At 43.5% G+C, this 70,558-nt stretch overlaps 6 protein-coding genes and 1 non-coding gene across 9 annotated transcripts; 5 read left to right on the forward strand and 2 right to left on the reverse strand.

Annotated features, from left to right (window-relative positions):
- Nucleotides 1-2,338: 2,338 nt before the first annotated feature.
- On the forward strand, nt 2,339-2,411 carry TRNAA-CGC. The gene has a single exon. It is a non-coding gene; the product is annotated as a tRNA-Ala (tRNA).
- Nucleotides 2,412-16,274: 13,863 nt separating this feature from the next.
- LOC123405933 (MOB kinase activator-like 1A) lies at nt 16,275-19,200 on the forward strand. Of its 2 annotated transcripts, none has more exons than XM_045099444.1 (7): nt 16,275-16,361; nt 16,519-16,567; nt 17,050-17,158; nt 17,364-17,457; nt 17,673-17,806; nt 17,911-18,074; nt 18,849-19,200. In XM_045099444.1, the coding sequence occupies exons 1-7, from the start codon at nt 16,333-16,335 to the stop codon at nt 18,921-18,923; spliced, it is 654 nt and encodes a 217-aa protein (XP_044955379.1). In that variant the 5' UTR covers nt 16,275-16,332; the 3' UTR covers nt 18,924-19,200. The 2 variants fall into 2 exon arrangements, with proteins under 2 accessions (XP_044955379.1, XP_044955380.1); XM_045099445.1 differs by having other exon boundaries at nt 16,327-16,361; nt 16,992-17,158.
- On the forward strand, nt 16,283-40,669 carry LOC123405932 (MOB kinase activator-like 1A). 2 transcript variants are annotated; one of them, XM_045099443.1, is made up of 7 exons: nt 16,283-16,361; nt 38,614-38,662; nt 39,076-39,184; nt 39,289-39,382; nt 39,470-39,603; nt 39,743-39,906; nt 40,352-40,669. In XM_045099443.1, exons 1-7 carry the CDS (start codon nt 16,333-16,335, stop codon nt 40,424-40,426), a joined length of 654 nt encoding a protein of 217 aa, XP_044955378.1. In that variant the 5' UTR covers nt 16,283-16,332; the 3' UTR covers nt 40,427-40,669. The 2 variants fall into 2 exon arrangements, with proteins under 2 accessions (XP_044955378.1, XP_044955376.1); XM_045099441.1 differs by lacking the exon at nt 16,283-16,361 and adding an exon at nt 38,196-38,426.
- Nucleotides 40,670-43,799: 3,130 nt separating this feature from the next.
- Nucleotides 43,800-48,134, forward strand: LOC123402823 (protein LPA3). The gene is made up of 12 exons (XM_045096781.1): nt 43,800-44,225; nt 44,362-44,392; nt 44,934-45,026; nt 45,119-45,181; nt 45,270-45,381; nt 45,897-45,982; nt 46,660-46,718; nt 46,805-46,907; nt 46,989-47,049; nt 47,244-47,326; nt 47,413-47,493; nt 47,781-48,134. The coding sequence occupies exons 1-12, from the start codon at nt 43,936-43,938 to the stop codon at nt 47,838-47,840; spliced, it is 1,122 nt and encodes a 373-aa protein (XP_044952716.1). The 5' UTR covers nt 43,800-43,935; the 3' UTR covers nt 47,841-48,134.
- A 2,848-nt stretch (nt 48,135-50,982) lies between these two features.
- Nucleotides 50,983-52,107, reverse strand: LOC123404922. The gene has a single exon (XM_045098832.1). It carries the CDS (start codon nt 52,057-52,059, stop codon nt 50,983-50,985), a length of 1,077 nt encoding a protein of 358 aa, XP_044954767.1. The 5' UTR covers nt 52,060-52,107.
- Nucleotides 52,108-59,553: 7,446 nt separating this feature from the next.
- LOC123401149 (GMP synthase [glutamine-hydrolyzing]) lies at nt 59,554-62,523 on the forward strand. The gene is made up of 6 exons (XM_045094881.1): nt 59,554-60,211; nt 60,429-60,679; nt 60,752-61,127; nt 61,285-61,416; nt 61,500-61,675; nt 62,146-62,523. The coding sequence occupies exons 1-6, from the start codon at nt 59,642-59,644 to the stop codon at nt 62,267-62,269; spliced, it is 1,629 nt and encodes a 542-aa protein (XP_044950816.1). The 5' UTR covers nt 59,554-59,641; the 3' UTR covers nt 62,270-62,523.
- Nucleotides 62,524-68,805: 6,282 nt separating this feature from the next.
- LOC123404763 (peroxidase 70-like) lies at nt 68,806-70,473 on the reverse strand. Its single transcript, XM_045098705.1, has 3 exons — nt 70,174-70,473; nt 69,749-69,940; nt 68,806-69,653 (listed from the first exon to the last, which is right to left on the reverse strand). The coding sequence occupies exons 1-3, from the start codon at nt 70,387-70,389 to the stop codon at nt 69,093-69,095; spliced, it is 969 nt and encodes a 322-aa protein (XP_044954640.1). The 5' UTR covers nt 70,390-70,473; the 3' UTR covers nt 68,806-69,092.
- Between the last annotated feature and the right edge of the window lie 85 nt (nt 70,474-70,558).

The raw sequence follows: 70,558 nt of genomic DNA on the forward strand, positions 1-70,558 counted from the left end.
TACCACATCACCTTGGCAGGAACCATCTTCCTGGTGCGCTGGCCCCCAACATCACCAGGGTCATCTCTTCTGATCTTATAATACAATGGGCCGCATACCGGGCATGCGTTCAAATCCTCATACGTACGTACCGTCGGGAAATTCATTATCCTTTGAAAGCTTCTTCTTCATTATTTTCAGTAGCGAACTAAATCCCTTGTCAGATACACCATTATCTGCCTTCCATTGCAGCAATTCTAGTGTGGTACCGAGCTTTGTGTTGTCATCTTCGCAATTTGGGTACAACCCTTTTTTGTGATCCTCTAACATGCGATCGAACTTCAACTTCTCCCTTTCACTTTTGCATTCTCTATGTGCATCAACAATGACCCAACAAATATCATCATCGGGCACATTGTATGGTTCCTCTTGATCTTCAGCTTCCCCCATTGCAGCTTCACCGTATTCAGGGGGGCGGGTAGTTGTCATCATCCTCTTCTTCTATGTTGTCTTCCATCATAACTCCTCTTTCTCCGTGCTTGGTCCAAACATTATAGTGTGGCATAAAACCCTTCTGAAGCAGGTGGAAGTGAAGGGTTTTATAGTCGGATAAAGCCTTCGTATTCCCACAGACAGTACATGGACAATGCATAAAACCATTTTGCTTGTTTGCCTCAGCCGCTTCGAGAAAATTATGCAGACCCTTAATATACTCGGAGGTGCGTCGGTCACCGTACATCCATTGTCTGTTCATCTGCGTGCATTATATAATAATGTGTATTAAAAACCATTACAACATATGACGAATAGAGAAGTGACCAAATTAATATAAATTCATCATCACATTAAAGCCAAAATACAGTAGTGACCAAAATAAATATATAATGTTCATACATTCTCATTATTGAACAACATATAGCTCTCTAGAGCATCTAATTAGAACATACATTGAAACTATAAAATTTAAATGCAACAAAAAATGCGATCATAACCGCAATTAAGGTACCAATTGATCCAACGGCATAATGATACCAAGCCTCAATATGAATGACATTTTTTCTAATCTTTTTAATCTTCAAGCGCAATGCATCCATCTTGATCTTGTGATCGTCTACGACATCGGCAACATCCAAGTCCTATATCATCTTCTCCTCTTCAACTCTTTGTAAAAAAAATTCAAGTAATTGTTTTCTTTTTCAACCAAATTTAACTTCTCGGCAAAATATTCTATGTCCGTTGGAATTTCCGGTTCACATATCTTCTAGATTAAAAAAATCTATGTCACGTTGGTCGGCATAATTATCATAAACACTAAATAAAACAAATAGTTATAAAAGATAATATATACCACATCTGAATCATAGACAGGACGAGAACCGACGGAGGCGGATACCAAAACCATCGCACTATATAATAACAAACAATAATAAAAGTAAGAAAATTCCATAAGTATCTATCTAAATCATACAAGTAAGAACTTTTTTCTTTTAGAAAGAAGATAAGAAGAAGGGACTAACCACGGTGGTGCCGGCGCCGAGATGGACGCGGGCGTTCGATGACGGTGAGGACGGGGATGGGACAGGACAGACCGCCAAAGCTACACAAAACTTGAGTAAAATGGAGCTTGGATAAGGAGATTCGAAAGAAGAAAGCTTAAGTATGGGTCGGGCATTTCATCGAACACCTCATGTGCATAGGAGGTGAGCTAGAGAACCACAAAGCTCTTCCACGACCTGTCCAAAAAAACAGAGCAGTGCACTGTTCTGCTCGCGAGCATGGGGTATATATAGGTCAATCATTGGTCCCGGTTTGTGGCTGGAACCGAGACTGAAGTTTAACATTTGATCCTGGTTTCAGCCACAAATCGAGACTAATAGTTGTGGACCAAGAGCGAGGCACATTGGTCCCGGTTCATGTTTGGAACCGGGACCAAAGGGATCATACGAACCAAAAATCCTTTTTTCTACTGGTGCATAGCAGCCAAGCTTGCAGGGACCTTATGAACCTTCCTTCTCATCTCGCTGGATTCCTCTCCAAATTCTTCTACAAGTTTGCATGTCGCATTAGGCATCCCTGCATCTTCTCTAAACTCCACGACCTCCATCTCTATCCAGCCTGCCCGTGGCTAGAATTATGAGACAAATCTGCCATATCTGCTTCTCTTCTTTCTTAGTACCACAATACTATACTCTGTCATCTCACATATATATAGTCGGGTTGCTCTTGCCATATGGTCCGCACGGAGGCCTTTGAACTCTGAACTTCTGATGAAGACTGAGACGACGCAGTCCAAGAAAAACAGGGCCAACGTTGCCGTTACGGATTATCAGGGCTCGCTTCCCTATGCAGACATTGATCTGGGGGTGTAGCTCATATGGTAGAGCGCTCGCTTCGCATGCGAGAGGCACGGGGTTCGATTCCCCGCACCTCCATACTTTTTGCTTCATTTTGCGTTGGCCTGATGAACAATGTTTCTTCCATTTTCATTCAGTCGCGCGGCGGCTCGCTGTTTTGCTCCTCATTTCCTACAGCGTCGGCTGCTCTCTTCTTCGCTTTCGAGCAGCACCGTGTGTGGATCTCAAACCCCCTGGAGCGGCAGAGCGTACTCTCCTTCCTCGGTGCTTTTGCTCGAGTTGTTTTTGCTCGAGTTGTTTGATCTCAAACCTAACGAGTCGGTCCGGCCCAACTTGTTCGCCCATCTCTCTCTCTCTCTCTCTCTCTCTCTCTCTCTCTCTCTCTCTCTCTCTCTCTCTCTCTCTCTCTCTCTCTCTCTCTCTCTCTCTCTCTCTCTCTCTCTCTCTCTCTCTCTCTCTCTCTCTCTCTCTCTCTCTCTCTCTCTCTCTCTCTCTCTCTCGCCTAGGTCTCTGCCTCCGACGCGTGCGCCAACGCATCCGCCACCCATTTCTCACCGCTGGCCACGGCAACCATTGTCTCCTGGAAGGACGACAAAACTATCGGTGGCGACTCTGTGTCCCCCCTCTTCAACTCGCATGCGGAGGAAACCTACGTCAGTATCATTTCATCATGACAGAGGGTTAGGGTTAAAGTTCTCTTCGGTTTGAGCTTTGTTTTCATCCATTTGATTTGGGATCTGAGCACTCTGTCTGGTATATTGCACTATCGTAGACCCCACAGACAATTGTTGACCCAGAGTGGTGTGGCACTTTTGCCGGAGGACCGTTGTGCTATCACAACACTCATGTGCAGAGGGCTGTTGTATTCCAAGGAATCAACACTAACAATAGGTTTTAAGGATGTGCTAATCAGGTTAAACTGTTTGGCATGCGTGAGTGAAAAACTAACCGTTTGGGCCCGTCATCAGGCGCCACGTGGACAGGGGTAGACGGCATCTGTGACGCGCCATTAGACGGTGTCACATAAAACCTAACGAGTCGGTCCGGCCCAACTTGTTCGCCCATTCCTCTCCCTCTCTCTCGCCTAGGTCTCTGCCTCCGACGCGTGCGCCAACACATCCGCCGCCCATTTCTCACCGCCGTCCGTCGCAACCATTGTCTCCAGGAAGGACGACAAAACTATCAGTGGCGACTCTGTGTCCCCCCTCTTCAACTCGCACACGGAGGAAACCTACGTGAGTATCGTTTCTCCAAGACAGAGGGTTAGGGTTGAAGTTCTCTTCGGTTTGAGCTTTGTTTTCACCGATTTGATTTGGGATTTGAGCATTGTATCTGGTATATTGCACTATTGTAGACCCCACATACCATTGTTGACCCAGAGTGGTGTGGCACTTTTGCCAGAGGACCGTTGTGCTATCACAACACTCATGTGCAGAGGGATGTTGTATTCCAAGGAATCAACACTCACAGTAGGTTTTAAGGATGTGCTAATCAGGTTAGTGTGATCGTCCTTTTCATCTTCAAGCGTGTACAAGATATTGCAGATCCTCTGTTTAGTTATTACTAGTTCAGGTTAAGGTTGATACGAGATTGATGTTTGTTCGCAAGCTTTGGGATATGTATAAGCCGAGTGGTAAAGAGACTGAAATATGTATGAAACAAGAAATTATTTTGCAACAATTCACAAGAATGTAATGAGGGTGAATTATTAGAAGATTATGCAGGATGGTGATGTAGAGAATGTTGTAGTTCAAGCCCAGGAAGAGAAGGCTCGGCTAGAGAAAGAGAATATGGAACTTAGGACAACATTGGAAGTGATTAAGCAGAGCAATGATGAAATTGTTAGCAATTGGAAGAAGGCTATACAAGATCATGGGCTTGAACAGATGGAGCAGATGAAGCAACAAAAGAAGAAGCTAGTGTATGGCATCGCTGATTGGCTTAAGGATGGGGAGGCCAACAAGTTTAAGATCAGGAAAATCAACATTAAAAGAGCATCGACATCAACAACAAGTTATCATAATTTGACAGAACGATAACATAGCTATTTCACAATAGCAAGTTCCCCATAGCTTGCCAACGCCGCATCAAGTTATCATAGTTTGGAAACACCACAACAAAGTTTTTCCCCAAAATACAGAACATGGCATGATTAACTTGCTACCACAACAAGTAGAACTACCTGGCTAATTGCACTAGTAGAGAATCATGCAACAGTCCGGTTCGTAAGACTGCAACCGGCACTAAAGGTGGGGACTAAAGCCCCCCCCCCCCCTTTAGTGTCGGTTCGTCACGAACCGGGATCGAATGCCCACCACGTGGCACGAGCCCGCGCCGGGGGGCTGGGTGCAACAACCGGGACTAAAAAGGTTTAGGGTTTTGGGTTTTTGGTTTATTTTTCCTTTTAATTTTGTGTTCTCTATTTAATTCTTTTTCATTTCAAACATATTTTACGCTACTACATATTGTACACGCTATGCATATATAAAAATAGAATTTTTCTTAGAACCGATCATATATATATCATCGAATTTCTCGCATGATTATTCACACATACACATGTATATATGCAATTTCTCCTACAATTTGTAGATCATTACATGGAGGCATTACATCTTGTAATGGTATTCTCCTTTAGGATATATGACCTTGTTGATCAAATATCCCGCTATTTCCTCTTGAATTGCTCGTACACGATCCGTTGGTAGAAGCCGAACCCGTATATCATTCATCTTTATTAAGAACGTGAACAATTTTGAATACAGCAACATTTATTAAATTTTGAACAATTTGTTACAAACATGACCAAGCTTTTAAAAGATGTGAACATTTCTTGAATGTGCGACCAAATTTTAAAACGGAAGCTTTTTTAATTAGTGAACATTTTTTGAAAAAACGGAATTTTGCCTCTGTGTACAAATTCTGAAACTCTGAAAATTATTAGGAAAGTGCGAACATTTTCTTCATTTGTGAAAAATAAATAAAACACGAACGTTTCTTGAACTAAATGTACATATTTTGAAAAGGAGAACATTTTTTAGAAAATGAAGAATATTTTTTGAAACTGCAGAAGATAATTATAAAACAAGAATATTTTTTGCAATTAGCGGACATTTTTTGAAACACCTAAAAAATCCAAACATGGACATTTAACAATTTTGAAAACGGAGCATTTGTTTTAGTTCCAAATAATTTTTAAATAACCTTCCAAACAATTTTTCAAAAATACAATCAATATTTCAAAACATGAACATTCTTTTCTTGTGCAAAAAGGGAAACAAAAAATAATAATTGTGAACTAGTTTTTAAAGAAAGAACATTTTTTTGAAATTTCTAAAAATTTACGAAAAATTTGTGAACATTTTAAAGAAAAACATACCGAATAAAGAAAAACAATCATTTTTGAGAATTGCAAAAAAAACATGATTTTTGTGAACTAATGAAAAGTGGATATTTTGCAAAAAATTCAAGAAAGATGAACTATTTTTAAAATTTGTGAACAATTGTTTATAATGGGAACATTTTTTTCAATTCTGAACATCTTTTAGAAAGTGCAAACATTTGTCAAAAATCCTGGACAAAAAAAAACAATAAAACACAAAGATTATAAAAATATTGAAAAGAAAGGGAAGAAAATTTAAATTTAAATGAAAGAAAAGAAAAGTAAAGTAAAAAAATAAATAGAAATGAAAATAATAAGAAAGAGGGAAAAAGGAATAGAAAAAAAAACAAAGAAAGAACCCGGTGCAGGAACTTTATAGAAGTTTCCCAAATTCAGTAAAAACTAGCTAAAAACCTCTAGAAGGTTCTGTAAACCGAGGACATTGAAATTCTTGAACAGGCCGGTCCATCGCGACACTGCTCGGTGGATCGCCTATGCAAAGCGCCGGCAGTTTGACGCAAGGAGCGACAAGTAGGAAATTCCTGATAGGCCATCATGCGATTGAGCCGTGATCCTCCAACTCAATACGTCAATATCTACTTCATGCGAGGCTACGTGCTACTAGACCAACTTGACACGCCAATATCTATTTCATCACATTTGAAATTAGCAAATATTTTAACAGTATGTTTTATGGGATTAAAAAGTGTTATCAAATGCAAAAAATCATTTGTTAGTGTAATTTAAAAAAATGCTCGTAATGTACTTCGTATCATGAAATTTGATAGAAAAAATATTTTCACACTTACCACAATGTCGGCACCCTTTAAAGAGACAGTTCAACTTGCATCTAATTGTATTTACTATGTATTTAAAAAATGTTAAATGTGCATCTTACAAACCTTCAAAACCTATCCCATTAAGTGCTCAACATGTGTCTAACAATGTTTTATTTCTATGTAGAAATTGTTCGATGTGTATTCAAAAAGTCAGCTTGTATTTTGAAAAAATTAAAATAAAATTAACATAAGAAAATCGATAGAAGATACACACAAAAAACAAAAATGCTAGACCTACGGATTTTTTTATAGGAGGTTACGGACTGATACGTTTTCTCTCTCACTAATCTCCTCCTGATTCTCAGGGTGGGGCTGGCCTCATCTAAGGATCAATCAAAACAATCCACCTCAGTTTTGCGTGTAAGAATCCTGTAAACGTCCGTACTTGTAGCAAAGCTACAAAAAAAATACAACCTTTCCAAAACGGCCAAACCTGAGCGGAAGATTCGGCCCTCAGAAGCTTCCTTAAACGTCTTATTGGGCCAGCCCAATTAAGCGCTCCCTCCAGGCGCCTACTGTACTATGACTGTAAATGATATATAACTTTTATCTATCACTTTCCATTGTGTGCACAAAGAGGTTATCTCCTCATATTTTACATGTGGCATATAAAGATATCTTTCATTTCATATCCGTTAAAATAATTTGTCGTATTTCTGTACAGGAGAATTATATGGTTGTCAACACAAATTACTTGGCATATATGTATGCGCGTATTACTTTTCGCTGCATCTGAGACTACCGTCCAAGTTGCTGCCAGCCTCTGATCCTATTGTGTTCTAGATCGTCACTCGGACGTTGGCGTCATGACCATGAGGAACAGTATGAACGACCGGAATAGCCCCTCTCCAAAATAAGTTCATGAATACAAAACACGAAGTTGTTCATAAATACAAAATACAGAATCCATGAATACAAAATAAGTTCACTAATCAAAAATACGAAAATTCTGAAAGTTCTAGAATTCAAATAAGAAAATTTTATAACAATTGCAAACAATGTTTTGTAATGGCATATATTTTTAAAAACACAAGAAAATTGAATTTATTAACAAAATTCGAAAAGTGTTTTTCTTAGAAAACGCAAACATTTTCTGAAAATGTCACCATTTTCTACATTTTTAACAAAATATTTGCAGAACGAAATTGTTTTTAGAATACAAGAATAATAACCATGAAGATTTGGTACAAGAAAATTTTAAATTGCAAATATTTCTTGAAAACAAGAATAATTTATTGCAGCTTGAACATATTAGAAGTTTTTCTTGAAAATTGATCATTTAAGAAAGCAAACATTTTTTAAACTATGAACAACATAAGGGAAAGGCTAACATTTTTTCGAAATCACGATTTGTTTTCTATTTGAAATTGTTTTTTGAAAAATCATTTGAACTTCTGAATTTTTGAAAAACATGATCATTTTTTAAATTCCCAAGCATTTTTAAAAAGTGCAAACATTCTTTTAATATGTGAACACAATTTTAAAATGATACGTTATTTCGATTTTGTGAATAATTGATGCAAACTACAGATATAGTTATAATGGACGAACAATTTCAAAAAGATCGATTTTTTTAAATTATGAAATAATCATTTCAGAAAAGAAAAAGAAAAGGAAAGAAACAAAAAAAAATGAGAGAGTGAAAAAACAGAAAAAGAGAAAACAAAATATATACTCCTTTTGTACCGATATATTTGTAGTTGTAGTAGGCTAACAAATATTTCAATACAAAGAGAGTATAAGGCAAAAAAATGAAAATAAAAAAAACAAGGAAAACAGGGTCTATTGCTTGCACGTGTCTGGCTCAACGCTAGCCGCATAGGTCATACTGGTGGACAAACTCTACTAGTGTCCACCTAGAAAATCTTACATGTGCCAAACCCTAATACATATCCTATGTACTCCCTATTTATTTGTCGTTGGGGTTTCCAATATAAAATTCGCATCGAAGGATTATTTTAGTTGTTTCCTAAACTACCCTCCCACCTCTCGTTCACTCACTCGTGCATGCTCAGTTGCACAGCCGCCCTCGTCGCTGGCGCCTCTCCCTCGCCCTCGTCGCCTCCTTCCTGTCACCCCCATCGTCGTCGCCCGCATGGACACCTCTCCGTCAGCCCCCGTCGCCGTCGCACCTGTCAAGACTGCATTTTTACTTCCCGGAGGTGGATCCGAAGCGCGGCGGCTCGATCTGCAACGCCAGCAGGTGTGGTACGCCGCTCCCCCTGCTCGATCTTGGGCCGGCGAAGAGGGGTCGGGGCCTTGGCCACGCGGTGAGTGCTCCCGCTCTGCGCTGGCTGGATCTGAAGCACGACGGCTCTATCTGCTTGGCCGCGCCGAGGAGCAGCTGCTGCACCTGGTCCAGCGCGTCGTCCCGCTCCTTGGCCACCTGGCGCACGAGGTCGGCGAGCCTCGCGAGGTCACCGAGGACACACAGAGGCGCGAGAAGGAGCCTGGCGGAGGTTGCTGCTGATGGATGACAGGGGCCTGCTGCTAGCGACATGGGCCTGACGAGCAGCTAAAGGAGGTGGGGGCGGAGGGAGGAGCCTGGCAAGCGCTGGCGGAGGTGGGGGCAGAGGAAGTGGAGGCGAGGGTTGGCGGAGGTGGGGGCGGAGGAAGAGGACGCGAGCGCTGGCGGAGGTGGGGGCGGAGGAAGAGGACGCGAGTGCTGGCGGAGGAGGATCCTTCTAGCGACGACAATTTGTTTTCTAATTAGGGGTAGTTTTGTACTTTTGCTCGTTTTTACATGGTCGGAGGCAATGTTCCAATGACAAATAATACGGAATCAGAGGGAGTATATAAGGTAAATGGCAATTCTACCCTGGGATGGTTAATATCTGGCATAGCGCGAGACGTACCCTCGCCTCGCCTATAAAGCTTCGCTAACAGGCCATCCTAATATTGTAGGTTCTGTGAGTTTTGGATACATGTCGAATTTTAGCAATACAGGTCGTACATTTCTGAATACATGCATGACACTTTTGGATACATGTTGAATATTTTATCAAATACATGATTTTCATTTTATCTAAATACATCTTTGAATATATGTTTTAATACATGTTAAACACTTTTCGAATACATGTTGAACATTTTTTGAATGACAGAACACAATTTTTAAAAACATACAAACATTTTCTTTACATTGCAGTAGCGTCTTTTAGAAATGCCACGAAAATATTTATGGAATACATGAACATTTTCTTAATTCTCACGAACATTTTTTTTGGAATGGTACGAACTCTCTTTGCGTTATATAAATATTGTTTTTTAAATGTCACGAACATACCTTTGAAACTTGTGATCATTCTTCAAATACCATGAACATTTCTTTTGAAATCTATCAAATATTTTAAAAGCTGCACGAAAATGTTTTTACAATGCACGATGATTATTTAAGTAAACTCATTTTAAAAGGATATATATCTATAATTTTAAAAATATAAAAAAAGTTAAAAACAAATTAAAAGGCAAAAACGAACAAACGAATAACAAATGTACCAGTAATGGGCTGGCCCATTAATTTGCTCCTCCAGGCGAGGCGACTTACTGTCTCGATACAAGCGAGACATAGCCGTGCCCATTTTACATGAGAGGTCCTATTTGACACATTATGTGTCAAACTGTCGGCATTTTTCATAGAGAGAGATGGATACTTTCGACCTTTGAGAGTTGTGTGTTTTAGTGGATGACCAGAGCTTTTCATGCAGTTTTTTCTCTTTCTCTGGTTTTGTGGTTTGTAGTTGGTTTTTTCATTTCATTTCGAGAAAAAGAAGTTGATTGATAAAAATTTGTGACTGTTGGTGTTTTCTGGTCTAGGACGTCAACATCTCGACAGCTGCTTCTACAATCTTCTGGGTTCAAAAAGGTTGCTCTACTTAGGAAGAGACCAAATACGACAACGAGTTTTGCTCAGGATGCAAAAATAAGACGATGTTGATTTCTTATTTGTATAACATGTGTGATAAGGGCTGATTTAATTGATTCCCTTCAGAGGTACTACTAGCACAGGATAAGACTTGCACTCCATCGGGCTTAAAAGCATAAAAATGCCCATGATGATAGCTCAACCGCTGCCACTTAAACCACCGTCTCACGATTTTAAACAGCGAAAAAGAAAAGAGAAGCCCCATGAAACAGAACAAAATGCAACATATAACAATGACAATATCGCCACTGACATCCAGCTAGGATGATTTGCCTTGCTCCATCTGACAAACATATACGTACAACAGCATCATTGTCCCAATCCTCCTGGAGAATATTATATAATTGTGCTTTGAAGTTTTGACAACCCCATCATCATTGTCACAAATCTGTCTTTTGAATATCATAAAAAGATGTCTGAACTGGAAAACTGCTGATAGAAGATGTCTGAACTGGAAAACTGGCGCGTTGCTTAGCTTGCTGCATTAGCGGGCTCTGACCTGTTTCGTGTTCCATCATAATAATGGTTTAGCCAGCTGTTAGTTAGTGTGCCTAATTAGTTTTTGATAAAAGGGAACATTAGCGGGCTCTGACCTGTTTTGTGTTCCCTTCCATCACAATTATGGTTTAGCTAGCTATTAGTTAGTGTGACATTTGATTGATAAAAAAAGAATATCGTCACACATAATGAGTACGCTATAGTTTTGATTATTATTCAGAATCAGTACTGTTTTCTTCCAATCGGAGTATCTTCTTTTCATCTTCAGTTTTCTATACATTTGAGTCAAACTCATGTGCTGTCTTCGCGTTATACAATCCAACGATGGCCATACTACTTTCTGATAACCAAATATATTTTCAGCTAAAATCTCACTCGCGGCCTCTTTCAGTCATTGGATATATATATGATCGAAACTGTCGGTGCGTAATGGTGTCAGCCTGATGAGTAATGAACACCGGTCCCTGTTAGAGTTGTGTCGAATATCGTATACAAGGTAGGTTATAGTTGAACTTGTAGTTGTATTGTGTTTAGATAGGATATGGAGTCGTGTCCAAACATGACACTTATATCCTAGGCCTCTCATATATAGCGGGGGTAGACACACGATGTAACCTATGCCAACATAATAGCAGAGGCACGCGGGGGAGCCGGCGAAGTGTGCCGGTGCCCGGGCGGCCGGCGTGCGGTATTGTGACGGTGTCACAGGGAGGAGTGCCCGTAGTCATGTCCCGGGGATGTAGCCATATCGATGAACCACATTAACAAATCTCGGTGTCGTGCTCGTGTGATTGATTGGTCCTCGGATGATCGACGAAGTGCCTCGTATTTATTCTAACAAGTGGTATCATGAGCTAGGTTGGTCGGAGACTGCGTTGTGTTGATCTAGAGGTTGATACGTTCGGTGTAAAGACGACATAAGGAATAGGCTGATCGGAGAGAAGCTAGTGCATGGAAGTTGTCTGGTTCCGATCGGATGAATCGGAAGACAGCAGCTCGCGCGGAAACAGCGGCAGGCGAATCGTGCAGAAACCAGGAGTCTCGGCGAGATCGGGTCGATCCAGGCGGATTTGGACGAGCAACGCCGCGGTTTAGGGCTGCGACTCGACCGCTCGGAAGCTAGGGTCCTGTTGGGCTAGGCTAATACGAGGTGGAGTCGCAGGTGCACGTGGCAGATGATGTGGGGCCTGGAGAGCATCAAGCTTGGCCCATACGGGGTTGGAAGCCTGTGATGGATGGTTTAATCAGGAGCTGCAGAGGCCTAGCTGTGTTCAGGCAGCATACATAGGTAGGATTTGTTGCTGAAAAAGGCCTGTATGCGGAGGCTAGAAGCAAACCAATCAACCAAGGGAAACAAATCACACAGATAGCTTTGCATCTGGTAGCAGTACGTTGGCTGAAGGAAAATATCAAACGTAGGAGAATATGCCAAGAAAAGCACAACCACGTAAGGACCATAAGGATATTTTCCTGATTGGATTTTATGGTAGGAGCGAAGTAGCTCGGTTAGCATAGCAATGACGTTTGAAAGTGTTGCAGAAGAAGCCAGTACAGTTAAGATGAAAGTATTGTGTAATGGATGAAGATTCGCGAAAGATAATTTGAGAGCCTATAGTGCGTCGTGGCAACGATCATGCATATACAGGGTGCACGGATGTGTGCGGGCGGACATGACGCAAGGTGGAGCATGGTTGCAGCCGGATAATTTTTCGGTTGGGTCGGACTCAACAGTCTAACGGATCGACGGGGATGTCGGTCAAAGCAGAAGAAGGCGGTGATTTCACCGACGACGACATATGAGCGTGATGCTGATGGTGGCTGACTTCTGGGGCGTGGAAACACGTGGTGCAGGCCCGAGGGCTTGTGTGACTTCGACAAGACTATGTCGCGGGGTTGATTCAAGACAGTGCACACATGAGAGCTTGAAGTCGACAGGGCGCGGGGTAGCAGGGCCAGCTACATGGAGTCATGTTGAAGGTGGAGCTGGAGTATAGTGGAAGACTTCACTCTGTGCTGATGGAGGGGCTACGGCGTAAATGCATGGAGAGTCGAAGCCTATTTCAGCGAATAGCGAGAGACACATGGATCGGACTGGGTACCAGTGGTCTGATGGAGACGTGATACTCGGCACCGGTCGGTGGTACTCTGCAGTGAGGGTTGAGTGGTGTGGGTTCGCGATCCTTGAGACTCGACCAGGACAGCAGAGGTTCGACGCGGTAATAGCGGCGAGGCGTGCGGTACGCACGGGACATGGAGATGGGCCAGGGCTCTGGTGGTCATACATGTGGTGAGACAACTGCGAATTTGACTCGGGATGACTACAAGCAATGGTGAAATTCCTTCAAGTTTCAGACGAACGGTTAAGGATGAGCGGTGATGTTGAGTTCAGGTAACTCTTATGTGCGACACCCAATATGAGTTGTTCACTTTCACGCAGGTCAGTGATCGGTGTGTGATGGTGTTGGATACTCTGGAAGTTGGGAGCGCAACTAGAGTAATGTGGAGCTTAATTTCGTTCGAGCATTGACTATGGTCAGGAAAAGAAGGAACTACAAGTTGCAGGTGGAGTCACATGGAGTCTTTGGAGTAGCAGCAGTGCTCATGGGACAAGTTCAAGTCCAATGTATATGGAAGTTTGACGCATGGACGAATTCAAGGTGGTGGAGAATATTCGCCAAGGTGGAGTTTGTTAGAGTTGTGTCGAATATTGTGTACAAGATAGGTTACAGTTGGACTTGTAGTTGTATTGCGTTTAGATAGGATATGGAGTCGTGTCCAAACAAGACACTTATATCCTAGGCCTCTCATATATAGCGGGGGTAGACACACGATGTAACCTATGCCAACATAATAGCAGAGGCACGCGGGGGAGCCGGCGACGTGTGCCGGTGCCCGGGCGGCCGGCGTGGGGTATTGTGACGGTGTCACGGGGAGGAGCGTCCGTAGTTATGTCCCAGGGATGTAGCCATATCGATAAACCTCGTTAACAAATCTCGGTGTCGTGCTCGTGTGATTGCTTGGTCTTCGGATGATCGACGAAGTGCCTCGGATTTATTCTAACAGTCCCAATCATTAGAAAGAGCTGGGCTGTAGATTAAGTACCATATGATGCGAGAATGCTGCACATAAGAAACAAGATAATGTAGCTTACTATATTAATATTAATTATATAGTATTTGGATATTTGAATTTCTTTTTTATGGCTGATTAACAAGGAAAGGCAATTTCGCTAGTCCCTCATTGAGATGTCGTCTACTCCATTTCTGCAATAATGGGGTTTCTTTTATGATAAAATGTAGATTTTATTGACTAAAATAAAACATCAAATGAATACAAAAATAATGAACACACACATGAGCTCTGCATAGATACGATGCACCTAGCCGACACCAACGCACACGCGCGCGCACACACACAAAATGCAGGCAAAGGGCAAAGTCATACAAGACTAAAGCTATACCTAAACTAGGAAAAATATATATACCCACAACGATCAAAACAGAGAGAGAGAGGGGGGGGGGGGGGTCGAGGGAGGGTCATGAGAATCCTCCCGAATCATTGGGGAGTCTGGCTAGCTAGTCAGGCAAAAATGGGAGAGTCATCATCTATTTGGGAGTCTAGGAATAGAAACTGACTAATAGTTATGGATTCGTCTTTTTATATTATACCTAAGGTGTTTGCATCTTTTCTTGAAAAGAAGATTGAACCCCGGGTCTCTGCATTGAGTGATGCACACAACTATACTATTAGATTAATCAACAATGTCTTATAAAATAAAACATCAATTCTTCTGAATTCACCTTCAAGACAATAAAAGGCACTCCTCCTACAAACTTAATGATAATGATGGTCATGATTAGAGTCGCTTGCCCTAACCTTACCCTTACACATACCATCTAAAACCGGAGCACGAATCCAGCCGACCCCACCGCATGCGCATGCTCCAGAGGTCATCGTCGCCGTCTTACGTGAACTCATCTTCAGTGCAGGGATCAATGAAATGAGCGTCACCGCACAACGCTCGTCCATCATCAAGAGTTAGTCGTCGAGACCCAACGACACCACATCATCGAGACTAGTCGTTGAGACTTGGAAGAGCACAACGCTCCACCTCAGGACCCCTCCAGCCAACACATGCTCCAAAAAACGTTGCCCCATTAGGGAAAAACACCGGCACGCGCCATCATCGTCTGATCCGGGAGAACCAGATCTAGGGTTTTCACCAGAGCAATGTGGGCAGAAATGTGAAAGTTGCATCAACGTTGCCTCCAACAAGAAAACGATGCAAATATACCGTCATCGTTCGTCATGACTGAAGTCGGCGCGGTTTCCACCGGTGGCCACACCTCCTGAACCCACGGCTATCTCTGGAGGGCTGCAGATTTCCGGCATCAAGCGTCCTCCACGTTGGAGAAAGCTTGACCGCCACACGCCTCAAGCTACAACCCGGGGTACGTGATCCCTTGACCCCTCTCCCCACCCTCCACCCCCTCAAGCCTCAAGCTACCACGCAGAAGCCACCTCCTAGCCCGTCAACCCCGACAAAGGAAACGCCACCACCGCAATGTTGTGAGCGCTACCCTGGGGCCCTTGCGCCATAGATCTCTACGGAGTTTGTAGTCCCCACGTTGTCACCAGAGGGACGCCGCACCGCCGAGAGGAGCAGCCGTTGTAGAAAGATGTCGTGTTGTCGTGCACCACCCCTCCATGCTACCGTGTCACGACCCCGGGCTGCAAGTTCCCCGCCGCCCCCTTCACTGGCGGCACACGGGTTTTCCTGACACCCATCTAAGGGACAACGAGGGTAGAAGGGAGGACGGAGGGGGCGGCGGCGGCAAGACCTAGGGTTAGAGCCCCCGGTCGCCCTGGAGGAGGCGACACCCGGGACCCGGGTCAGGTCCTTTGGCGACGTCTGTACTGTGTTTATTCCAAAAAAAAAAAAGCTGGGCAAACCTGTGGAGGAGGGAGTGAGATGAGAATGAGATTACTTGTATGGAAAGGCTGGATGTAGCTAAGCTAGCTGTCGCTGTATCAGTGCCAACAAAAGCAGGATTAGATTGGATTAAGCGGAAACCATCAAAGGCGGCACAGCCGGGCGTGAGTGGATAACAGAACAGGAACAGAACAGACGGGAACGGAACGGACGCACGCACTCACGATGCCAGCCAGCCTCCATCCATCACCGCCAGCCTGTCTCTCGCTCTACCCCTCTCTCTCGGCGTACGTCAGGTATGGCATATATATATGGACCTCAGGTGCACGTCAGAACCCTGAAAGCTCCCTCTCACTCGGACCATCTCGTCTCTCCGCCTTCGCCGTCGCCTTCTTCCTCTCGCCGGCGCCTTCCGTCGTACCATGCAGAGCTTCTTCGGTCGCGGCAACAGGTGAACCCCCATAACAGATTAAATTCCTGCTTCGATTGCTGTTTTTGATTGTTCATCATCTTCTTGCTTCTCATGTCTCGTTTCATTGGCTGATGAAGGCCAAGGATCCAAACTGACCTTCGTTTCGCTTTGGTTTCTTGTTTTGATTGTCTGGTAGGAACCAGAGGACATTCCGGCCCAAGAAGAGTGCTCCAGCGGGGGACAAGGTACGGTTCCTACACTACATGGATACTTCCTTTGTTCGAGTTTACTTATTGATCCCCCCTTCAATTTTGGGATCATATTTTCACTATAAATTTGACTAACAAACTATAAGCGGCATGCCGCAAATGTTATACTTTTGGATTCATATTTGGAGCAAGTTTCCAACGATACCATTTTCACTACATATGACTCATATTTTATTAGTCAGAATTTATGGTCAAACTTTGACCCAAAATTCGAAGGAGACCAATAAACCGGGATGGAGGGATATATACTGTCACGTGTTTTCATTATTCTCTCCTTTTAGCAAATTTATGTAAAAGTTGGTCAAGTTTTGTTAAAATTCATTAGAAGGCTTTTCAATCTCTCCCTGAGATCATCATCTAACTCTACCTCCAACTGATTATGATCCACATGCTCAATCAGAAAAATGAAGCTCAGTTACCAAGTTGACCACCCTAAAAATTTGGACTGTAATACACAGGGCATGAAGCTGAAGAGGCACATCGACGCCACCTTCGGCAGCGGTAACCTGCGAGAGGTGGTCCGCCTGCCTGTCGGAGAGGATCTCAACGAATGGCTCGCTGTCAACAGTGAGTTCATTCTTGACACTTTCTTCTTTCTAATGGTGAAACAGTTGTCGATGAGCTGAATTTTTGTACACCTAGTAGGTGTCTTAACTGTATTTATATATCTTCTTGATGCTTTATTTTAAGTCAATAAAATTCACCCTTTATCAAGAAAAAAAATTAGATGTCTGAACTTGTAGTACTAGTTCCTGATGACCTGCATCTCCAGCTGTCGACTTCTTCAACCAAGTGAACATCCTGTACGGCACCCTCATGGAGTTCTGCACGCCGGCTACCTGCCCCACCATGTCAGCCGGTCCAAAGTACATTCCTTCAAATCTTGGCACCTGCAGATGCAGTTAATAATTTTCTCCTTCTGTCCGGAAATACTTGTCATAGGAATGGATGTATTTAAATGTATTTTAGTTTTAGATACATCCATTTCTATACATTTATGCGGCAAGTAATTTCGGACGGAGGGAGTATGCGTTGTGTCACACTCTGAACTTAACGAGAACAAAAACTCATCTTCAAACAGGTATGAGTACAGGTGGGCCGATGGAGTCAAGATCAAGAGGCCTATTGAAGTGTGCGCACCAAAGTATGTCGAGTACCTGATGGATTGGATCGAATCCCAGCTCGACGAAGAATCCATCTTCCCTCAAAAGCTTGGTATGACTGATTATTATTTTTAGTCTACTGATGAGAGTGCTAAAAATGATTCAGAATTCTGGTCTAATCATGTACTCTGGTGGAAAAAACTGTTGTGCCAACAGGGGCTCCCTTCCCTCCAAACTTCCGGGACGTCATCAAGACGATCTTCAAGCGGCTGTTCAGGGTGTATGCGCACATATACCACTCGCATTTCCAGATGATTCTCAAGCTCCAGGAAGAAGCACATCTCAACACCTGCTTCAAGCACTTCATGCTCTTTACATGGGTAACTAACCACCCTCCACAACTTCATGACACAAAGTTGCATTCTCTCGGCATATAGTTTCTGGAATAATACTGTCTTGTGCCATATAGTTCCCTTCAACAATTTCTGGAATAATACTGTCTTGTGCCATATAGTTTCAAGGGAATTGATAGAAGATAGTAATCATCCTCTCGGCAAAGAATTACTCCCTCCGTTCACAAATATAAGTGTATGACGTTTTTGTGTGTATTGTAGTCAATACTGATATATCCAAAACATTTCATATTTGTGAACGGAGAGAGTAGAAGAGAAGCCATACAACACTCAAAACCAAGTACAGTAGCCTGTAGTACATACACTAGTTTTGCAGCATGGGTCATAATAAGTCATGGCCTGTGACTTGAATTCTGGAGCCAAGAGGTTCAGTACTTCAGCTTTCCAGTATGGCTGCCTTTAGTACCAACCTCTCCTATCTTTTGATTCAGACTATTTCTTTAGAAAGCTGTGATCAATCATTATGCACTATGCACACAAAGGCATCCTGCCTATTATTAACGAAACTATTATTAAGAAGCACACCGCGAACATTAGCAAATAGTTATGATGGCTTGCTGATTGCTCTATCGACTAGAATTTCTCAATTTAGATTGCCTCCTCATGATTAGTATTATTGTTATTTCAGCAGCATACCACTTAATTTACACCTCTCGAGTCTCAAACAAATTTGTCTGTAATCGAGTGCCTCGTATGGTCCGATCATTACAATTACTTATTGTTGGCCTTATTTTTTGGCAGGAATTTCAGTTAATTGACAGGGCAGAGCTAGCTCCTCTCAGGGAGCTGATCGAGTCCATACTAGTGGGACACTAGCTGAGAAGACAATTGAAGCTTTGATTAAAGAACTGATGAGGCAAAAGCACAAAGATATCATTTTTCTTTTGACGTTTAAGTTAGTTAGTTTCCCCAGCTTGTTCATGCGCACAATTGCGCTTGTCTTTTTGTGATGATGTTAGACTTGGGTATGGACTACGTTCATCTACATTTTAGAGATAGGTTAGCCAGTGCTCGTGTATGTACTCAGATTCTCCCAAGCAGGTGTTGATTGCATCATGGCAATCACTGCTCCAGAGCAATTTGTTAATTTCAACGGATTGTCATTTGATCCAAGGAATTTCTCTTGGTTGGGTTATGTGCGATAGCCAAATTTATCATTTCCTAAAATATCTGAGAAAGAAAACGGTTATCAAAGCAGGAACGTTGGAAGTACTTCCAACAATCAAGGGATAATCCAACAACATTTCCTGTGTTTGGAAATGAAAATAATAATTGCAAACATAATAATTAAGTAGGCAATTATTTTGTTCATGCAAGTTTTTAAACTCAAACCACAAAACTTTTTGGGTTTACAAGTTTTGTTCCGAGCAATTAGACATTGGGCACCAGTACATGTTTCCTCTACAACCCACACGGCGAAAGCCATCTATTGTTTGAGAACTTTTTTGGGGATCCTAAATACAGACATAAAGTAGATGTCTAGACAGCTGAAGACAGGCAGATAATAGGATTAGCATGTCCTCTTTGGCCAGCAGTTTTGCCTTCCACCCAAGAGATATTTGCAACAATTTTCTACGATTGGTAGAGAGGCATCATGTGACAGTCGAATATACGAAAGCGGTAGTCCTAGGTAGATTTGAGGGAAAGGCCCAGACGGGGCAGCCAAGAGTATTAGCTATTGAGCTTGCCTGGTCGGCAGGGAGACGTATAGGTACAAACGTTTTTTTATCGAAGTTCATGGCTAAACTTGTAGCCTTGGCGAAGTCATCTATGATATCCTTTAGGACGGTTGCAGGTGAAGCCTCAACTATTATGAGGGTGTCGTCATCATACTGAAGCGTAGTGGGTGGTAGGTGGGGGCGGGGGGGGGGGGGGGGGATTCACGAAAAAAAGTACAAAGCAATCAGCCGATACAATCAATGATAGGTGTTGAGGCAGAAGCATCATAGTCATGCCTTCAGAAAAGTGAAAGAGAAAACAAAAAAAAAAACAAATGACATTCCCGCAAAGGTCTGCGATGATGATGAATAGATATGACGAGAGCGGGTTCCCTTAATGAAGGCTAGTTTTTGCAATTGATCCAATCCCCCGGTGTTTCATTATTGTCGTTTTCCCAGTTGAAAGGGCATTATTGATCCAAAAGCAGAATTGTGTAGGGAAACCTCTTATGAGGACGATTGTGGAGAGGGATGACCATGAATGAGAGAGAGAGAGAGAGTTTAAACAGGGGACGAGAAAGAAGGGAAAGTGAGTTCAACACGCACTGCTACAAACGCCACTGCATACGTTTGACATCGGAGCGTACACTATGGATAGGTTAAAACCTAGACAGCACCGAAACAAAAGAAACTTAGCCTGCTGTATCAGCGGGCGCTGACCTGTTTAGTGTTCCATCACAATAATGGTTTAGTTAGCTGTCACTTAGTGTGGCAATTGATTGATAGAATAAGAACATTAGCAGGCTCTAACCTGTTTTTCCTTCCATCATAATAATTGTTTACCTAGCTGTTTGGCAATTGATTGATAAAGTATATGAGGCGAGGATGCTGCACATAAGAAAGAAGATAATGTAGCTTACTGTATTTATTTTATATTTCAATTTCTTTGCCTGTGACTGATCAACAAAGAAAGGTGGTTCAGTTGGTCCTTCCTTGACACGACTTTGTCACCTGCCCCATTTTTGCAACAGTGGTTGGTGTAACCATCTTCTACATATGATATCCCCTTCCCAAAATATAAAGGGTGTTTGACTTTTTCTGTTCTTCATCGCAAAATTTTAACTATAATTTTCACTTAATGTATAGGGAAATGATTACTATCTACTGGTGGATCGCTCCTACGCGTCAACCGCCTCCATCGTTTACCACGTGTCCATTTTTTCTTTCTTAGAAATATCTTCATCTTATCCATAAACAGGGCCACGGCTCGCACGGACATCGATTATGAAAAGGATACAAATTTCTGCAACAAGATCATAGTTGAATCATTCTGCGGCAAGACCTTTGTTGTAAAATGTTTCTGCAAATTTTCTGACTTTTGTAAAGTTTCTGTAACAAGACTTTTGTTACAGAAATTTCTTTGACAAGATTGTTGTTGTAAGAAAAAATTATAGCAAGACCTTTGTTGCAATAAAAAAAATCTGCAACTTGATCTATGCCGTAAAAAATTCTGCAACATGACCCATGTTTCCGTAACACAACCTATGTTGGAGTAGTACATGATGACGCTCGGTCACTCGATTCGCGAGATCCGATGACTTAGGAGGTGGCGGATCTTTTTAAAGAATCCGTCGGCTGACGCGTAGCAGCTCCTGATATCTGCAAAAATAATGTAAAACCATATAAAAATGAATTGTTTCGAAAGACAAATACAAGAACTATTTATACATTTTCAATCCATATACTTTGGTATATATTAATGATCAAAGTCTGCATCAAATATCGTACAAAATCAAGTGTGACTTACATTTTAAGGATGGAGCACTAATTGCAAGCACCGTTTGAGCTCAAACGATTAACTTGATTCATAAATTAGGTCTCTCCTAATCCCTCAAGGAAAAATGATCTCTCTTAATCAATCCAGAAGCCCATAACGACTTAAACCTCTATGTGGCCTTTACTCCGTCGACTCCTCCGCCCCTCCCCTCACTTCATTTTATCCTAGGAATGACAACCCCCTCTTTCACCTCGGTGGCCATTTTATCCTAGGAATGACAACCCCCTCTTTCACCTCGCGGGCGTGTAGTGGGATTGACATTATAGCACCTTGTTTTCATGTCGATCAATTCCACTTGGCTGGATCGTGAGCATCAACTCCAAGATGACAAGCCTCTATTCCTCCGGCCCGCCAGCGAGCACCACAAGCTCCGCCGTCCATGCAGTTTTTTTCTTGCCTTTCGACATGAAAGAGACGCTCAAGTGATTTCCATTGGTACCATTCTGATTAGTTTCCTTTTCATGATTAGTTTCCTTCTCATAGTAAATGGCCTAATTACTTAGATATATATAGAGCTAAATATTCAGTTTAGCTGGGGCTAAAATCAGCATAGATCTGGTTCTTTTCTTATTTGATAGACCTGGCATGTATGTTGGTATGTGGCAGGTATGTAGGGTTATCTCCGTTGGATTATTTCTTCCTTCCAACTTATATAGTTTTGTGCGGAAGCTTGAGATGGAGGCCATGGATCCCTAATGACTTCAATCAGTAAAACCAAGGGCAATCACTAAATGTATGCTTTCATTCAAAGACAAAGGAATTAAACACACTTTCGATGCATCTATGGAATTTGCATCCCCATTAAATTTAAGTCAAGAACCTTGTACCATTTGGGAGCAGTGGATTCTATCAAAGTAGGATGTATATTCCAGCTCCATTAGGCCCCCACTGTTCGCTGCCCATTGAAATTTTAATTAGGATGACTACAGTGGGATGGCTTTGCAGACATAATTTAGAATGTATGGGAGAAGCCCGCCATTGGTCATCAAATGAGAAATGGAATATTAGAATGAGGGCCACACGGCAATTCCTATCTATATGTGTGAAACTCATCAACAATATGTATGAAAAGCAATGCCTTTCAACCATTACCGATGGCCTTGATATAATTGCAAACTCACAATTTGTCTCAACGGGAGATTGCGCGTCTATTGTGAGAAGATAAAATCCAGTGGTACAAAAGATCCAAATCCCAACTCATTTTGGCGGGAGATGGTAATAATACATGATATCTCCACATGGTCTCCAATGAGCTGTGCATGAGAAGTGTATTTTTATCCTCCCATAGGATGAAGGACGGAACGAATGCCAGCCATTGATCAAACCTTCTATCACTAGTACGAAATCTCTGTTCTGGGCTATGGATGAATGGAACTTCACCTAAGTGAGACCTGAGAGGATGATACTCCACAAGTCATGGTAGAAGTGAATGATATCATTTATTGATGGGGAATTTTACTGGTAATGTTGCTAAAACTCCGGAAGCACAGTCCCTTTATTGATGGGGCGTGCCAATGGCAACGGCCTTGAGCCACGTTAAAAATAAGTGTAATGAGCACTGATGAGACTTTTTGGTTTCAACGGTACGTGTTGGAGATTGGTTTTCAGTCAAAGTGGTCAGAACTTGGCACAATCGACTCACCTATGCCAACATTGGGAGACTTCGCCATTGAGCCACCTAGTCCTGGACAAGGTCTTTAGAAACGATAAGTATGTAGAAACACTTTGTAAAGAGCCTAGTTGGAATTCCTCATATAGCGGAGGTATATCTGTTGGAAATATGCCCTAGAGGCAATAATAAATTAGTTATTATTATATTTCTTAGTTCATGATAATCGTTTATTATCCATGCTATAATTGTATTGATTGGAAACACAATACTTGTGTGGATACATAGACAAAACACTGTCCCTAGTAAGCCTCTAGTTGACTAGCTCGTTAATCAAAGATGGTCAAGGTTTCCTGGCCATAGGCAAGTGTTGTCACTTGATAACGGGATCACATCATTAGGAGAATCATGTGATGGACTAGACCCAAACTAATAGACGTAGCATGTTGATCGTGTCATTTTGTTGCTACTGTTTTCTGCGTGTCAAGTATTTATTCCTATGACCATGAGATCATATAACTCACTGACACCGGAGGAATGCTTTGTGTGTATCAAACGTCGCAACGTAACTGGGTGACTATAAAGATGCTCTACAGGTATCTCCGAAGGTGTTAGTTGAGTTAGTATGGATCAAGACTGGGATTTGTCACTCCGTGTGAACGGAGAGGTATCTCGGGGCCCACTCGGTAATACAACATCACACACAAGCCTTGCAAGCAATGTAACTTAGTGTAAGTTGCGGGATCTTGTATTACGGAACGAGTAAAGAGACTTGCCAGTAAACGAGATTGAAATAGGTATACGGATACTGACGATCGAATCTCGGGCAAGTAACATACCGAAGGACAAAGGGAATGACATACGGGATTATATGAATCCTTGGCACTGAGGTTCAAACGATAAGATCTTCGTAGAATATGTAGGATCCAATATGGGCATCCAGGTCCCGCTATTGGATATTGACCGAGGAGTCTCTCGGGTCATGTCTACATAGTTCTCGAACCCGCAGGGTCTGCACACTTAAGGTTCGACGTTGTTTTATGCGTATTTGAGTTATATGGTTGGTTACCGAATGTTGTTCGGAGTCCCGGATGAGATCATGGACGTCACGAGGGTTTCCGGAATGGTCCGGAAACGAAGATTGATATATAGGATGACCTCATTTGGTTACCGGAAGGTTTTCGTGCATTACCGGAAAAGTTTCGGGCTCATCGGTAGTGTACCGGGAGTGCCGGGAGGGGTGCCGGGGACCATCGGGAGGGGTGTCACGCCCCAAGGGGTCTCATGGGCTATGGGAAGAGATAAACCAGCCCCTAGTGGGCTGGAATAAGTTCCCACTAAGGCCCATAAGGTTTGAGAAGGAAAAAACACAAGGTGGAAAGAGTTTCCAAGTGGGAAGGTGGAATCCTACTCCAAGTAGGATTGGAGTAGGACTCCTCCACCTCCAATTTCGGCCAAACCTTTAGGTTTTGAGGCTGCCTCCTCCCCTCCCTCCCACCTATATATACGGAGGTTTTAGGGCTGATTTGAGACGACTTTCTCACGGCTGCCCGACCACATACCTCCATAGTTTTTCCTCTAGATCGCGTTTCTGCGGAGCTCGGGCGGAGCCCTGCTGAGACAAGATCATCACCAACCTCCAGAGCGCCGTCACGCTGCCGGAGAACTCTTCTACCTCTCCGTCTCTCTTGCTGGATCAAGAAGGCCGAGATCATTGTCGAGTTGTACGTGTGCTGAACGCGGAGGTGCCGTCCGTTCGGTACTAGATCGTGGGACTGATCGCGGGATTGTTCGCGGGGCGGATCGAGGGACGTGAGGACGTTCCACTACATCAACCGCGTTCACTAACGCTTCTGCTGTACGATCTACAAGGGTACGTAGATCACTCATCCCCTCTCGTAGATGGACATCACCATGATAGGTCTTCGTGCGCGTAGGAAAATTTTTGTTTCCCATGCGACGTTCCCCAACAGTGGCATCATGAGCTAGGTTCATGCGTAGATGTCTTCTCGAGTAGAACACAAAAGGTTTTGTGGGCGGTGATGTGCGTTTTGCTGCCCTCCTTAGTCTTTTCTTGATTCCGCGGTATTGTTGGATTGAAGCGGCTTGGACCGACATTACTCGTACGCTTACGAGAGACTGGTTTCATCGTTACGAGTAACCCCCTTTGCTCAAAGATGACTGGCAAGTGTCGGTTTCTCCAACTTTAGTTGAATCTGATTTGACCGAGGAGGTCCTTGGATGAGGTTAAATAGCAACTCATATATCTCCGTTGTGGTGTTTGCGTAAGTAAGATGCGATCCTACTAGATACCCTTGGTCACCACGTAAAACATGCAACAACAAAATTAGAGGACGTCTAACTTGTTTTTGCAGGGTATGATTGTGATATGATGTGGCCAACGATGTGATGTGATATATTGGATGTATGAGATGATCATGTTGTAATAGAAATATCGACTTGCACGTCGATGGTACGGCAACCGGCAGGAGCCATAGGGTTGTCTTTATACTAACATATGTGCTTGCAGATGCGTTTACTATTTTGCTAGGCTGTAGCTTTAGTAGTGATAGCATAAGTAGCACGACAACCACGATGGCAACACGTTGATGGATGATCATGGTGTGGCGCCGGTGACAAGAAGATCGTGCCGGTGCTTTGGTGATGGAGATCAAGAAGCACGTGATGATGGCCATATCATGTCACTTATGAATTGCATGTGATGTTAATCCTTTTATGCACCTTATTTTGCTTAGAACGACGGTAGCATTATGAGGTGATCTCTCACTAAAATTTCAAGACGAAATTGTGTTCTCCCCGACTGTGCACCGTTGCGACAGTTCTTCGTTTCGAGACACCACGTGATGATCGGGTGTGATAGACTCAACGTTCACATACAACGGGTGCAAAACAGTTGCACACGCGGAACACTCGGGTTAAGCTTGACGAGCCTAGCATGTGCAGACATGGCCTCGGAACACATGAGACCGAAAGGTCGAGCATGAATCGTATAGTTGATATGATTAGCATAGGGATGCTTACCACTGAAACTATTCTCGACTCACGTGATGATCGGACTTGAGATAGCGGATTTGGATCATGTACCACTCAAATGACTAGAGAGATGTACTTTTTGAGTGGGAGTTCTTAAGTAATATGATTAATTGAACTAATTGTCATGAACATAGTCTAATGGTCTTTGCGAATTACGATGTAACTTGCGCTATAGCTCTACTGTTTTTATATGTTCCTAGAGAAAATTTAGTTGAAAATTGATAGTAGCAACCTTTGCAGACTGAGTCTGTAAAACCGAGGATTGTCCTCGTTGCTACGCAGAAGGCTTATGTCCTTAATGCACCACTCGGTGTGCTGCACCTCGAGCGTCGTCTGTGGATGCTATGAACATCCGACATACACATTACTGATGACTACACGATAGTTCAGTGCAAGATACTTGATGGCTTAGAAGCAAGGCGCCGAAAACGTTGTAAAACGTCACGGAACATGAGTGATGTTCCGATGAGATGCAATTGTGATTTCATGCTTGTGCCCTTGTTAAGAGGTACTAGACCTCCAACAAGATTCTTTGACCACAAAGTAAAGGAGAAAAGCTCAATCGTTGAGCATGTGCTCAGATTGTCTGAGTACGACAATCACTTGAATCAAGTGGGAGCTAATCTTCCAGATGAGATAGTGATGGTTCTCCAAAAGTCACTGCCACCAAGCTTTGAGAGCTTCGTGATGAACTATGACATATCAAGGATAGATACAATGATCCTTGAGCGATTCGCGACGTTTGACACTGCGAAAGTAGAAATCAAGAAGGAGCATCAATAGTTGATGGTTTGGAAAACCACTAAGTTTCAAGAAAGGCGAGGGCTAGAAGGGATACTTCGTGAAACGGCAAAACAGTTGCTGCGCTAATGAAGAGACCCAAGATTAAACCCAAACCCGAGACTAAGTGCTTCTGTAATAAGGGGAACAGTCACTGAGGCGGAGCAACTCTAGATACTTGGTAGATAAGAAGGCTGGCAAAAGTCGAAAGAAGTATATTTGATATACATAATGTTGATGTGTACTTTACTAGTACTCCTAGTAGCATGAGGGTATTGGATACCGGTTCGGTTGCTAAGTGATTAGTAACGCGAAATGAAAGCTACGACATAAACGGAGACTAGCTAAAGGCGAGGTGACGATACGTGTTGGAAGTGTTTCCAAGGTTGATATGATCAAACGTCACACGCCCCCTTTACCATCGGGATTGGTGTTGAACCTAAATAATTGTTATTTGGTCCTTGCGTTAAGCATGAACATGATTGGATCGTGTTTATTGCAATACGATTATTCATTCAAAAGGAATAATGGTTACTCTATTTGCTTGAATGATCACCTTCAATGGTTTATTGAATCTCGATTGTAGTGTTACACATTGATGCCAAAAGATACGAGTTAAATGATGATAGTACCACTTACTTGTGGCACTGCCGCTTGAGTCATGTTGGTATAAATTGCATGAAGAGGCTCCATGCTGATGGATCTTTATACTCACTTGATTTTGAATCACTAGTGACATGCAAATCATACCACATGAGCAAGGCCTTGTTTCCATTGAGATGAAATAAGATAGTAACTTGTTGGAAGTGATACATTTTGATGTATGCAGTCCAATGGGTGCTGAGGCACGCAGTGGATATCATTATGTTCTTACTTCAATGACGATTTGAGTAGATACTAGAGTATTTACTTAATGAATCACAAGTCTGAAATATTGTAAAGATCAATTCTGTTTCAGAGTGAAGTTCGTCGTAACAAGAGGATAAACTGTCTATGATATGATCATAGAAATGAATATCTGAGTTACGAGTTTTGGTACGCAGTTAAGACAATGTGGAAATTGTTTTACAGTTCATGCCACCTAGAACATCATGGTGTGATGATGTGTCTGAACGTCATAGCCACGCACTATCTGGTATGGTGCATGCTATGATGTCTCTTATCGAATTACCACTATCGTTTATGGGTTATGCATTAGAGACAACCGCATTCACTTTAAATAGGGCACCGCGTATTTCCGTTGAGATGACACAGTATAGACTGAGGTTTAGAGAAATCTAAACTGTCGTTTCTTGAAAGTTTGGCGCTTTGACACTTATGTGGAAAAGTTTCAGTCTGATAAGCTCGAACCCAAAGCGGATAAATGCATCTTCATAGGATATCCAAAACAGTTGGGTACATCTCCTATCTCAGATCCGAAAGCAAAGTGTTTGTTTCTAGAAACGGATCCTTTCTCGAGGAAAGGTTTCTCTCGAAAGAATTGAGTGGGAGGGTAGTAGAACTTCATGAGGTTATTGAACCATCACTTCAACCAGTGTGTAGCAGGGCGCAGGAAGTTGTTCATGTGGCGCCTACACCAATTGAAGTGGAAGCTGATGATGATGATCATTGAGCTTCGAATCAAGTTACTACAAACCTCGTAGGTCGACAAGGTCGCGTACTGCTGCAGAGTAGTACGGTAACCCTGTCTTGGAGGTCATGTTGTTGAGCAACAGTGAACCTACGAGTTATGGAGAAAGCGATGGTGGGCCCAGATTCCAACAAATGGCTGGAAGCCATAAAATCCGAGAGAGGATCCATGTGTGAAAACAAAGTGTAGACTTTGGTAGAACTACTTGATGGTCATGGGACTATTGGGTAAAATGGATCTTTAAAAGAAGACAGACGATGATGGTGATAAGTCACTATTAAGAAAAGCTCGACTTGTCGCAAAGATGTTTTCGACAAGATCAAACAGTTGACTATGATGAGTCTTTCTCACTCGTAGCGATGCTAAAGGTCTGTTAGAATTATGTTAGTAGTTGCTGCATTATTTATGAAATATTGCACGTAGGATGTCAAAACATTGTTTCCTCGACGGTTTCCTTGAGCAAACATTGTATGTGATACAACCAGAAGGTTTTGTCGATCCTAAAGATACTAGCAAGTATGCAAGCTCCAGTGATCCTTCAATGGACTGGTGCAAGCATCTCGGAGTTGGAATAAGCACTTTGATGAGATGATCAAAGATTTTGGGTGTGTACAAGGTTTATGAGAAACTTGTATTTCCAAAGAAGTGAGTGGGAGCACTATAGAATTTCTGATAGGTATATGTGGTTGACATATTGTGGATCAGAAGTAATGTAGAATTTCTGTAAAGCAGACAAGATTGTTTGAAAGAAGTTTTCAAAGGAGTACCTGGATTACGCTACTTGAACATTGAGCATCAAAGATCTATGGAGATAGATCGAAAACGCTTAATAGAAGTTTCAACAAGATGCATGCCTTGACAAGTTTTTGAAAGAGTTCAAAATAGATCAGCAAAGAAGGAGTTCTTGGTTGCGTTGTGAGGTGTGAATTTGAGTAAGACTCAAAACCCGACCACGGCAGAATAAAGAGAATAAACGAAGGTCGTCTTCTATGCCTTAGCCGTAGAATCTAAAGTATGCCATGCTGTGTACCGCACCTAATGTGTGCCTTGACTCAAAGTCTGTTGAGGGTACAGAGAGTGATCCATGATTGAATCGCTAGCAGCGGTTAAAATTTATCCTTAGTAACAAATGGACTAAGGAATTTTTCTCGATTATGGAGGTGGTTAAAGAGTTCGTCGTAAAGGGTAACGTCGATGCAAGCTTTGACACTAATCTGAATAACTATGAGTAGTGAAACGGATTCATATAGTAGAGTGGATATTTGGAGCATTTCCGAATAGCACGTAGTAGCAGCATCTATAAGATGACATAAAGATTTGTAAAGAACGCAAGGATCTGAAAGTTTCAGAACCGTTGACTAAAACCTCTCTCACAAGCAAGACATGATCAGACCCCATAACTATATGGGTGTTGGATCCGTTGGAATCACATGGTGATGTGAACTAGATTATTGACTCTAGTGCAAGTGGGAGACTGTTGGAAATATGCCCTAGAGGCAATAATAAATTAGTTATTATTATATTTCTTAGTTCATGATAATCGTTTATTATCCATGCTATAATTGTATTGATTGGAAACACAATACTTGTGTGGATACATAGACAAAACACTGTCCCTAGTAAGCCTCTAGTTGACTAGCTCGTTAATCAAAGATGGTCAAGGTTTCCTGGCCATAGGCAAGTGTTGTCACTTGATAACGGGATCACATCATTAGGAGAATCATGTGATGGACTAGACCCAAACTAATAGACGTAGCATGTTGATCGTGTCATTTTGTTGCTACTGTTTTCTGCGTGTCAAGTATTTATTCCTATGACCATGAGATCATATAACTCACTGACACCGGAGGAATGCTTTGTGTGTATCAAACGTCGCAACGTAACTGGGTGACTATAAAGATGCTCTACAGGTATCTCCGAAGGTGTTAGTTGAGTTAGTATGGATCAAGACTGGGATTTGTCACTCCGTGTGAACGGAGAGGTATCTCGGGGCCCACTCGGTAATACAACATCACACACAAGCCTTGCAAGCAATGTAACTTAGTGTAAGTTGCGGGATCTTGTATTACGGAACGAGTAAAGAGACTTGCCAGTAAACGAGATTGAAATAGGTATACGGATACTGACGATCGAATCTCGGGCAAGTAACATACCGAAGGACAAAGGGAATGACATACGGGATTATATGAATCCTTGGCACTGAGGTTCAGACGATAAGATCTTCGTAGAATATGTAGGATCCAATATGGGCATCCAGGTCCCGCTATTGGATATTGACCGAGGAGTCTCTCGGGTCATGTCTACATAGTTCTCGAACCCGCAGGGTCTGCACACTTAAGGTTCGACGTTGTTTTATGCGTATTTGAGTTATATGGTTGGTTACCGAATGTTGTTCGGAGTCCCGGATGAGATCATGGACGTCACGAGGGTTTCCGGAATGGTCCGGAAATGAAGATTGATATATAGGATGACCTCATTTGGTTACCGGAAGGTTTTCGTGCATTACCGGAAAAGTTTCGGGCTCATCGGTAGTGTACCGGGAGTGCCGGGAGGGGTGCCGGGGACCATCGGGAGGGGTGTCACGCCCCAAGGGGTCTCATGGGCTATGGGAAGAGATAAACCAGCCCCTAGTGGGCTGGAATAAGTTCCCACTAAGGCCCATAAGGTTTGAGAAGGAAAAAACACAAGGTGGAAAGAGTTTCCAAGTGGGAAGGTGGAATCCTACTCCAAGTAGGATTGGAGTAGGACTCCTCCACCTCCAATTTCGGCCAAACCTTTAGGTTTTGAGGCTGCCTCCTCCCCTCCCTCCCACCTATATATACGGAGGTTTTAGGGCTGATTTGAGACGACTTTCTCACGGCTGCCCGACCACATACCTCCATAGTTTTTCCTCTAGATCGCGTTTCTGCGGAGCTCGGGCGGAGCCCTGCTGAGACAAGATCATCACCAACCTCCGGAGCGCCGTCACGCTGCCGGAGAACTCTTCTACCTCTCCGTCTCTCTTGCTGGATCAAGAAGGCCGAGATCATCGTCGAGTTGTACGTGTGCTGAACGCGGAGGTGCCGTCCGTTCGGTACTAGATCGTGGGACTGATCGCGGGATTGTTCGCGGGGCGGATCGAGGGACGTGAGGACGTTCCACTACATCAACCGCGTTCACTAACGCTTCTGCTGTACGATCTACAAGGGTACGTAGATCACTCATCCCCTCTCGTAGATGGACATCACCATGATAGGTCTTCGTGCGCGTAGGAAAATTTTTGTTTCCCTTGCGACGTTCCCCAACAATATCCTATCTTGGGTTGAAACATGGTTACAGTAGGGGAAAGCACAGAGATAAATATGGAACTCGCATGCGAAGCCGAAGATCGAATCCACTCCGAGGAGTTGATCTATGTCCTCAACTTGAAGACCAGTTCAGGAGCTACTGATAGTGTCGTGGACTAGGGGTGCTAACCACGCTGGCATGCTAATCATGGGCCAAAGCAAGGACCCTAAGGATGAGCCATGTCTAGCATGACCCTTGGTGCACTAAAGATTGGATCCTCCAAAGACTTGGGCATACTCCAAGGCAAGATTGAGTCATTGACATGTCTATCTCTAGATGCAACCGACCTACATGTAACCCTAGGTATCGCTGGTGCTTATTAAGCTAAGGGTTTAGTCCATAGGGCTAAGTTAAGATTCATTCGCATGCGATGTGGAGGTAGATTATCATGTACATTGTACCACATCCATAATCAATACAACAGAAGCATGACCTAGAATTTTACCTTTTCGAGAGGGTCTGAACCTAGGTAAAGCACGGTGTTCCTATTTGTTGTGTTGCAATCTAGGCAAGATCCACAACTCTAGACTCCCTACCCGAGATCCACCAGATTTAACCCCTAACACTTAAGGCTTCTGAGTCTTGTTGTCAGATATGATGGACACCATCATCCCTTGATCTTTTTCTCCTAGTCACCAAAATTGTGTTCGAAAATGAATAAATGACATGTCCTCCTATGCCAAAGGCGATACGCGGGACACATCGCCAGCGAAGCATTGTAGGGAGCACGGTATGGAGAGGCTACCAATTATCCTAGGTCTTCCTGGCTGCACCAAGAGCCTTGTAGTCCGATGCAATCGACAATGAAGAACAAGAAGCAGAAAACTATGGTAAAGAAGAACCAGATGGAATTAAAAGTAGCAGATTAATTTTGTTCGATTGTGTGTGTTGTAAATTGGCCACCACCCTTCACATATTCATAGAGCGGTTGGTCTTGTCATTGTAGAGTATGACACCTAGTGTAAATACCCGACTATATGATTTGACCATATATAATCTCATTCCATACAAGTGACTTCCATTTTCCCTTTTTCTTATCTTGCAATCGTGCAGCAAATCTGGTTATGAACACAAATTATGTTGGGGAACGTCGCATGGGAAACAAAAAATTTCCTACGCGCACGAAGACCTATCATGGTGATGTCCATCTACGAGAGGGGATGAGTGATCTACGTACCCTTGTAGACCGTACAACAGAAGCATTAGTGAACGCGGTTGATGTAGTGGAACGTCCTCACGTCCCTCGATCCGCCCCGCGAACAATCCCGCAATCAGTCCCACGATCTAGTACCGAACGGACGGCACCTCCGCGTTCAGCACACGTACAGCTCGACGATGATCTCGGCCTTCTTGATCCAGCAAGAGAGACGGAGAGGTAGAAGAGTTCTCCGGCAGCGTGACGGCGCTCCGGAGGTTGGTGATGATCTTGTCTCAGCAGGGCTCCGCCCGAGCTCCGCAGAAACGCGATCTAGAGGAAATACCGTGGAGGTATGTGGTCGGGCTGCCGTGGAAAAAACGTCTCAAATCAGCCCTAAAACCTACGTATATATAGGTGGGAGGGAGGGGACCTTGCCTTGGGGCTCAAGGAGCCCCAAGGGGGTCGGCCGAGCCAAGGGAGGAAGGCTCCCCCCCCCAAACCGAGTTGGACTTGGTTTGGTGGGTGGGAGTCCTTCCTTTCCTTCCCACCTCCCCCTTTTTTTTCTTTCTCTTTGATTTTTCTTTCTATTGCGCATAGGCCCCTTTTGGGCTGTCCCACCAGCCCACTAAGGGCTGGTGTGCCACCCTCAAGGCCTATGGGCTTCCCCGGGGTGGGTTCCCCCCCCCCCCCGGTGAACTCCCGGAACCCATTCGTCATTCCCGGTACATTCCCGGTAACTCCGAAAGCCTTCCGGTAATCAAATGAGGTCATCCTATATATCAATCTTCGTTTCCGGACCATTCCGTAAACCCTCGTGATGTCCGCGATCTCATCCGGGACTCCGAACAACATTCGGTAACCAACCATATAACTCAAATACGCATAAAACAACGTCGAACCTTAAGTGTGCAGACCCTGCGGGTTCGAGAACTATGTAGACATGACCCGAGAGACTCCTCGGTCAATATCCAATAGCGGGACCTGGATGCCCATATTGGATCCTACATATTCTACGAAGATCTTATCGTTTGAACCTTAGTGCCAAGGATTCATATAATCCCGTATGTCATTCCCTTTGTCCTTCGGTATGTTGCTTGCCCGAGATTCGATCGTCAGTATCCGTATACCTATTTCAATCTCGTTTACCAGCAAGTCTCTTTACTCGTTCCGTAATACAAGATCCCGCAACTTACACTAAGTCACATTGCTTGCAAGGCTTGTGTGTGATGTTGTATTACCGAGTAGGCCCCGAGATACCTCTCCGTCATACGGAGTGACAAATCCTAGTCTCGATCCATACTAACTCAACTAACACCTTCGGAGATACCTGTAGAGCATCTTTATAGTCACCCAGTTACGTTGCGACGTTTGATACACACAAAGCATTCCTCCGGTGTTAGTGAGTTATATGATCTCATGGTCATAGGAACAAATACTTGACACGCAGAAAATAGTAGCAACAAAATGACACGATCAATATGCTACGTCTATTAGTTTGGGTCTAGTCCATCACGTGATTCTCCTAATGACGTGATCCAGTTATCAAGCAACAACACCTTGTTCATAATCAGAAGACCCTGACTATCTTTGATCAACTGGCTAGCCAACTAGAGGCTTGCTAGGGACAATGTTTTGTCTATGTATCCGCACATGTATTTTAGTCTTCATTCAATACAATTATAGCATGGATAATAAACGATTATCATGAACTAAGAAAAATAATAATAACTAATTTATTATTGCCTCTAGGGCATATTTCCAACAGTCTCCCACTTGCACTAGAGTCAATAGTCTAGTTTACATCACTATGTGATTTCAACGAATCCAACACCCATATAGTTCTGGGGTCTGATCACGTCTTGCTCGTGAGAGAGGTATTAGTCAACGGTTCTGAAACTTTTCAGATCCGTGCGTTCTTTACAAATCTTTATGTCATCTTATAGATGCTGCTACTACGTGCTATTCGGAAATGCTCCAAATATCTACTCTATTATACGAATCCGTTTCACTACTCATAGTTATTCGGATTAGTGTCAAAGCTTGCATCGACGTAACCCTTTACGACGAACTCTTTAACCACCTCCATAATCGAGAAAAAATTCCTTAGTCTATTTAGTTACTAAGGATAACTTTGACCGCTGATCAGTGATTCAATCCTGGATCACTCTGTGTACCTCTTAACAGACTTGCTGTAAGGCACACATCAGGTGCGGTACTCAGCATGGCATACTTTAGAGTCTATGGCTAAGGCATAGAAGACGACCTTCGTCTATTCTCTTTATTCTGCCGTGGTCAGGCTTTGAGTCTTACTCAAATTCACACCTTACAACGCAACCAAGAACTCCTTCTTTGCTGATCTATTTTGAACTCTTTATCGTAAACTAAGAAATATAATAATAACTAATTTATTATTGCCTCTAGGGCATATTTCCAACAAATTAAACCTATCACCCTTCACCATGCCTACATCCGATCGGCCAAAAAATTCTCCATATTCATGCCTTTATCAAAATCGTTAGTCATGGTCGTCAATTTCATCAACGAAGCCACCAAAAAATATGTCCATGTTCCCGTCATTATCGAAGTCACAGTGTTGGTCATCAACAAGAACTCATCACCCTTCACCATGTCTCCAGCTAATCCGCAAAAAAATTGTCCGTACTCGCGTCTTTATCGAAGTTGCCGGTCATGGACATCAACATGAACTCACCACCCTTCACCACGTCACCAATGTAGCTGCCAAAAAATTGTCCATGTTCATGTCTTTATCAAGGTCACCAGTCTTGTTCATCAACACAAACTCGTACCCCTTCAGCATGTCGCGAGCGAAGCCGCAAAAAACTTTTTGTGTTTGTATCTTCATTGAAGTTGCCAGTATTGATCGTCAACACAAGCCTGTCACCCTTCACCACGTCAACAGCAAAGACCCCATAGAATTATTCGTGTTCGCGTAATTATCGAAGTCGCCAGTCTTGGTGGTGAACACTCATACTTGGAAGATTAAAGTTCCTTTGCGAATCAAAATATTCATGTGGTTTGTGCACAAAGAAGTGACTATAATTAAGGATAACGCAGTCCAGCAAAAATAGAAGGGTAGTAAAGGATGTTGTTTTTATGATCAAGATGAAAATATAAAACACCTCTTTCTCACATGTCCTCTGGCCAAACTTTTATGGCATACGATTCATGTAGACTTTAATATTAGCTCTTCAACTAGTATTAACACGTTATTTGGAGACGTGGCTTGATGGAGTGGAGCCAAGTATTACATGACATATTCGAGCAGAAGTATGTGCATTACTTTGGGCTATACTCCCTCCTTTCCGGTTTATAGGGCTCATCTCAAAATTTTCACATTTCCATTATATTAGGCTCATTTTGAGTCTAATTGAGTTAAAGTGCTTTGAGTCCCACGCTATATTTAATTCATAGAGTTTAGAGAAAGAAAATGAATGGCTATGCATGCATCGTTTTGTACATCCATCATGCAAGTCCAATGAGAAGGAGGATGCTGCATTTATTACCTCAGAAATTGAATATGTGAGAAATATTTCATTGGCTAGTTAAAACTAGTGCCATCCAATCACAATTCACCTTGGTTGATGGGATTTCAGATTTGAGCCCTATAAATCGGAAAGGAGGGAGTATTGAACTGCAGAATGACATGATATTTAACAGACAAAACTCTTGCAATTTTTTTTGCCAATTATTTACAAAATCACTGATTGAATCTGTACATGATTGTTACTCGGTCATGTGGAAGCCAATGAGCATACTTACAATCGGTTTGGATGACGGTTCAATAATAGACTAGGTGTTTAGTGATCTTGTTCCTTTTCACCGATTGTGGCAATTTTATTTTGGCCCTTTTGGGAGCTACTATTGTATGATAGACCATTCGTGAGACCTTTTGTTTAGTAATATGGTTGGATGCATCATTCAGATGCAACTGTTAGGGGTGATCTTCCTTTTCAAAAAAAAATCACGAACTCGTCACCATACATCATGTCTCCGACGAAGCTGCCAAATATATGCCTATATTTGAGTATTTATTGAAATCACCGGTCTTGGTCATCAACATTAACCCGTCACCCTTCACCATGCCGCCAGTGAAACCGCCAAAAATGTGTCCGTGTTCACGTCTTTATCGAAGTCGCCAGTCTTGGTCAGCAACCTGAACTCGTCACCCTTTCATCATGTCACCAGCGAGGCCATCAAGTTTTTGTGTGTATTTGCGGTTTCATATTGTAATTTGACACCAGTCCAGATCCAACACTCCACACAGTCGCGGATTAGGCGATCATATCTTGAACCATTTCACCAGATTGCACTCATCGGCTGCCAAATAGTCCAAAAACGTCACGCCATCTCGCGTCCCTTGTCGTCGTTGCACAGTCCACCTGTCACACGAGACGAGAGAAAGAAAGTCGGCAACACCGACTAAGATGAGGGAGGAGAAACCCTCCGTCGCAGATGAGATGGTACTTCCAAAGTCAGAGAGAGAGAGAGAGAGATCAAATGGGCGTCGAGAGAGTGTCATGAGAATCGTCCCGAGTCACGGGGCGGTAGGTAGCTGATTGGGCCGAAATCGGCGGAGCCGTGATCGGTATCTGGATTCTAGGAATAGAAACCGTCCATATGCATTGGGCTTCTTGTTTTGCACAAGTATTTAATGCGTTTGCGTTTGTACTGTGTTTTTTTTAAAGACTGCCGAGAAGAAGAAGAAAATGATGGAGGAGGTGGTGAGGTCACTTGTATGGAAAGGCGGAGTACAGCTAGCTGTCGGTGAATGAGTACCAACAAGGCAGGATTGGAGCAAGCGGAAAACCATCAAAGGCGCACAGCTAGCAGGGCGTAATCAGTGTATAACAGCCCAAAACGGTAACGGATGCAACCCACGCACTCACGATGCCAGCAATCCACCGGCTCTCTGTATGTGTCTCTCTGTCACCGCTCCTCCCTCCGTCGCCGCCAGCCTAGCCCTTTGTCTCTTATCTCTCTCTCTCTCTCGGCGTACGTCGTCGGTAGTAGCCATATATATATGGAGTTCAGGTGGACGTCAGGGCTCGGAAAGCTCCCTCCCTCCCTCCCTCGGATCGCCGTCGCCGTTGTTTGTCACTCAAAAGCCTCTCCTCTGTCCTTGCCACTCAAAGAAGAGTGCTCCGCGGTCGCCGTCGCCGTCGTTTCCTCTCGTTCTCGCTGACATCTATATATATATATCTGGCGGCGTGGCCTTCGACGCCGTACGTACCATACCATGCAGAGCTTCTTCGGTCGCAGCAGCAGGTGAAGATTGCTGTTTTAATCAGGCCCAAAGTCCTCCTTCGGTTGCTGTTTTAGTTTCTTTATTCTTTGGGTTGTTATATTCATCGTGTTCTTCCTCGTGTCTCGTTTGCTTTTTTAGTTTGGGTTAATTCTCCACTTGTCTGAGAAAGGATCCTGAATTTTTCATTTGGCTTCGATTGGTTGGCAGGAACCAGAGGACATTCAGGCCCAAGAAGAGTGCTCCAGCGAGGGACAAGGTGCGTCGCATACGCAAAATCAAAATATTTCTTAGCAAATTTGACAAACGTCGGTCATTTTCTTGTCAAAATTCGTCAAAGGGATTTTGAATCTCTTGGATTGTCTAGCTCTACCTCCAACTGAATAACATGGGCTAGATTCAGTTGGAGGACTGCCAGCTATGATGAGGAAGAAGGATTTGGACTGCCAGCTATATATAGTATTATTTTTCTTCCCGAAAAGGAGGTCAAAACCCCAGCCTCTGCATCAGAATGATGCACACATCCAGCTATATATATAAATGCTTGCATGTTATTATGATCTCTTTTCTTGTGTGACTGCATGTTATTATCATCCACATGCTCAATCCAGAAAAAAAAGAAGTTCAGTTACCAATTCGATCACCACAAATATTTGGACTGCTCGTACACAGGGCATGAAGCTGAAGAGGCACATCGACGCCACCCTCGGCAGCGGTAACCTGCGAGAGGTGGTCCGCCTGCCAGTCGGAGAGGATCTCAGCGAGTGGCTCGCTGTCAACAGTGAGCTCTTGCACTTATCTTCTTTATGAAACAGTTGTTTCTTGCCGTTTCAGTTGATGAGCTGAAAGTTTTGCTAGTTTCTGATGACCTCGCTCCATCTCCAGCTGTCGACTTCTTCAACCAAGTGAGCCTCCTGTATGGCACCCTCATGGAGTTCTGCACGCCAGCTACCTGCCCCACCATGTCAGCCGGTCCAAAGTACATTCCTTCAAATCTTAAAAATGGATATCTCATATGCTGTTTGTCACACTCTGAACTTAATGACAAGAATTCTTCATCAAACAGGTATGAGTACAGGTGGGCTGATGGAGTCAAGATCAGGAGGCCTATTGAAGTATCTGCACCAAAGTATGTCGAGTACCTGATGGACTGGATCGAATCCCAGCTCGACGAAGAATCCATCTTCCCTCAGAAGCTTGGTAACTGATTATTGTTTTTCAATATATTTTGTTGAGGGAACTGATTATATATTACTTTTAGTGTACCGATGAAGAGTGCAAAAAAAAAAATGGCTCGGTCTAATCATGTACTCTTATGGAAAACCTGTGGTGCCAACAGGTGCTCCCTTCCCTCCAAACTTCCGGGACGTCATCAACACGATCTTCAAGCGCCTGTTCAGAGTGTACGCGCACATATACCACTCCCATTTCCAGAAGATTATCTCACTCGAGGAAGAAGCACATCTCAACACCTGCTTCAAGCACTTTGTGCTTTTCACATTGGTAACCACACCCAACTTCATGTCTTTAGTACCAACCTCTAATTTCTATCATGGAATGCAAAAGAAGGGAGTTAGTTTTCTTGGTAGTTTGGTTCCATGATTCTGAATTCTAATATCTTGCCGGCTTTCAATATTTTGATTCAGGTTACTGCTTTAGAAGCTATGATCAATCATTATGCACACAAACACATCTTGCCTATTCTTAAGAAGCACACTAGAAACATTAAGGACAAATTATGATGGTTTTGTTCACCACCCTATCGGCTAGAATTTGTCAGTTGAGATTGCCTCCCCATGATATGATTAGTAGCACTATTATTCAGTAGCGTTTATTAATCGCTTGCTACATCTCTCGAGTCTCGAGCAAATTTGTTTGTCAATGAATGGAATTGCTCGTGCGGTTCGATCATCACAATAACTTATTGCTGGCACTATTTTCTTGGCAGGAATTTCAGTTAATCGATAGGTCAGAGCTGGCTCCTCTGAGCGAGCTGATCGAGCCCATATTGCGTGGACACTAGCCGAGAGAAATAATTGGCGCTTTTCATCAAGAACTGATGAGGCAACGACTGTCCAGAGTCATCATTTTTGTTGCTTTTTTAGCTAGTTTCCTCGCGTTGTGCATGTGCACCTCCATCTATATTTTCATGATGATGTTAGACTTGGAGGCATTACCTTTACCTACATTTTGGAAATAGGTTAGCTAGTGCTCGTGTATGTGCATCATCGCAGTTTGTTGGTTTCACCAAATTATTCTCAGTTAATCCCAGAAATTTCTCTTGGTTGGGTTATGTGCAGTAGTCAAATTCATTGCTTCCAAAAACATTGTAGAAAGGTAAGATGAGTTCTCAGGGTGGCACCCCCAAAGCAGAGTATCGAAAGGACTTTGAAGATTCAAGGGATAATCCAAAAATATCATTCCCGTGTTTGCCATGATCTTTTTTACTATTTACTCCCCTCGTTCCGTAATATAAGATCGTTTTGCAAGCTGTTTTTTGGGATGGTGCGGCTCCTCGGACGTCATTTGGCCATCAAATTATGCAAGCACCTAAAACATTTGATCATAATCGAAGCCATAAGTTTATAATTTTTTTATTTGTTATGCTATTTTATTTTTAACTGTCCATCCTGGGTGGGGGGGGGAGGGTCCTTGCACGTCATTTGGCCTTCAAATTCTGCAAACACCTAAAACATTTGATCATAATTGAAGCCCGTTCGGCAGCCCTCCGCTCCTCCTAATCCAGTCGCTCCGCTCAGGCGAGGAGCCGCTCCCCTGATCGCTAGCTTGAGCGCGGAACCATTCGGTAGCGATCCGTGCCTATCTTTCATGTGTAGTTGGGTTGTCAGCCCATTTCTTATGGGTGCAGCCTGCTAATAGCAGCAGAATGGATCCATGCATGTTCTCTAAAAAAAAGCAGAACGGATCTAGCACCTGGAGAGGTGTATGTTTGCTGGGGGTGGACTGAATTCAGTGTCTGGAGATCCTGTTTTGGCGGAGGAGAGGTTAATTCGGATGGTTGGACACTTCGATCGATGTGGAGGTCTAGGGTTCAGGCGCCATGGCGACGAGCTCGAACGGGGGAGAGAAGACACAAATGTTCGTTATTACTTATCGGTGGCACCCACACTCAATTTCATGCCACTCCTGATTTTCTGTTTTCGTGGAGCGGGGCTAGGCTAGCTCTGCAAAATCAACCTAATCGATCGAGCGCTCCATCTTTGCCGATCCGTGGAGCGCAGCCGTTCGGGATAGCTCTGCTTGCTCCGGCTGCGGAGCCAGGAGCTGGAGCGTTGCCGAACGGGCCCTAAGTATCGAACTTCTTTTGAATATTTTACGTATTGAAGATTTTGGTAATATTCAATGAATATTTTCTTAATATACTATGAACATTTTAAAGTATAAACAATAAACATTTTTATGTATATGATGAATATTTTTGAAAAAACTATAAATATATATGTTGAACAATTTTCGAATACACACTGAACATTTGTGTAACATACCACTAAACAAATTTCAAAAACATAGGAAACACTTTATATTTATTAAAGAATTTCTAATATACGATGAGCATTTTATAATACATGATGATTTCTTTTAGAATATATCATGAATGTTTCCAAAATATACAATGAACATTTTGACAACATGCAACGAACTTTATAGTATAATATATGGAAAAGAAACAGTAAAAATCACTAAAAAAAGAAAATCAAATAATAGAAATGGAAATGGAAATGGAAAAGAAAAATAAAAACGAAAGGAAAAGAACCAGAAAACAAAAAACAAAAAAAAACGAACAAAAACACTGAAGCAACAAAGTGCAGCTGTGAATAGGGCCAGCCCACCCGCAGGCGCACCCCCAATGCCCGATCATCTTTGGCACGTCGACGACAGTCCCCGTTTACCAAATCACTAATTAATAAATACTCATTTTAAAGATCACCTTCATCTCAGGTTGTGACAAGTTGCGCACTGCATGCATGACACTTGTCGCAATCCGGGAATTTTCACTTTTTTCGTAGATACGTATTTTCAAAACGTTTTATTTCCTAAACCGTGCGTCCAAATCTCGAACCGTTTTCATCGTTGGATTTCTCGTGTCGAGATCTTCAAATCTATATCCCATGTTGATAGATTTTGACGAATTTTTTTTATGAAAAAAATCAACCAAAAAAAAGTCCCTCTCGTGATAGAAAAAAACAAGAAAATGCGTTTTCCGCATTTTTTCTTTCCGAGAGGCACGACCATGCCTATCACGAAGGTAAATTTATGCCTCTCGCGGAAACAAAATCGTCCCTCTCGCGAAAAAAAGGCATTATTTTTCCCTTTTCGAGAGGCACACGAAGACAAAACCATGCCTATAGCAAAAAAAAACATGTTTTTTTTTCTTTTTCGAGAGGCAAGGCCGTGCCTCAAAAACAGAAAACGTGTTGTTATTTTTCCTTTCCGAGAGGCACGCTCGTGATGGCAAAAATGCATTTTAATGCAAAAAATAAAAAACACGTTTTTCTTTCGTTTCCAAAAGACACGGCTGTGCCTCTTGCGAAGGCAAAACCGTGCCTCTCGCGAGAAGCAAAATAGTGTCTCTCGCGAAAAAAAATAAAAGGCGCATTTGTTAGCAAAATAAATTAAAAAAACATCAAAAAACTAAGAAAGACCAGTGAAAAACCGAAACACAAAAAAATTAAAAGAAAAACAATCTAAAAAGCTGAAAATGCTTGCGGAAAAATAAAAATAAAAACAAAATCCGGAGGAAGCGCTCAGAGGACGACACGTGACGATGGCTAAGAACTCGTCAAGTGACGGCCCGTGAGAGTGCTTGTTACGATACTTTGAAAGCTGCGCTCGCTAACGAGTAACTCCTCCGTTTGAAATGACCCAAAAGTTTGATTTAAACCGGAATTACATAGTTTAAAATGTAAACGATCAGGTTTTAGACTTGGGAGTTCGTTCCGCCCCACCCCTCCCCACAGGTCAAGTTTAAGGTACTCTTTTTTTCCTTTCTTCAAGAACTTGTCTGTGATTCATCAAAAAAAAAAGAACTTGTCCGTAATTAGTTCCTTATTATTCTTACAAATACTGGCTTTATTTCATATACGGGGACCTTCTGCTTTTAAACTCTTTTAAGAAAATCGACTATGCTTGTGAATTTTTTTTGAGAATCGTTTTCCACCCGCGCGCCGGTCGCCTCCTGGCGCGCGTGGGCCCTTGCAACATAGGGAGAAAAATGTTGCATGCGGATCCAACGGTGCGGACGAAGCGGGATTGATGGATCCTGTCGCCCGCGCGCGGTCGGCCGAAAATCCCCCATTTTTTTACCCAAGACGCGCCGGCGCAGATCACCCCCCCATTTTTTTACCCAAGGAATTTTCTATCCGGCCTCCATTGGTGATAGACGTGGGGAGTGTGTGTGGTGTGGACTCGCTTCTCCTTCCCTCCTCGCGGCGGGACGTCAGCCACCACCAGAGGCAGCAGCAGAGCACCGCCTCTCCTCTTCCTCCTCCCCATCCTCCTCCGCGCGCGGCCATGGCGCCTCTATCCACCGCCGTCCGCCTCCTGCGCTGCCCCGCGGCACCGCGCGCGGTTCCTTCACCGCCCGCCAGCCTATCCGGGGCGGCAGCGCGCTCGCGGTGCCGCCGCCGGCTCCGGTCGCTGCGCCTGCGCGCGGAGGCGGCCAAGGAGGCGGGGGTGGGGGAGCTGAGGGCCGGGGTGTCCGTCTACAAGCCGCGCTCCTACGAGGTGCTCGTCTCCGACGCCGCCCGCTCCCTCGCCGCCGCCATCGACGACGGCAGGACCCGCCTCGAGATCGAGTTCCCGTACGCGCCCACCCCCGGCCCGCTCCGCCGTCTCATCCCCCTCCCCTCCTCCTAATGCAACCCCGCGACTGTTCTCACTCACACCCCCTTCCACGTTTCTTTCATGAACCTCCGCGGGTAATCGTTGGCGCGCCAGGCCTCTGCCCAGCAGCATCTCCTCTTACAAGGTACTGACCGCACGCCCTTCCTCCCCAACCCCTGCTCAAATCCCCTGCTGTGGAATGTTGCCATGTACTGTATTACTAGATACAGTTTGATCCTAGTGAAAGATGCAAAGGAACTCAATCCATAGTTCCATACATAAGAATCTTGTTATGTCACCCATGAAACTCGTTCAACCCAAAGTTTCCTGCTTTAACAACATTGTGGTCATCAATGGATACGAAATGACTAGCGATTGATGCACCCACCTCTAATATGTTCTTTCTCGCCTCGCCAAGAAAAAATGCATGTTTTGGAAAATTGGAGCTTTATTACCCACCTCTACAATCTGAGGATAAATTTAGAATCAATTCTATAATGTGCATCAGCGCTTTGTCATCATCGTGTCGTTGGAGAGTCCGATTTGTTTATTTGCATCACATTTGACGCATTAATAAATTTTTACCATTACCGAAATGAAGGGGTCGATGTTAGACTGATGTTTGGCCTCTAGCTTCCTCTTGCTTTTGGAGTTCTGATGACGCCGATTCACCTCTTTTTCTCTAGGGCTCTTCGGACGAGTTCATCGATGCCAACGTCCAGCTCGCTCTCGCTGTTGTAAGGGACCTCAAGAAGCTCAAGGGGACTCGGTCCTGCATAGTAAGTTCAAGCTCCATGCTTCACCCTTTGTCCTCCAGGTTTGTTCCCGAGTGCAGAACCATACTCATCCGTTCTCTTCTAGTCCATTCCAGGTGTTTCCTGATCAACCAGAGAAGCGAAGGGCCGCGCAGATATTCAAAACGGCTATAGATCAGGTAATTTGCACCTCACAACATTGCATTCTCCCAGTGGCTTCATGGGTGACTAAGTGATGGGTTGGTTTTCTCTTGGCACTTCTTTTAGATCGAGGGTATATCAATCGGTTCATTGGATGATCTGCCCACCGGGCCTGTCGATACCTTCTTCAAATCGATAAGAATTACCCTTGATTTCGATTTTTCTGATGACAACGAAGGTAAGATCTGAGGAAGCCCTGTCTAATATGGTGACACCAAAAACACCAATTTCCTTTGCTCCGGGGAGCTGCTGGTGCTAATGAATCTGCTGACTGTACTGAAAATTACATTTTTTTATGCCCCTTCTCTGCATTGATGTTTGCTCTATACTGGACCTAACTGAATCTTGCCGAGCGCTTTGTAGCAGGCTGAATAACGTTGATATGCTAACATCTTTTTGTGTAGTTCCCTAGTTGGCAAAATATTTTCATGTTAATTTATCATCAGTTCAAAGAGTGGAAATAAAAGGATAACTGAACATGAGCAGGATGTGTGTGTGAAGCAAGCTGTTATGATACTATTATTAATCTGAGCAGAAATTGTGTAACTGTCATAACAGCCAGCCATCAGTTTTTTTTTTCTGAAAGCCAACCATCAGTAAATTTGAGCCTTATTACTGTGAGAGAATCCTCACATAAACATCGCTGGAGATATCAAATATTGCTCGTAACTTGATGTGCTAGTGTGCTTACAGATCGATGGAAGTCTGACGAACCACCACAACTATATATCTTTATCAACAGCAGCACACGTGACCTTGCATCTATAGAGAAGTATGTGGTATGTCTGGAATAATGCTTTTGTATCTCCCCTCTAAAAAAACTGCTTTTGTATGTCGCTGATATTTATGTATACTTTTTTGGCGATGGCTAGCTTATATTGCTGTGCTAAAATTGAGTTCCAAATCATTTTCCTCCGCTGTGCATATTTTATTACCCTGCCATTAAAAATGATCACACCTTGAGCTTGATGCAATATCAGGATGAGTAAGATATGAGAAAGATAGGTGGGGAAATGCCTTAAGCATCAATATGTGCATTATTATTTTCTTTATGAAATGCCTGGCTGAGAATGGGAGCCATTTAAGCAACTGCAAGAGAACATGAATCAATAATTTTCAGTGATTCTCTACTACACTTTTGCTTCGGTACAACCCCCCTCCCCCACAAAACGTATAAAGGAGAATGTATATCAACCTCGTATTGTACACTATAGGCCGCCATACGTATATCCACCTCATATAGTATACGTATGACGGCCTATAGTGTATAATACGAGGTGGGTATACATTCTCCTTTATACGTTTTGTGGGGGAGGGGGGTTGTACCGAAGCACACCTCTTCTCTACTATTGTAGCACTGGAGCAAAAAATGTTTACTTCAACTTTGTTTATAGAAGTTCTGGTTTTTGTTTGCATTTTTTGTTGATTCGTCCTATGTGCATTCCTTCTTGTCCAGGACCAATTTGCTGCCTCTGTACCTGCTGTTCTCTTTAACCTTGAACTAGATACCTTGCGGTATGTCTCTGTATTCTGGTTGATACTCTGTTCCTTATAAGCATTTTGAGTGCCTTAAGCGATAACATACGACCTTTAACCTCCAGTTCTGACTTGGGGCTTCTGGGATTCCCCCCAAAAGATTTGCATTACCGGTTTCTTTCTCAGTTCACCCCAGTATTTTATATCAGACAGCGTGACTACTCCAAGGTATCCATCTATTTGTCTTTTACGTGCATAACCATCATTTGTGTTTCTGTCTGTAACTACATTTTTCACTTTACTATATAGACAATTGCAGTTACTCCATACATAGTGAACTACAGTGGCGCTGTCTTCCGTCAATACCCAGGTAGCACATGGTTTGTAGTCCTCGCCATTAGCAGTACTAAGTTGTTATTTCCATGTCTTTCTTCACCTTAAAAGGTGATAATATATTAATATCCATACATGTATTTGTATCCTTCAATTCATCATGTTGTAACATACAATTGGTTGATATTGCATCACCAATAGCTACTGATCTATAAATTTCTGTCTGTTCAGGGCCCTGGCAAGTCATGCTTAAGCAGGCTGATGGTTCCTATGCATGTGTTGCGGAGAGTGCATCTCGGTTCACCTTGGGGCAGGTCATTAACAGTACATCATTTGCGTGCATTATAGTTATTATTTTGGCAGAATGTTTGGAATATGACGTGCCATTTCATTTATTTAGGCCAAGGATGAACTATTGAGAGTTCTCGGTTTGCAAGAAGAGGTCGGAAGCCAGCTTGAATTCCTCAGAAGAGGATACAAGGTATGCAATCTCATCTCGCTTACTAGTTGATAGGATTAAATGCATTTCAAATTTTCATTGTAATGAAAATTGAAACGCTGTATCCGGATCAGTGGTCTCAGGCAATTAATTTGACATGATCACGTGTTCTGTGAAGTCAGTTCGAAAATCTAAACCTTTTTATGGTACCGGCATGCTTGTAATGTTTTGCCTTCTTAACTAAATTGCATGCTTAAAATGCAATCTTGAACATCTGCATTCTTCAGAGCATCACTTTTACAAGCTGAGAATGAGATCCTTTCATGCAGAATGCTACTTGGTGGGAAGAAAATTTTGATCAGGAGAAATCACCCGCATGGCGAACTTGAGAGGCAGCTGCTGGTTCAGCGCCGAATTGCCGACCCGACTTACAAATGGAGATATATAGGCCAAAAAAAAATGTTCATAAAGGTCCCCTGGAAACAGAGTGTTCACGAACCCTGAGCTGATGGCGCAAAAGAAGCCCACACACCAATATTGTAGTCATGCAGTGGAGACACTGATATGAATTATGGGAGGAAATTGTCCTTGCCTTTTTTTTTGCTGATTAGTTATGTGCTGAGTATGTACAAGTGAAATGCATGTGACTCTAATATCCCAGCAAACTGATTTTGAGTATTTCACAAAAGTTTGCCAAGCCGGATAAAGTGCTGACCGAATGGTGAAAATCAAGAGCTGTTACCAAATGTAAGGCCCGCGGCCATTGCAGGCAGATTGTTGAACAAATAGATTGAGGAAAAGATGTGGTTCAACTATGGTGAAAAGGAACTTGGGATGGAGAAACTATTACTATGGGCGAACCCATTTTATCTCCACCAACCCGAAACTCATTATCCTCGTAGAAACATAATCTGAAACTAATAAATTCCAGGTTCCAGCTATGTGGCACAACAATCAGAAACATGTGCGCTAGCTCAACACTCCACGGCTTTGACGAAACCATGCCAGACAAATGTGGGACATGATCCATATGACCGCCTTGGAATAAAACTATAGACGATTCACGAATAGACGGTGCAAAATCACAGACCAGTCTGCCGTCTGAATTGTGCATGAACAATGCGGGGCCGGATTTCTTGAAAGCCTCACACATAACACAATTACATAACAGCAAAGACGAATCACAAGAAAACACAAAAAGAAACAACCTAATCAAAAAGGAGCAGATCACGCGAGATGATCAACCCCGATCGTCACATCTTGGCGAAGGAGGCGGAGGACCCCGTCCGGTCGTAGTAGTACTCGGGGAGGGCCTGGGGGCGGGAGAGCATGAGGGGCCGGTCCTTGGCCTCCTCGGGATCGTCGCAATCGTCGTCGTCCATGGTGTGGAGGTGGATGCATGAGCACCGCTCCATGGAGATGAAGAAGGCCGCCGCCACGCTCGCGCCCACCCACACCGCGTACCCCTCCAGCTTCTCGTACGACATGACTCCGCCGCTGACGCTGACTCTGTTCATGGCTGCTGTCCAATCCAACGAAGGCCGGAAGCCCGGAAGGAAGGGAAGAGGGGGGAATTGGAGTTGGATCGGTGGCTAATCCCCACTTCGTCTCCGGATTTTTGTTTCGGGCTGTTCTGGTTGTGTGGCTAAGTTAGGAGGGAGGAGAGGGAAGAAGAAGACTATCTGCGTCCCAGCGGGGCACTGGGAGGTGACAGGTGGACGCATGCAGAGGTGCCCGTTTCCTTGGCCCTTACTAGTCTTCAAATGGTACACAATGTTGGTTACAGCAGGTTCAGCGAAACCAATGGATGAAATGAAGGACAAGTTTTTCTGCAAGGAGTGAACATTTCTTTTCCAGTTTAAGATCCAAGTGTAATATGTAGTTGGACGTATGAACCTAAGATGTAACTACATATATATTGGTAAAGTTGTACTACTCTGCATTCAGGATTGTTGTGTGTTTAAAGACGCCTTTCATGTTTGGAAGCAGGCTTTTACTTGATATTCATGATCCAGCTCCCCAAGTATAAGATGAAGCATCATTTGTTGTTTGGAGCTGGGGCTTATGATTCGGCTGATATTTATTTTGTGAAGAATTACCTATGCACTTATAACTTAATTAAACAAACTCGAGTAAATGGCGCATGCATCACCATGCAATTAAATTGCATCAAAAAATTCAAAAACATCTGATTTTTATTTTGGATGCTTGTGTTAGTGTTGCAAGCATGCTTGACAATTTTCATGTGAAACAGAGCAGTAGTTTTTCGTCGATGGAAAAAACAAATTTGGGGTAACATTTGATGTTTAATTTGTTTTTTTTTTCACTGGCAAAAATGTTTAATCTTTTTGACTAAAACTTTACATTTAGTCAATGCCCAACCCAGCCCCCGTGGGCTCATTTAGAGCAAGTACAATAGTATAGCCAGCTGCTGGCTATAAGCCATTGTCATGTCATCTATAGACCATCTTATAGCCAACATGTACAATAGTTCATTGCAAAAATATACTACTTCTTTATTATATGGTCCACCTTTCATACTCATAAAATGCCTAGGAGCACGTGCTAGAGCTGGCTCTTACCTAAGAGCAAGGATAATAGCTACAGTCAGCTGCTGGCTATAGCTAATGCCATGTCACCTAAAGCCAACATAAATAAGCATCCATATAATAGGCTGGCTATAAGGTTGGCTCTAAAGAATATTTAAGTACTTCAATGTTTATAGGTGCATATCAGCTGTTGTGATCTAGTGTGAACTGCATCTTTGTGGCCATTACAAACATCGTACATATATATGCCATTCATGTCATCAGGATATAATAAAACATGATGATTAATATTCAAGCAACTGATTTGGAGCAAGCAAAAAACAAGGGACAGGTAGCAACACGACATCCACGCTTAAACATAAGTCTTCATGAGTCTTAAACAACCAAACATAAGAAATAAGAACTCCGGCAAACAAGGCGTAAGTTTTGATCTAGACGATGACAAGTGACAAACTGATGGCACATAGCACCATAACATACACGAATCTTTATAAGAAAACACCAGCCAAACATAATACTAAATAAGATCTCCGGCAAGAAAGCCGTTAGTTTTGAGCTAGGCGTCGACAAAAGTCACAAAGCATAGTTGGAACTTCGGTAGAAAGGAACACCACCCATTTGCATCAATAGCCTTCGGTCACTGTATGTGAAAAGAAACAAAGATACGGGGTAAATAATTTGTCAATGAAAATTTACAACATGTGCAATAATAGTATATGAAGATAGCAAATTAGAATCTAAAGTTCAGCTAGCAAATTAGTATTTGAAGTTCAGTTGGAAGAACGATCGGATAAATAGTAACATTTTATAGCAGAACATGCATATGCTGCAATACTCACTTGAATTGAAGATAAAGCTTGAAGATTATAGAATCACCACATCATAGCTCAGTCCTGAAATACAGATGCATGTCAGCTAGGTTGATCCTCAATGTTACAGGAAAAAAGGAATATGAACATGTTGATATCGTATCCCACCATGGTTAGTTAAGATGGCTATTTCCAGATCTATGCCAAATATGTTCGATCAAATCATTTTTAAGCTGTGTATGTTGTGGACGAGCACGAATAGTAGCTTTTCTACGCATCACGTCGGCGAAACAGAGATTACCACCAACATTCACTTCAGGAGGTAGAGCAAATGAAGCTCCTGGATTCACATTCAAGTCAATATGAACGGTGGCGTGCTCTTTCTCATCTTCAACTATCATATTATGGAGAATCACACAAGCTAGCATGATTCTTCCAACACTCTTTCTTTGCCATAGTCGTGCAGGCCGGCGAACAATGGTAAAACGTGACTGCAATACCCCGAAAGCACGCTCAACATCCTTCCTTGCCCCTTCTTGGTACTTGGCAAACAACTTATGCTTCTCTGTTTGGGGAAGTGGTATAGTCTTCATGGAAGCTGCCCATTCTGGGTATATACCATCAGCAAGGTAGTAACCAGTGCTATACTCATTTCCATTGACTGAAAATTGAACTTGAGGGGCTTCTCCTTTCAATGCATCAAAAAATAGTGGGGATTGGTTGAGCACATTAAGGTCATTGTTTGACCCAGCAATTCCAAAAAAAGCATGCCAGATACGAAGGTCCTGGGAAGCAACAGCTTCTAGGACCATTGTTGGCACTCCATAATCACCACGGGTAAATTGCCCCCTCCATGCTAAAGGACACTTCTCCCATCGCCAGTGCATGCAATCAATACTACCTAGCATTCCAGGAAAACCACGAGCTTCATTAACCTGAAGCAAACGCTCGACATCCTCTTGTGTGGGGCGTCGCAAGTACTCCCCACTAAACACCTCGATCACGCCATGCGCAAACTTGTCCAAGCACTCTAATGCAGTGCACTTCCCAATCTTCAAGTACTCATCCAGGGCATCTGCAGGGGTGCGATAAGCTAGCATGCGCATAGCTGCTGTACACTTTTGCAATGGTGAGAGCCCTATTCTACCACTACAATCCGCCCTATAAGTGAAATAGGGAGACCACTGACCAAGGGCATTCACAATGCGGAGGAAGAGGTCTTTATTCATACGAAATCTTGTACGAAACATACTCTCGGGGTAGAGTGGTTCTTCAGCGAAGTAATCCTCCACCAAACGTTGATGAGCACCTCCATGATCCCTCCGAATTGTCTTCCTTGGACCACATCGTCGATGAGATAAGCCAGCTGTGAGCTTAGCCTTGATTTTCAGCGTGAGCCTATTAGCAAAGGAGTCTAGGACGGTCTGCTCAGCAATATACACTTTCATGAGTTTTGATGGGGCTAGTTCATCGGAATCATTTGAGTATGGAGATGAATCCGACATGGTTGGTGAGGGAAATGGCTGGGTGGAGAGATGGGAGGTAGATGAGAAAGATAGGTTTGGGTGGAAGATTCTAAGGATGAGATGGAGCATTATATAGATCTGCCATGCTCTCATTAGGTTTGTAATTATTGTTGCATTGTTATCTGCACTGCATTTGTAGTAATTGGACTTTGACTACATGATATTTTGCCCTCTATGCATGGTTATCCGAACTGCATGGTGATTAAGTGTATTTGGACTATTGACTTCTATGCATGGTTATCTGGAATACGTTGCAAATAAGTGTAGTTGGCAGTAGGTCATACCTTAGTTACTTTTGCAAAATATGCTCTCCCTTAAACACTTCAATGCCAACACATGCTCAGCTCTCACATCTTCAGGCATCCCAGTTGTATCTTGCATCATCAACGATCGATATGTTTCCAGCATCACTGACTCCTTGTGATCTTTTGCTGCAAGACAAGCAAGCTTCTTAGCTTCAAGATTCTCACTGGACACACGCCTTTGTGTCTCTAACATCTCCTTACGGCCTTCGTTTGCTGCATTCTGAACATCAACAAGCTTGCTAAGCTCATCGTCAAGATCAATTATACAATCTTGATCCTTTCTTTTTCTTTTTCGCTCGTCTTTCGCTTTCTTTCCACCAGTTGGCCGTTCATCTCGAGCTTCTTCAAGATTGAAATGCTGCCTCACTTCAACGTCAACACTAAACTTCCTCTTATCTGGCTCCACATCTTCTAGGCGTTCCAAATATGCATCCCATTTTGGTTCCTTTTTTAGCGCCTTCCAACAATGCTCAAACATAAATGGTTCTTTGTGAAAAAACTTACCAATCTACAATCTTCCTGTTCAGTCCATGTCAAGCGTTTTTCAGTCCTTGCACAATCATCACCATTTGTGACATCACCAACATTGATTGGTTGCGATGAAGTCCCTTGCGCGTGGCTTGATGTGTTCTTAAAGTAACTTAGGAAATCACCTGGTGGGTGAGAATCTAATCCCCTGCTCAAGCAACAGATGATCAAAAAATTAGCTTCTTCTCATCTATTTTACTCGCTACTGTAGGTAATTTGCAAGACCAGAAGAATTATCCTGTACAATAAAGGCATCATTTGTCCGAATCAATACTACAAAACAATCAACAGTACAAAGCTACAGAGATTACTTCCATGGTCCTCAAGATTACAACCTACAGAGATTACTTTCATGGTCCTCAAGATCACAAAGCTACAGAGATTACTTTCATGGTCCTCCAGATTACAAAGCTACAGAGATTACAACAATACCAATACTATTCATGCGTGCTAGATGCAGTAAGCTAGCAGAAAAGATTGGAGCCAAAATCACGTACCATGCTTGCAGATCGTGGTCCTCAAGATTCTCAGCCGTGGGTGCTGAGCCTCCAATTCCAGCGGGCGGTGTCCACGAGGAGCCTTGCGCTGATGAACTGCCCGCACCTGGCTGATGTACACCGGGAGCCAAGGCAGTGGGGAGGAGGCCGCCATGGACTGTGGTGGCCGTGGTGGTAGCCAGGCGCCGGGTCCGGACATTGATAGTACGGCCGGCGAAGGGACGGGCATAGCGGTTGGTGGCGGGACGAACTGAGCCATTGGCCATGGAAGCTCCAGAGGAGCCGGTGCACTTGTCCTCTTCGATTGGCCGACCATCTCACGGGTGGCGCCGGCTGCGTGCTTGGCGTCTAGGGTTTTCTGATTTGGGGGCGATTTCGGTGGTGTTGGTGAGGGATTGGCGCGGACGGCTCAATCTCAGGGGAGGGCGGACTCGATTTGGCGCGGAGAGCTCGATTTGGCACGAAAGATTTAGCACGGAGGGCGGGGGCGCACAGGATCGAGAGGAAGAACGAAGCGTCGGCCTATCGCCGGCACACGGGCTGCAAGCGGGCTCCTATCCATCGTAGTCTGCGCTAGAGCCGGGCGACAGATCTAGCGCTGGCTTCGCTCTCTCTCCTCGTTTCTCTCTCTTCCAACTAGGATTTCGATGACGTGGCAAGGACTATAGCCGGCTGAATCAGCCTTATTATACTTGCTCTAAGAGCCCGCTTACCTTCTCTCTCTTCTTCTCTTTCCTCTAACTAAACAAAAATATATTAGTTTATTTCTTATAGCCAGCTGACTCAGCTCTATTGTACTTGCTCTTAGGCCATCAACCCTTAGGACGGCTGCCACAGCCACACCACGCCTTCCTTCCTTCACCAGTCTCTCCGCCGCCGGCAGCCGCCGGCCCCTCGCCGCCATGCTCCGGCACTGACGCAGCATCCTCACCCAGCTACTCTATTCTCCTTCCACCTCCACCATATCACCTCCCCACCGCCCCTTCCCCGCTCTGAGCTGCATCCTCACCTACTGTATCTCTTCCCCCGCCGCCTTCTATCCGCGGCCGCGCCGCCTCGCATTTCCCCCAACCCTAGCAGCTTCGCCGTGGAGGACCACCTCGTCGACGCCTGCGGCCTCACCCGGCCCCAAGCCCTCAAGGCCTCCGCGAAGCTCTCCCACCTCAAGCCCGACGCCGTCTTCGCCTACCTCGCCGGTCGCGGCTTCTCCAGCTCCGACGTCGCCGCCCTCGTCGCGGGAGATCCCAGGTCGCTCAGCGCCGGCGTGGAGAGAACCCTCGCTGCCTGGGTGAACCACTTGAAGGAGACCTTCGGGTGGCCAGATGCCGAGGTGAGCGTCGCTCTGTCCAAGGCTCCGGATGTGCTGACGAGGTCAAAGGAATCGCTGCAGCGCAGGTCCGAGTTCCTCTTCTCCGAGGTCAGGTTGGAAGGCCGGTAATACTCTCTTACAGCCTCGAAGGCCGGCTGAGACCCCGGTACTATGTTCTAAAGTTCCTGGGAGAATTGATTATCACCCCCATGTTCGTGCGCCACCACAACATAAGCCCCTGTTTGCCTGGCTCCCTTTTAACTCCCAGTTGTGCTAACGATGTTGCTAATGGCCCCCTTTGAGTTGATTAGCTCTATATTAAGCAAATAATAGCACAGACTAGTCTAATTATTTTCTGAAATGACAAAATTGTCCTCCCTCATCTAGTATAAGTCACATGAGCTGGGCAGAAGCTGCTCCCGTTCTCTGCTTGTTCCCCTCCCTGACCTAGCCGCCCCAAGCGCTGCTGCGCCTCGCCTCCGCCGCAGCTGCCCCAGCCGCCCCATCTACATTGCTGCTCCAAGGTAAGGCAAGCCTCTTCCCTTCCATTTTTCTTGGATTCTACTTCCTTTCTCTGGTATATATAGTTGTTCTAATTCCTTGAAGCCCTAGATATGGGGGGAGATTGACCTAGGGATTTGAGAGGGTTCCGATTGACAAAGGGGTGTGATGGATCCAATAAGGCAATAGGGGACCCTCCCGTGTTGGCTATTTGTACTGATCCTTGCAAAGGTCTTGAAAATGCTGTTAAAAGTGTCTTTCCTCAAGCTGAGCAGCGCGAGTGCTTTAGGCATATGTGGCATAATTTTCAGAAATATTTCCATGGTGATGTCTTTGGATGGTTGTGGCCTGCTGCCAGAGCATATAGGCAAGAGGAATATCAACATCACATGGCAAAGGTGTTTGATGCATCCGAGAAAGTATATCCCTACCTTAGGGACTACCATAATTTGCTATGGATGAGGTGCTTGTTCAACCCTGCCATTAAGTGTGACTACATAAATAACAATCTTGCCGAGTGCTTCAATGCATGGGTGCGAGACATCAAGGACTTGCCAATTGTGCAGCTTGCCGACAAGATTAGAGAGATGATTATGGAGCTATTTAGGAAGAGGAGAATGCTTGGAGAAAAGACTAGAGGACTAGGACATCTCAAGGCCAAAGCATCAGTTGATTGGAGTGGGGAAGTGAGCAATGTTAACAAAGATGGCGAAAGGCATGTGGTCAAAACACTCACACACGAGTGTACATGTTTGCAGTGGCAGCACACAGGCAAGCCTTGTGACCATGCACTAGCCTTCATAAATGTCTTGCAAGGTCGCAACTTTGTCAACATGGAGGATTATGTACATGAGTACTACTCGGTTAGCAAATTCAGGGCAGCATATGAAGGGGTAATTGAGCCTCTTACCGACAAGAATCAATGGCCACAAGTGGATATAGGCTTTGTGTTGCGTGCACCACTTCCAAAAGGCAACAAAAAGGGTGCTGGAAGAACAAGGAAACAGAGGATGAAGAGTTGGTGGGAAGGTGGATCAAGGAAGGGGTCCTTGAGCAAATGCAGAAAATGTGGAGAGCTAGGACATAGAGAAGCTGGTTGTCCTACAAACGGAACGAAGAAAAGGTAGAAAATCGTAATTGTTGATGTTTCTAGTTCTAATACCATATTGTTGTTTCTAGTTCTAATACCATGGTTTCTTTACATAAAATTGTTTTAATTGCTTCTTCTTGTAGGAACCACAAGGGAAAAAAGAATGCATCATCATGGTTTGATGTTTCAGTTGGCAATACAATCCCCTCTACACCAACTAAGAGCATGAATGCTGCCACCACTAGTAGTCCTGGACCTGTTATAAGGAGCCAAGTTGCATCCCAAGCTACCACAAGTGGTAGCCCTGGACCTATTACAAGGAGCCAAGCTACATCTGAAGCTGCTGCTACACCAACAAAGTCTCCAGCAAAAGGAAAGAAGAAGAAGATGACTCTAAAGAAGAAGAAATTAAGTGAACTGTGAACTCGTTTGTGCTGCCATGAACTACTTTTGCTGCTGTGCGTGAGAGACAAAGGCTCAGTTTCCTTTGATGTGTACGTGAGGTGAAAACTCACTAATATTTTGTTGTCATGAACTAATTTGAAACCTTGTGAACCTTGTTCAGTTTATCCTTGTGAACCTTGTTCAATTTATCCTTTGAGTTTGGTGTCAGATTTGTGAGTTTGTGAAACCATGCATTTTTGCTGTAGTTTTATATGTTTCTGTGAATGTTCACATTGCAGCCAAATTACAGTATTTTTTTTGTTCTAAACAAGCACAACCAGCATATTGAGGGGTAGTTTTGTCTATTGATGTACCCATTTGTTATTTATTCATTGACAAATCTGTTAAACATTGCAAAGGGGGGCATCAGCTACAACATGGTGCAAATGGATTCCTCAAGCGTGACTTGGACTACAATTCTGCTCTCTTGGTGAGCGACAAGTTCTTCGTTGACAATTACATATGCCCTCACAAGGAAGTTGCGGTGCGCCTTGCTGAAGATTATCTTGCCGCTTGCAGAGGGGAAAAGCCGGCTAGTTTCAGATTTACATGAAACAAGATTGGGCTATGGAAAATTGGTAACTATGTATGGCATGACGCAGTCTTCACTATGTCTAGTAAGCTGATAATGCACACTAGGGTGTTTTTGTCTAGCTAAATGTTGGTTTGCTGCTTTAGTATGTCTGCTACATGCTTGTTTGGTTGTTGCTAGTGCCGGATGAAACTTATAATTTAATTCCTCAACCCCGGGTTGTTGATGTTGCCATTAAGTAGACAAGAGAGCATAGCCTACAATCTCTGAGAATGTGAGTCCATGAATATATTTGTGGTTCCAACTTCCATTTAGAACAATGGAAATTGGATGTGTACGTATACCAGTTTCCTTTGAAATCAGAAAGCAAAGAACCATTCCGCATCGTTTTAAAGCATACATACTTTCCGGTAATTGCTTTCATTCAAATTTTTATGTTTTTCATCTTACTGTCTTTTGTTTTCCATCATATGTCACCCAGTACTAAATTTGTAGTTCAATTTTTTTATGTCTAGATCATGCTTACAAAATACTCCCTACGTTCCTAAATATAAGTCTTTCTACAGATTCCACGACGGACTACATACGGAGCAAAATAAGTGAATCAATAATCTAAAGTATGTCTATATACATCCATATGTAGTCTTTAGTGGAATCTCTTAAAAGACCTATGTTTAGGAACGGAGGGAGTATGGGTGCCTTTTATAACTTTTAAAGTTTTGATTTTTTTTCTTCCACCTATCCTTGTAAGATGATTATCTTTGTTCGTAATTCCTGTAGTTGATATTCATTTTATTTCGCTGCGAGAATATTGAAACTTGAAAGGTAAACCTAATTCGACTAAAGCATGGCCAACAATGAATTAGTCTCATCATTTAGATCTGTCATTGATCGTCAATACTGTCCAACATGTGTCGCAGAAACCAGTATAAAATATGTTATGTTGTATCTCATCACAAAACTACATGTATATCTTTCTGCTGTTGTATGTCACAAAGCTTGAAAGTTCAGCCCAGTTTGTGGCTTTCAGCAACTTATATGTCTTTTCACGACACCGACACATTATCTGGCCCATTCTCCACCCTAACATAAGTAGCAAATTGTTGTGATGCAATCATCTGATGCAACTTGTCGTTGTTATTGCGTTTAATGATTCAAGAAAAGGCCACAAAGTTTTCTGGGGCAAACATACTTGTCTTGCTATATATGTGGAGCGGATAGATTTGGCTCCAAGTTATATGCGAGGAGCATAGCTGTGCGCCCTTCACATGCGGGCTTTATTTGTGATGGCAACATGTCTCTAGGTGGGTATATGCTTTATTTGTGATGGGAACATTTCTCTAGGTGGGTATATGCTTTATTTGTAATGGGAACATGTCTCTAGGTGGGTATATCTCTTTTATTAATTATTAAGGAGCTAGTGACATACATGATTCAGTAGTCGTACATTGGTAACTGTAAATGTAGCTAATCGAAGATTTTATCACGAGCCACAAGCCCACAACTGAAGAACTGGGTCCAGCTCTTTGTCAGGCGGAGCACATGAAACATGAAACATGGCAAATAAATAGGAGCATTAGTTTTTTTTTATCTTTTACTTTTGGGAAACTCCATACGTTCCTCCCATTTTGTTTGAAGACGCACCCGGAACAAAAGCAGCTACGTTTTCCAAGTTGAACAAAACATAGAAAGAGCCAATTCTAAAATGTGTGCTACTCCCTCCGTTCCTAAGTATAAGTTTTAAAAAAGTTTTATTAATGAACTACATACGGATGTATATAGACATACTTTAGAGTATAAATTCACTCATTTTGTTCCGTATGTAGACCTCTAGTGAAATATCTTAAAAGACTTATATTTAAGAACGGAGAGAGTATATGTTACGTGTAGGCATTAAAAGGGTGATTATTTAGGATTTCCTCCAATTGTGGTGGTTTTCTGCAACACTAACAGCGAATGTGGTGGTCCTACCCTAATTCCCGTCTTAAAGACGGGAGAAACCGAACAGATGGTGGGGCATCCGGCCCCCAAACCACCCATTCGCACCCCAAACCCCAAAACCCTACCCCCCACCCGCTCCCCGCCGCCGCCGCCGCCGCCATGGGCTCCGCCTCGGCCGCCTCGCTCCCGACCTCGGCGGGCGCGGGCGAGAACCTGGTCCTAATCCTCGACTTCGGGTCCCAGTACACCCACCTCATCACCCGCCGCGTCCGGCAGCTGGGGGTCCTCTCCCTCTGCGTCTCCGGCACGGCGCCGCTCTCCTCCCTCGCCGGGCTGCGGCCCCGCGCCGTCGTGCTCTCCGGCGGGCCCCACTCGGTCCACGCCCCCGGGGCGCCCTCCTTCCCCGACGGCTTCCTCGGGTTCGCCGCCGCCGCCGGCGCGCACGTCCTCGGCGTCTGCTACGGGATGCAGCTCCTCGTCCAGACCCTCGGCGGCGCCGTCGAGCCCGGCGTGCGCCAGGAGTACGGCGACATGGAGGTGGACATCACCGCGCCCTCCTCCGCGCTCTACGGCGAGGCCGGGGACCGGCAGTCTGTGTGGATGAGCCACGGCGACGAGGTCGTCAGGCTGCCCGAGGGGTTCGAGGTCGTCGCGCGCAGCGTGCAGGGCGCAATCGCCGCCATCGAGCACCGGGAGAAGCGCTTCTATGGCCTCCAGTACCACCCGGAGGTAGCCATCTCCTGTATCCAAAATGAATGCATAACTTTGGTTTTCCCTGCCATTTTTTTGGATACAAGATGGAGATGGATTTAAGCTAAGATATAATAAATGCAACTGCGTTTGTAGATTAGCTTGCTTTGGGTATACAAGTACACATGCTTCTTCATGAATTTGTTCATGCCTTAGCATGGCTGTCATAAACTCTTCAACCTTATGATTGTACAAGGTGACACATTCGCCCCAAGGGATGGAAACGCTGCGCCACTTTCTGTTTGATGTTTGTGGGATTAAAGCCGACTGGAAGATGCAAGATGTGCTGGATGAGGAAATCAAGACCATCCAGAGTATGGTTGGGCCCGACGAACATGTGATTTGCGCGTTATCAGGAGGAGTTGATTCAACAGTTGCAGCCACTCTTGTTCATAACGCGATAGGGGATAGGCTCCACTGTGTTTTTGTGGACAACGGTCTATTGAGGTAACTGTTCCTTCAGCATGTTCTGCTTCTGTGTCAGTGTGCGGCGAAACTGACATTTCACCTCATCTGCAGATACAAGGAGCAGGAACGAGTTATGTCAACCTTCAATAGCGACCTGCACCTTCCTGTCACATGTATTGATGCCTCGGAGAAATTTCTTAGCGAGTTAAAAGGAGTCAAAGACCCAGAGACGAAAAGAAAGATTATTGGCAGGGAGTTCATAGTTGTATTTGATGAATTTGCTCGCATGTTGGAACAGAAGCTAGGAAAAAGACCCGAGTATTTGGTTCAAGGAACATTATACCCTGATGTGATTGAATCATGCCCACCACCTGGGAGTGGGAGGACACATTCGCACACCATCAAAAGCCATCACAATGTAGGTGGTCTTCCTAAAGATATGAAGTTGAAGCTCATTGAACCACTGAAGCTCCTATTTAAGGATGAGGTCTTTATCTCCATCTTTACATCTTTGTACTTCATATATTTATTGATCCGACATGCTATACTGAAAGATACCTCATACCGGGAAATTTTTTCTGTTTGATTTTGAAGAAAAATATTTCTATTAGTTATTAATTTGTTTAATTTTGGTCCTGCAAAAGGTTCGGAAGCTGGGAAGTATCCTGAACGTCCCAGAGTCATTCTTAAAGCGACATCCATTTCCTGGGCCTGGTCTTGCTGTACGTGTCATAGGCGATGTTACAGCAGGCAATGCTTTGGAGGTTCTTCGTCAGGTTTGATCTGTTTGAACCATTGGGATTCTTAATCATTTTTGATATATGGTGTTAATTAAGAGCTGCTATGTTTGTGTCTTCAGGTGGATGAGATATTTATTCAAGCCATTAAAGATGCAGGCCTCTATGATGAAATTTGGCAAGCTTTTGCTGTGTTTTTGCCTGTCCAAACAGTTGGGGTCCAGGGTGACCAGAGAACTCACTCCCATGTGGTTGCTTTAAGGGCAATTACCAGTGAGGATGGCATGACTGCAAATTGGTATGCTGCATCGAACCTACAGCTCTGTCATAGCCCCCCCCCCCCCCCCCCCCCCCCCGGTTTGCAATTCTATGATACAATCGTGCTCTAATGGTTTCGTCAGGCCCTTGTACTACACAGCAACATTTTGTTGCAGTTGTACAGATAATAATGTTATGTTTGCTTTTTAGCCCAATTTTCCTGCTAGACTAGTTTGTGAACACTAGTAGTTTGAATCAGACAATTCAGCATTAATGCACCCGCGTTTCATTGCCTGTACAAGTCGTCTTGGTGCCTCACGTATTGTTCTGTACAGAAATGTGTTGTCTCTCCTCTCATTTTGGTAGCACTCGTACCTATGTTTCTATGATTTGGTAAAACCTAGGCTTTTTCTTTCATTCTATTTTTTGGATTTTGTTGATGCTATGGAGTTTGTTGATGCTATCTTGCATATTTTGACAGCCGTGTCCCTTCTTTTTTAATCCTGCCAGGTATGATTTTGAGCGCCAGTTCCTGGTTGATGTAGTGAAGAAGATCTGCAATAACGTGCGTGGTGTCAACCGTGTTGTCCTGGACGTAACATCGAAGCCACCAGCGACGGTGGAGTGGGAATAGGATGGTGGTGATTTGATGGTGCAATAACGGGCTGGGAATTGCAAAAATCATGCTCTGATGCTGTTGCAATGCTGCAGTGGGTTTAGTGCTAAATTTGCAGTTCAGTTATTTATCTGTAGGTTATGCTTAGAAAAATATGGATCTAATATGCTTAGACAAATATGAATCTATTGTGTATCTTTTATGCCTTTTGATTTTTCTACCCCCATCCTTCTAAAATTGATTATATATGGGAGTAGCTGATTTTCATTTTACTTGCGCTAGGAATTTCTTTGTTCTTGGGAAGGTAACCTATCTAGAACCAAAGCAATGATCAACAGTGAATTGGTCTCCTCATCATTTACTACTGTTTTTGACTGTTAGAAGTAAAACAATGGAGTTGATATGAATCTCTGCTATTCAGTGTTGGCATATGCGATCACAAAACCAACATGTATATTGATTTTGCAGAGCTTGATAGTACAGCCCAAATTTGTGCTTTGAGCAGGTACTTGACACCTTATTTGGTCTATTCCCCATCCTAGGATAAGTAGCAATTTACAATAAGTGTTGTTCTAAGCCTGAGCTCATGTGAGCTAGGGTGAACAGTAAAGTAACAAAACATAGAATACTATTAAGAATTTCCTATTTTTTTGGTATGAAACATTGACAAATGTTTGCTTGAATGTTTTCATAGTTTGCAAAATTCATCATCATCATGAAATTACATCCATGGAAAATGTGGCAAAAAAATAGCTGCTTATTTGCTACCCATTCAACTGTTCCATACCATGATATATAAGTATGTAACTTCTTTTTTGAGATGGACGAGTCAAAATATATCCCCTGCTAAAACTACTGAAATGTGTCTGCAGTTTTTGACACGCTCGTTCCAATACAAAAGAAAATTGCTGGACCTGTGACTCCGACCTGGTAGCAATTAACTGCTCGGCCCAATAAACTGCAATCGAACCCTAGCGGCACGGCCCAGAAAAGGAATGGGGCGGCAGGGCAGGCGATTGGGCTAGTGTATGGAAAAGACAACAATTTTTTTTCTATGAGATGAGAGTTTTTCCTTCTTTAGAATTTGTAGTTTGCTCGTGCGCACAAAACATGTATTTTGCCAAGGTCCTATTTTTTTTTCAGAATAATATATGCGTTCGCTGGCACACCTAAATGGTACCTGTAAAATTTATGGGGAAAACTAGAGCATGTTGGCCCGCGTGAAAAAAAAGTTGAACCACAAATGTTACCTTCAAATGATACATTTAATTCTGTTTTTCTTCCACCGTCAAAGCGTTGTTATCTCATTTCACATGAAAATTAACAAACACGCTTGTTACCCTAACATTAGCAAAAAATATATCAAAACACGCTTGTTATCCCAAAATGCACGAACGGGCGTGCAGTAACGGCCGCTGGAGATGGGCTGGCACAGTCGTACGCGGGGAACAACTTCAAACAAGACTATCTTCCGACTTGCGTTGACCAAGATATAGTCCTGCCTCTTTTTGTGTACCTAAATAAACAAATTATTACCTTAAAACGATTGTCAATAACGGATACCTAAATAAAAAAGAATGTTTACCCTAATAAAAGAATTAAAATAGTTAACTTCATGGTATCATAATGCTAATTATTATTCATGCTATGTTGTTTTCAACACATATTATAATAACCTAAATACTTAAAAATAAAGCTGCACTTTTAAACCTCTCTGAGTGCATGCATTTTATCCGTCCGATCGCGCAGACTCATCTTCAATTCCACGTGCATGCATTTATTTGAGACTTTAATTTTTTTTTTAAATTCATAACTTTTGATTCTAGTGTTGAATTTCAAATCAGTTTTCCCATTGTGTTTGTCGCGACGAGTACTTCAAAACTAGATCCCATATGGATAAGTTTGGACAATTTTTTTTTTTGAGTAACTTTAGTGCTAAAAGAAGCAACTTCTTATTAGTGTGCGTAGTATGATGGTCTATCAACGAAAATTCCTTCAATGTTATCTACCAAGACTAGACGGTTAACTAACTTCACCTTTTAGCAATCACATGGCAGATGTCGTCAGCTATTTCCAAACTGAAATAGTTAAATTACGCGTTGGATGTGCATACTCGGCTTCTCATGCGTTGGATGTGCATTAATTCATGTACGGATTTTTTTTTCAAAAAGCTAAACCGTGTGTTGGAATTATAATATGTTTTCATCGTTGGGTTCCTCGTGACGAACTCTTCAAAAAGAGACCCCATATGAATATGTTTTAAAGATTTTTTTTTCAAAAGCAACTTCGATGTTAGATGAGGCACCTTAGTGCTAAACAGAAACAACTTTGATGCTAGATAAATTGCATCGTGTGTATACACATGAGTTGCTTGTTGAATGCAGTAGAGTTGCGCAAAAACACACTAAAAGTTGTTAACTTTTTTGTATACTCGAGTGCATTCATGACAACTATTTATAAATAGCAGGCAACTTGGCATCAATGATATGCAACCGAACATCAACCGTAGGCAATTGATTATCAGTAATAGGCAACTGAGCATCAAAATTGAGCAATTTCATACTCCCTCCTTTCCGGTTTATAGGGCTCATCTCAAAAAATTCAGATTTCCATTATATTAGGCTCATTTTGAGTCTAATTGAGTTAAAGTGCTTTGAGTCCCACGCTATATTTAATTCATAGAGTTTAGAGAAAGAAAATGAATGGCTATGCATGCATCGTTTTTTACATCCATCATGCAAGTCCAATGAGAAGGAAGATGATGCATTTATTGCCTCGGAAATTGAATATGTGAGAAATATTTCATTGGCTAGTTAAAACTAGTGCCATCCACTCATAATTCACCTTGATTGATGGGATTTCAGATTTGAGCCCTATAAAACGAAAAGGAGGGAGTAGTATTTGTAAGTCAACTCAGCATCAATCATAGGCAACTGATCATCATTAATAGGCAACTAGGCATCAATATTTGCAATTTCGTAGTATTTGTAGGCAGTTAAGCATCAACCGCATGCAATTACTTGTACGTAGCAATAAATGTGCCTTATGTTTTGTGTGATTTTCTCATTTTTACAAAAATCAACCAAATAGGTAGTCCAGTTAAGCCAAAAAATAAGTTGCTTTCCTTTGACACTAAAGTTGCCTCAATATCACCTAAAGTTGCCCCAAAAAAGTTTGTCGAATCCTATCCATATGAGATCTACTTTTGAATAACTCGTTGTAAGAAAGTTAGCCGTGAAAACAGATCTCAGTTCTGACGCTCGGTTCAAAAGATATAGTTTTTTTAAAAACCGAACATAATTAAGTACGCTGAAGGAGGGGACGAGATGCACTCTAAACAACTAACCAACGCAGTGGCGTTCCCTAGCCACGTCCTTATAATAATTAGTAGAGGAGGGATCGATAGAACCATGATCCACAAAATCGTGCCTCGTAAAAATACGACCATATAGGACGTGTTTGGATCGAGCTGTGGTGAGGTGCATCGAAAATAAAGGTGATATGGTTCCTTCGCCCCTGCGGTGATGCATAAGCGATTGATGCCATGGAGCAGAGCTATGTTTCCTCCGCAAGTCCGATGCAATTGTTCTTGCCTAGTTTTGTTTTCTGTCTACGCTGGATCTATATTTTGGATATGTTGAGTTTTTGATAATGTGCTTTGGTGCTTCCGTTGGCTTACTTTCGCGGTGTTAGAGTCTTTCCAAGATGCTACATTGAAGATCTGTGGCTCGATACCACGCACATAGAGGGGTCACCTCGAGTCCAAGTGCATTTGTCGCTCACAACTTTACATCTATTAGGATGGGCGAATCAAGTGGCTCTCTAGAACCTTTATCGGTAATTGAGTTTGTGCAGGTGTATGAGTGGTCGCACATCGCTGTTCTATTCTTATTAAAGTTTCTTTGTCAAAGCTGTGGGAGAATTCTGTCTTCAAAACATTAATCCATGGAGGTGTACCTAAGAGACTTTAAGTATTATCATCACAATATAAGTATTATCACAACATAAGTCGAATCATCACAACATAAGTCGAATTATGACAACATAAGTATCATCACAACATAAGTCACCGCCATCCAGAGGGTTAAGCGCCAGGACATCCACCAGCACCGCCAAGTTCATCACCACCAAGACAGACAAAGCCCAGGTCATCACTGCTACCGGCACCGCCACCGCCACCTCCATGGTGGATAGGAGTGATCGGGCTCCGTGACTCGGGAGTGATGCCATCATTGGCACCACCACCAACGGATGATCCACCATTTCCCGTGGATGTTTGGAAAGATATGTTAAGGGGATATATGACTGTGTTGAATAAATGATAACTAGTGATTGAATAGTTTGGGGATGTACTTACCGGAGTCCAACTATGTTGCGACAGAAATTCCTGAAATGTAGGCAACATTGGTTGTGGTCCACGAGGTGCTGGTGGTCGTTGCATTACAGAACCGTGCCGGCCACCATGGAGTCAAAAATGAGCTGCGGGTTAGTTGACCAAGCAAACATGAAGGTCAGAAGAATTGAAGTTGCAAATATGAAAGTCAAATGAAAGGGGTTAAAGTAACCTTCATCATGCAACTGCTGTGGTCCGTGACTACTGCAACTCTTGCGTTCTACGATATTTTGGTGGCACTGCTACTCCCGAAAGCCCCACCGACCGGACTAATCTTAGCCCCCCGTTAACCCGGAGATCTACGCCTTTGAGTGTCAATGGACGGGCTTTGATCAGTGGACTCGTCCACCTGGTTGAGATAGGTCAGTCCATAGGAACATCCCGGAACATGATCTAGACCCAACCCACCACTAGCTAGATTCCCTCCGACTCTACCCGACGCGTGCGTTTCCCCCTCCAAGTGACGGCGACAACACCATACGTGGAGGGGGCACACTCCGGAGCCAAAAGACGGACGTCTACGCATGCACATCAATTTCAAACATATAAGAGGTCCCACCTCAATATCATGATAAAAAATCATTTAAAAGTTGTCCAAATCTATGAAGTATTAATTACTTATGATTTGTACTAAGTATAAGGACCTATATAGAAAAGTAAATGAGGTTACAATTCTAACATACTCAAAAGTAAAAAACAAACCGGATATTCATAATTTACCGATATTTTTACCCCAAATCGATATAATTTGTGTACATTTAAGTTCATATAAATCAGATTTAAATTAATCAAAATTTAAATAAAAACTACAAAACATATAATATCTATGCCGATGGTGTCTGTCGGTATAGATGTCATCTTAGGAGCTACCAGATGCCGACAGCCTCGTTGTCGACATAGCTATGCTGACGTCATACATTTGGCGCCGTCAATCCGCCGTCTACCACCGGGCCGCCGGCCCACGTGTATGTCGACAACTGTTTTATGCCATCAATCACTATATAAATAGCTTGACGTATGCCGACGAAGCTGTTGGCATAGCTCGACATATGCTAAAAAGTAGTGTTGGTGCGGTCTAGAAAAGGGAAGGAGCCATGAGAGGCCGGGCGATTGGGCTGATGTGTTATAAGAGATATCTTTTTCTTCACAACCATACACATTCTTTGTGAAATATTTTATACAAGTACACCGCTATACAAGTACAATACAATTTCCAACCAAATAAATCAGGCTTAATGGGACCCATTGGCTACTTCCGGTATCCTTGGCTGCTATTGGTACTTTTTTTTTGCGTCGAAATTTAGAGCTTTATTGATAAAATGTGTTCGTTGGACAGTCAGCCAACAAGCTGCTTACCAGAAAACTAGGAGTTTCAGTAAGCCAACTCTCGGTAGCATTCCTAGTGCAAGCACGAGCACATAAATGAGCTGGACCGTTCGCTGCTCTTAATACATGCTGAATTACAAAAAAGGAAAAAGTAAGAGAAAACTCTTCAATCTAAGAGAAGATAGCTGCCACAACGGAACATCGATGACGGCGATCGTGCCAGAGTTATACAACCTCCAAGCAATCTGTCTTCATCACCACTTCAGAAAAACCACGATGACTTGCGAAGATCACACCTTCACGGAGGGCAAGAGCTTCAGTACATACATAATATAATTTCTATCAAATAGTAAAGCAAATAGTATTTTTATCATCCCTCATAAAAATTTCTTCGAAATTGACATAAATTATCCATTATGCAACTCATAAATGAAAAAATGAATTAAATTTTTCTGTCAAAGTCGCCGTCCTGTTTGAATCTTATCGTGTGAGACCATGAAGAAGCACGTGCGAGCTGTTGTGGCCCAGGTTCGATCCCTGGTGCCCTCGCCTTTTTTTCATTTCGTATTTCTCTTTTTATAGCAGCAAACACGGGTTGATGGGCCGGACCATGTTTTATTATTTCAATTTATTTTTTTCCTTCTATTAATTAATTTGTAATTTTTCAAAATTCAAAATTTAATGTTTTAAGAAAGTATTTTTTGTCTTCCGTTGCAACGTATGGATATATTTACTATTAAACCAAAGAGTCAACTTGAACGAAAAAAGATCGGAAAAACACGAGGAGAGCTAAATTGCTACGGAAATACACATCATATTTTGTTTCCTCTCTCAGTTTTCCTGCAAATCTCACTCAAGTATTGCATAAAAAGCCATACATACATGCTTGGCTTCCACTAGAGGATTGCATGCACACGAGCTGGAGCGACTTACATGATGAAGCAACTATCTTACAACCCTGGAGCTTGAGGGCTACTTACCCAGGTATTATCTGAACCAAACTGCTCTTATTCTGACATGCATGCTAGCTGGTTTGTACGTAGCCAACCTAACTTTACGTACATATTTTAGATTTTACGACTATATATACATGTAACACGTATTGATGAGACGACGGACGGATCAGCTGTTGACGACCCTGCAGTTGCGCCTAATCTGGCCGGCGGTTCCGGTGAGCGGCTTGATGTTCCCCATCTTGATCATCGCCGTCACAAAGTCAGAGGCGAAGAGCGCCGGGTTAGCGACGTACTGGCGAACCAGCGCGTCCTGGGAGCCGCCGTTGAAGAGCACCTGGTCGGAGTTGAGCAGGCCGCGCTTGGCGACCAGGTTGGAGTAGTAGGCGTTGTCGAAGACGAGCTGCGTCTGCACGTCGAACGGCGCCAGGTTCATGTCGCCGTTGGGCGGCTGGGCGGGGCAGGTGCGCTTGCGCAGCGCGGCGAACGCCGGGTCGACGTTGGTGCCGTTGTAGATGTGGTCGCGGAAGTTGGCGCACTGCGAGAAGCCGATGGTGTGCGCGCCGGAGAGCGCCGTGAGGTCGCGCGGGCACAGCTGCTTCTTCTCGAACGCCTGGATGAGCATGGTCAGGTCGAAGCTGGGCGGCGGGAGGTCGGTGGTCGCCTCCGCCATGCTGGCCGTCGTCGAGTCGCGCCGGCCGAGCGGCACCGCCCAGGTGGGCCCGCCTAGCTGATCCAGTACACTTGTTGTCAGGATTAAAACTTGCACGCGCACTGTTGCGCGCTAAATGTCCATTGGTTTTGAGGTTTTAGGCGCGTATGTACCAGCACCGTGCCGTCCCGTGCTGCGAGGGCGGCGATGTCGGCGCAGGAGACGATGCCGGGGCAGAGCAGCTCCACGTTCCGCTTGATCTGGTCGATCACCTCGTAGCCCCGCACCGAGTTATTGTTCCCGGGGGCCGTCTTCTCGCCCACGAAGCTACCCACGTCATCCAAGAGAATGGACCCGTCACAGCCCTATACATATAACAAAATCCAGCACCATTAATCCCGACCTTCTCCATGAAAAGAAAATTACTCCCTCCTTCTTAAATGATTTGTCATCGAAATGGGTAAAACTGGATGTATCTTGAACTAAAATATGTCTAAATACATCTGTTTTGCTACAGGTAATTGCGAACGAAGGAAGTATTATGTAAGTGTCAGTCAATCGACATAACTATGTATGCTTAAGGGTGCAGCTTAGTTACTTGAACAAAGCAGTCATGGAAGTGGAGCCTGAGGAGGGACGCGCCCATCCGGCGCTCGACGAGGACCGCCTTGATCATGGTGGCGCGCACGATGAGCTGCAACGTCGGGCAGCTCCTCGCGTAGAATGACGGTGAGAGCTGCCCATACGCACCGGAAGAAAGGAGGAAGAGGGTAAGCAAGCAATGCCATGCCTTACGGCTGGAGCTGGAAGCCATAATGGCTTACAAATTTATCAGTGTGTTCTTCTCTCTGAGGATTGCTAGCTCAGTGGCTTTGCCTAACTGTGGCAGGCACGAGCCACCTATTTATAAGAGCTCTCTTCTTTCAGTTGCATGAGAGGCATGTAGAATGGTCAAAGTTGAGCCGCTAAGGTTGTGGAAAAGT

The sequence above is a fragment of the Hordeum vulgare genome, chromosome 6H, assembly GCF_904849725.1.
Source record: "Hordeum vulgare subsp. vulgare chromosome 6H, MorexV3_pseudomolecules_assembly, whole genome shotgun sequence".
Taxonomy (NCBI): domain Eukaryota; kingdom Viridiplantae; phylum Streptophyta; class Magnoliopsida; order Poales; family Poaceae; genus Hordeum; species Hordeum vulgare.

Coding starts and splice junctions, on each gene's coding strand:
- LOC123405932 (XM_045099443.1), top strand. CDS start 16,333: ATGCAGAGCTTCTTCGGTCGCGGCAACAG. Junction 16,362..38,613: donor TTCTTCGGTCGCGGCAACAG/GTGAACCCCCAT, acceptor ATTGGTTGGCAG/GAACCAGAGGACATTCAGGC. Junction 39,383..39,469: donor ACCATGTCAGCCGGTCCAAA/GTACATTCCTTC, acceptor TTCATCAAACAG/GTATGAGTACAGGTGGGCTG.
- LOC123405933 (XM_045099444.1), top strand. CDS start 16,333: ATGCAGAGCTTCTTCGGTCGCGGCAACAG. Junction 16,568..17,049: donor GTGCTCCAGCGGGGGACAAG/GTACGGTTCCTA, acceptor TGTAATACACAG/GGCATGAAGCTGAAGAGGCA. Junction 17,159..17,363: donor CGAATGGCTCGCTGTCAACA/GTGAGTTCATTC, acceptor CTGCATCTCCAG/CTGTCGACTTCTTCAACCAA.
- LOC123402823 (XM_045096781.1), top strand. CDS start 43,936: ATGGCGCCTCTATCCACCGCCGTCCGCCTCCTGCGCTGCCCCGCGGCA. Junction 45,027..45,118: donor AGGGGACTCGGTCCTGCATA/GTAAGTTCAAGC, acceptor AGTCCATTCCAG/GTGTTTCCTGATCAACCAGA. Junction 47,327..47,412: donor CTCGGTTCACCTTGGGGCAG/GTCATTAACAGT, acceptor TCATTTATTTAG/GCCAAGGATGAACTATTGAG.
- LOC123404922 (XM_045098832.1), bottom strand. CDS start 52,059: ATGTTTCGTACAAGATTTCGTATGAATAAAGACCTCTTCCTCCGCATT.
- LOC123401149 (XM_045094881.1), top strand. CDS start 59,642: ATGGGCTCCGCCTCGGCCGCCTCGCTCCCGACCTCGGCGGGCGCGGGC. Junction 60,212..60,428: donor GCCTCCAGTACCACCCGGAG/GTAGCCATCTCC, acceptor TGATTGTACAAG/GTGACACATTCGCCCCAAGG. Junction 61,128..61,284: donor AGCTCCTATTTAAGGATGAG/GTCTTTATCTCC, acceptor GTCCTGCAAAAG/GTTCGGAAGCTGGGAAGTAT.
- LOC123404763 (XM_045098705.1), bottom strand. CDS start 70,389: ATGGCTTCCAGCTCCAGCCGTAAGGCATGGCATTGCTTGCTTACCCTC. Junction 69,941..70,173: donor TCCATGACTGCTTTGTTCAA/GTAACTAAGCTG, acceptor TTATATGTATAG/GGCTGTGACGGGTCCATTCT. Junction 69,654..69,748: donor CACGGGACGGCACGGTGCTG/GTACATACGCGC, acceptor GTACTGGATCAG/CTAGGCGGGCCCACCTGGGC.